This window comes from Leopardus geoffroyi, chromosome B4 (genome assembly GCF_018350155.1).
Source record: "Leopardus geoffroyi isolate Oge1 chromosome B4, O.geoffroyi_Oge1_pat1.0, whole genome shotgun sequence".
Classification (NCBI taxonomy): Eukaryota; Metazoa; Chordata; class Mammalia; order Carnivora; family Felidae; genus Leopardus; species Leopardus geoffroyi.
The window spans coordinates 4169574-4241662 of record NC_059341.1 but is presented as its reverse complement, the minus strand read 5'-3'; positions in this window follow the sequence as shown (position 1 = coordinate 4241662).

The following is a 72089-nucleotide window of genomic DNA, read 5'->3' as shown; positions in this document are numbered from 1 at the left end:
ATGAACTTCTCAGTTACTAAAAAATGTTTAATATGAAATGCTAAAAAGTATGAGGAAGAGGAAAACATTCCACCACACAGGGACAGCATTAATCAAGTGAACAACTACATACAAACTTTAAAACTAGGATCCTTTAGGGGCGCTTGGGTGGCTCAGTCAGTTAAGTGTCTGACTCTTGATTTCAGCTCAGGTCATGATCTCACAGTTTGTGGGTTCAAGCCCTGCGTCCAGCTCTACACTGAGAGTGCAGAGTCTGCTTAAGAATCTCTCTCTCCCTCTCTCTTTGTCCCTCCCCCACTTGTGTTTTCTCTCTCTCTCTCTCTCAAAAATAAATTAAAAAAAAAACCCCAAAAAACAATGATCCTCTGCCATGTTAGATTAGAAGTACCTGAACATTTGTCCTTGTTAATGCGTATTAGGTAGTCTTCTAAATTCTCACTTTTCAGACTTTATCATAATTTATATGACCAGTTTTCTATTGTTAAACATTTACATTATTGTTTATTTTGTACTCACATTATATACTGATAAACTTCTTTTGATATAAATCAAAATAAGTATAAAATAAATAAAATTACACCTATTTCTCTTTATTGTTTTTGAGTATATTCCTAATAGTATTTCTGGGCGAAAAGGTTTGAATATTTACTGCTTCAATGTATACTGACAACTACTATCCATCACAGTTGTATTAATTTGCAGCTTTGCCACCAGAGTACATGACCATTTTCCTGCATTGTTACAAATATGGGGTATTATCCTTTTTAATCACATTGGTTTGCCAGTGAAAGTTGTGTTACACTGATGTTTTAGTTTGCAACTCTTATTGCTAAGACAATAGAAGGTTTTACATTTGAATGTTTACATTTGAAACTTTGTTTTACATGTTTACTTGCATTTGCTGTTTCTTACATGTTCATTCCATGTTGATATTTTTCACGTGATTTTTATGGGAGTTAAATAGAGGAAGAAAGCTGACATTGTGCACATTGTAGACTTGTTTTCTATCATAATCTTTGCAGACACATTGTGAGCAATTAACTCAGGGACAAATTATATAGACCAATGGTCAGGAAAGAGATGGTTAGTAGAGCCCATTTGCAAGTGACTGGGATGAAAATGTAGAGACTCTTTTTTTTTTTTTAAAGACTCTTTTTTTAAAGATTGCTTTATTTGGAAAAAAAATCCTTTTCCTTGAAAAAGACTTTAAAAATCAATGTACGACCCGTTTTTAACCATCTTATTCAGTATATTTAAAAGGAAAAAGCCAAATAATAATAAAAATGATAATGCTGGTAACAGTTGACATTTACTATGAGTGTATGTGTAAGGCACATAAGTGCCAAGCTCTCCTTATTCTCAAAATGATCCATGAAACAGATACTTTATCCACATTTTATAGTCAAAGAAACCAACTCTTATAATGTAATATGTACAAGATTACTAGATCAGTGTATATTTTACCACAGTTTTACTCTGGCTGAGATGGGGGAAAATGTGTATAAATTTACCTTCTGTTGTCAAGGAAGAAAGATATTTCCTGAAATAAAACCCTGGAATTAGTGTATTAAGTTGAATTCTTTGTAATGACTCCTTTTGTAGGTCATTAGTGATTGAATATCAGTAAGTTTATATGGTTCAAACTAATTCATTTGAAACTGTTGGAAACTATGGGGAAAAATGCATGCAAACAACCTGTAGGAGAAAATTTGCTATGGGAATGTCATTATTAAAGCCCAGTGCATGTATTTTACAGAGGGCAAAACTCACTGACGGGGCACACAAATTTGCCAAGCGCTGAAAAGAGTTGTCTTTTTAGAAAGATTGCATCCTGCTAATGTCTTGTTGAACATTCAATGACCACAAATGTTTCTATTCTTTTCATCACGCTGGTAAAAATTGTTTTGCCTCCTCACCATCAAACTTTCTCTTCTCACTGTATCTCACCACTCTTTCCCCACACCCAGCCCTACTCTCTCTCTCCCTTTCCCTGCTTTCTCTCCATCTTCCTCTCTGCTTCTCTGCCTCCCTTCATGTCTATGGGTGTTGACTGAGGAACTACTAAACAGTATGCTCAATGCTCAGTTCTCCTACGTGGTGGCTGATGGGATAGTCTTTTAAGGAGTTTGTTTATGAGGCAGTGGAGAAGAAAAGAAGTGGCTTTTTTTCATTAGATATAAAGTCGCTTTGGAGTGGCAGTGGATGATGGTGGGGGATGCCTCTCCAAAGGATGTGACTTTGAAACTGGGATGTTGGAGGGGAAGGACCCCCAGGAGAGCATAGCTTTCTCATTGAACTTAGGAGACAGAAACTTGATTTCAAGACTGCTAAAATTAATCCGAATTAGTGGGGCAGAGGACTGGACAGCACCATGTGTATAAAGGAAATTAAATTCTTAACTAAAAATCTTCCCACAAAGAAAACTATATGTTTAGATGGTTTCACTAGTAAGTTTTATCAGACATTTCAGAAAGAAATAGTACCAACGTTACTCAAGTTCTTTAAGATATTAGAGGAATACAGACTAGCTCCCACTCATTGTATGTGGTTAGCACCAGTCTGATATCAAACCCTGCCAAAGACATGTAGAAAAATTACAGACTAGTATCACTCATGAACCTAAATAGCAAGATCTTAACAAAATACTGGCAAATCAAATCCAGCAAAATGTAAAAATAACACATCTTGACCAAGTGGCTTTTATATCAGGAATATAAAGGCATTTGACTTTCACAAATCACAAATAAGCATCTTGTTAGAAAAAAAGAGAAGTTCCGTATGATAATCTAAAGAGATGCAGAAAAATGATTTGCCAAAACCCAAGAAAATACGCATGATAAGCACTGTCAGCAAAGGAGAGATACAAGGGAACGTTCTCAACTGATAAAGAGCACCTACTAAATTTGTTCAGCTAACACCTTACCTAAAATCAGACACAAGGCAAGGATGTGGGCTCTCACCGCCTCCCTTCAGCATTGTGCTAGATGGCTGTGTGATGAGGCTTAGTAAAGTGAAACCATCATGGCAACAGAAAATGAAGAGGTAAATTGTATTTATTCCCTGGGGTCATTATCATTTATATATAAAATCCTTGGAAACCTAAAAAACATCTCTCAGACTAATAAGTGAAAATAGTATGGTGGCAGGGTGTGTGGTCAAGAAACGAAATTGTATTTCTGTAGTGTGGCAGCAAAGACTTGGGAACAAATGTAGATATGAAGGGATTTTTTTTCAATGTTATTTAGAGTAGCATAAAAATCATAAAGCATTTGGGGCAAATTTAGCAAAATGTATAGAAGACCTCTACACTGGAAACAACAACACTTTGAAGAGATACAAGAGATAAGGAACCACATAAGATGAGAGTTATACCATGTTCAGGGATTGGAAGATTCAATGTCATTCAGATGTCAAGTATGCTGTTTCTGGAGATAGAGAAATGACCTCTGAATAGTTCCATGGACCCAAGGGACCCAACAGGAGAGGGTCCTGACCCTCTGACCCCCTCTCTAAGAGAGCTCCACAACAGCGCTTCAGGTCCTCAGATATGAAGGCAATGGTTCCCAGCATGTCTGGCTATTCCTCATAAGGTTCCCATCATGTATGCCTACCGACGTAAATAACTGTGTGCTCCTTTGACGAAGCACTGGAGGAATCATTACTGTATATACTTGCTCTGGCTCATGCATGTTGCAGGGTCCTGCATCATGGAGACCCAGCCTCTCCTTTTCCACTTCTGAAAGTTGTCATGCTCACATGTGATATCAAAATACACTCTAAGATAAGGCAAATGACTTCAGAATAGAGAGCCTGTAAGTCCCTTGTGTTGAATTTAATAATGATGGTACAACACATTAGAAGCACCTGGAAGGTTTGTTAAAACTGCAGATTCCTGGGCCACGTTATCTGACCTACCAATGAGAATATGCGGTGGCAGATCCGTGCTGTCAGCGCAGAGCCCGATGCAGGGCTTTTGAGATCTAACAACACCCACTGCAGAGACTTCAAGTGGTGGTCAGGCAAAGCCGATTTGTGTTGTAGGAGAGCAATTTGTTCACAGAAGACCCTGTGTGGTACCAGGGTAAATGGGGAAGTACATTTAGCCCTTTGAGGAAGGAAGTATTTAGAACTAAATTAGGTGCTATTGCTTCCTGGAGTGGAGAGCAGAGCCCTAGTCTGAGGGGCAGACATGACACAAGAGGCTGCATAAAAAGGGCCAAGTGGCACGTGTTTATTGAGAACAAAACCCTGAAGCAAGGGTGGGGCTTAGGAGGTTCTGGGAGGCAGGGCCGACCCCGATATTCAGCCTTCCTGTTCGGTCACCAGGGAAACGTTTTCTTTGTACATCAGGGAGACTCCCTCCCTCCAGCTCTTCATCTTCCACAAAACCCTCAAAAGCACTTTTTTTCCTCCTTCCTCTTTGCCTTGTGTCACTCATCCGTAACGGCTGTAGGTGAAGTCACCGGCCAGCACACTTACTGTCCCCCACCTCACGTCTACACTGGGGATGAAGACCCGTCCCCGGCTCGCACGCTGCAGTCTTGATCTGCTTCCGTGCCGACTTTCACGGGCCGCATCGCCAAGGACAGGCAGGTTCCTCCGGGCTGGAACAAAAGGGTATCATCTCCACCACCGCTTCCGGCCGCCGGTGCCTTCATGAGGCCGAGGAACACAGCTCAGGTCTCGATTTCCAAAAGCCACGTGCGAGGGGTGCCAACCTCACAGCCCACGCCAGCTTACTCACGGATGCCTCTCGTCCTGATCAAGCTCTCGGGTGCAGAGTGTGTTAGGGGGCGTTACTGACCACCGTCTGTTTATGACACAGGGATGCTGCCCAAGGAACTAGGATTGGGAAGTGTTTCACAACGTCACAGAGCATTTCCGAATCATCATTTAAAACGTGTGACAAATCCTGGTACTTCAAGCTCTGTGTTCAACAGTTGGCGTCTTGCATTCTGATCATTGGACGAGCACTTCATCCTGAAGGGATGGTTTTTGTAACCTCCTTTGGGTGAGTGATGTGTGCTTGCGAGGGCTCTGTAGGGCGTGTTTCGGCAGCTCCACATCCTAGTTTCTTACGTACTATGTTTATGCCACATCTGTAAAGACTTGAAAAACAGAGTCCCTCTCCTGGAGACGACTTTACAATTTCTTCAAGTCTAACGAAAACTCAAGGAGATATTATACAAAACACAGAAATGGCGTAAAGTTCTAATTCACTTGAAGTGTCAGTTTTGCTCCGGTGGGGTTACTGATGTTTTCGGTACTGTCTCGTGTTCCAGTGGGAAAAGGAAGTGAGCTACGCATTTCCTTCTGAGCTGTAGGGCTGGCTCCATCAGAAACTAAAATTAGGACCTTGTGTAAACCATCGCCTGTATCTGGACTCCCAACACACTGGTCAGAAAACTAAACACAGAATGGATCAGAAAAGGGGCCCCATGTAAGGGTCCTGCCATCTCTAAAATGCTTACCTTCTATGAATCAATTGAATACACGGTGTTACCCTAAGTTTGTACCGGGGAGAAATCTTTTGTGAAAGTATAAATCCTCATTATAGCTTGATTCTTTCCTGCGTCCGGCTGGATAGGGTTTTTGTTGAATGGACTGAACAACAAATTACTTTGGCTTGCTTTGCACGGAGAGTTGAACTCAGAGATGAACCTGCCACATGGAAGGCCTTCTCTGTCACCCCCAACCACCGTCTCTGTGCGTGGGAGGGCTTAAGAGCCCCAGGTGTAGATGGAAGAAAAGGAGGTTTGCCTAGCATCTGCAACTAGTTGTGCAATTATCGGCCAGGGACCTCCTCGTCTGGACCCTGTTTCGCTCGTGTGGGCCGTGGAGGAGCTCTGAAGGTCCAGTCAGCTCTGTGTGCTGATGCATTAAATCTGAACAGAAACAAAAGGGGGTTTGCCCGGCTCTCTGTTGAGCATCAACAGCAGAGTGAGCGCTTTATACCAAGCATGCACCTTCATTATTGATCACGAGCTTTTGTACGAATTTCAGATCCTCTGAGGGCGCCATGAACTCTCAGGTGACAGACCAAGTGTGGTGGGGTTGATGTGTTTGAGCTGATAACAAACCCAAGAAGGTTTTCCTGTTTTTAGATTTCATGTTCTGGGCGTCTCCATCAAGGGCACAAGGCCAACACACCCGTTAAACATTGAAGTTTTCGATAAAGGAGTGGTTTGTTGAAAACTACAAAAATGAAAGAACTCGGGCTGGCTCATTTCTGTTTTACTCGTTTCCTTTCTTTTTCTGTTTTGGAAGGCTGTTTGCTACAACTCACTGAGCAGTTGAGTGAAGCGAGGGCAGAATTTCATTTCAAGCGAAGCTGGGCTGAATTGCCCCTTTGGAAACTCCCCAAGTACAGGGTAAAGAATGCCCGGCATGCCAGGCCTATGACGGAGTGGGATGTGACCAATTCCAAATGTTCTCTGCTTTGCCAGTGCTAGGCCACCCCAGGAAGTGGCCGTTAAATATAAAATATGCTTTTAGCCTGGAACAGAATCTCGATATTTCCTTCCCGACCCTCTTTCATGTGAATACTGTTTTAGCAACACCATCAGTGGGTGGGTATTATGCTTCAACTATTTTGCCTTGACTTTTCATGGTAAAATGACCAGTTATGCAACATAATTCATACTCTGCCACAGAAGATGTTTGTCGATTATTTGAAAGAAGAATAGTAACTTTGAGACCCAGGAAACGATGGAAACACGTTTCCCTCTTTTTATCCCATGTTGTATAACCAATCACTTTAAAATTTTTTTTAACGGTTTATTTATTTTTGAGACAGAGAGAGACAGAGCATGAATGGGGGAGGGGCAGAGAGAGAGGGAGACAAAGAATCCGAAGCAGGCTCCAGGCTCTGAGCCATCAGCCCAGAGCCTGATGCGGGACTCGAACTCACGGACCGCGAGATAGTGACCTGAGCTGAAGTCGGACGCTTAACCGACTGAGCCACCCAGGTGCCCCATAATCACTTTTAAATATATTACATTTCTTTCCAGTTTGGATAAATACTGTTTTTAACTCTGTGTGTGCATGTGTGTGGATACATGTAGGTACGTATATTTTACATAAAAGTTACATCTAAGCATAAATGTTTTATGCTTAGATTTTACACTTGAATTTTACATATTTTAGATTTGAATATTTATATGTATATCTGTGTCTAAGTATTTATATACTTATATTTGTTTTACATCTAAGCATACATATTTATATTAAATATACACCTGTGTACATGTAGGGGATCCCTTATTGTGTTTATACATGACCACACAGGGATATTATGCATTCATACACTTCACAAATATTTATTTGTTGCGCACCTACTTTGTCAAGCACTGTTCTAGATTTGGGGGATATTTCAATAAAAGTTAGACCAACGTTCTGCTCTCCTGAATCTTACGTGCTGTCACTTTTAGCATCCTTGACTTAGTGTTACTATTTGGGGTCAACAAGTACATCTGTGGCTTTATTATAGCCACATATAGGGTTATTGCAGGAGATAATATATAACTGGCATTTTTTTCGAGCTCTACTTTTATTGCTATCAATTATGGAGTGCAAGACACTTTGGTCTCGATCAATTCCATTTGCTGTTTTATAAGTACAATCTTTATTGGGAAGTATCCTGTGGCATCTATGATTTCTGTTTTAGATTTTAATAAATATTTAAAATATTACAGGCACATAAAATTCAAATAACTGTATAATTATTTCTCTTCTAAATTAATTTGTTCACAGGGAAGGTAGCACAGGAAATTCTGTACTCTGTATTTCTAGTTCCAGAACTCAAAGTCAATTTTTTTCTTGCGAGTAATCTCTGTTCATATCCATCATGCTACGTTGTTTATTTAATTATGAAAACCGTATAAGGCAGGTTGTAAAAACATACAAATGATAACAAGAATGTTAAAATTGGTGATAAAACAAAAGTGGAGACATGTAAGGGCATACCTATACGACTAAAATGCATTCCTGATCATGGATATTCTTAGCACTGTGTTAGTCCTTCTCAACCACAGTTGCAGATTAAAGTGATTTAGGCAGCTCAAAAGTATAGATATCCAGACTCTTCACCCTTAAAATCTGACTTGACTGGTCCTTTGATGTGGGGACTTTGCAAGGTTAGATTGTTAAGAATTTCAAAAGCAGCTCTAATCTAAAGCCAAGGCAGGAGACCCTCAACCATAGAGCTGTCTCTCAGTTTCTGAGATGATCAGGCTACTTAATTAACAATGTTTATAAGGTTAAGATAAGTATGACATTGTGGCCCTAGAACTAAGTAGGTTTTTCCTGGGGGATACTCATAGAAGGACCCCCTGTGACATAATGAACCACATTCTCTCTGTAAAAACATCTGTAAAAGATATGATGAAAAGAACCATTGAGCTCTTTTTTTATTATTTTTATTTGTGTTTTAATGTTTACTTACTTTTATGTGTGTGTGTGTGTGTGTGTGTGTGTGTGTGTGCAGGGGAGGGACAGAGAGAGAGACACACACAGAATCTGAAGCAGGCTCCAGGCTCTGAGCTGTCAGCACAGAGCCTGACGTGGGGCTCGAACCTGCAGACCACAAGGTCATGACCCAAGCTGAAGTTGGACACCCAATCAGTTGAGCCACCCAGATGCCCCTGAGCTCTTTTTTATAATGATTCTGATTGGTGGCACTGCATTTTTCACTGCTATTAAATTTTCTCAACTACTGTGCTATTAAAAATAGAAAGAGAAAACATAAAATAGGTGTAAGCCTGTGGAAATGTACAGCACTGGAATTTACAACGTTATTACTTATGGCACATTTCTAGCAGACATGGATTGGATACAGACTAATTCTCACTGTATTGACTCTGCTATATTAAGCGAAACGACACCCATCGTTAAATTAATGAGGGAAACAACCTATAAATGTAATTAGGGAGGAAAGAAGGGTAAAATTAAGCCCAATAAACGGTTAGAAAAGGGTTTATTTTTAGTAAAACTTGGGCACTTTACAATAACGGCGATAATGCTTTTAAGCACCATTAATCTTTGTAAAGGGCTGAAACCAGCGGAGACTGAAAACAGTTAAGTGCCGAAGCCTGATCTGTGTGTTTCAACCATAGTCTAAGAATTAGATTTTATGAATCTAACCAGTAACTTAAAAAAAATTTTTTTTAATGTTTATTTATTTTTGAGAGAGAGAGAGAGAGAGAGACAGAGCATGAGTGGGGGAGGAGCAGAGAGAGAGGGAGACACAGAATCTGAAACAGGCTCCAGGCTCCGAGCTGTCAGCACAGAGCCCGACGTGGGGCTCAAACCCATGAACTGCGAGATCATGACCTGAGCCGAAGGCGGACGCTCAGCCGTCTGAGCCACCCAGGTGCCCCTAACCGGTAACTTTTTATGTCTATTTGTAATCACTTAAAAGCATAAAGTTGAACAAAAATCAAAATGGCTGCACCACTGCTTCAGTGAAGCCGGGATTTAAAGTAACCTTTTTGTTTGTCTGGGAAAATCTTAGTCTAAAGGAGTCATGACCACTACACCAGCCTTGCAAGAGATCCTAAGAGAGACTCTGTGAGTATAAAGCAGGAAAGACTACAACAGACCAGAGGATATCACCATAAACATGGAATCTACAGGTAACACAATGGCACTAAATTTGTATCTTTCAATGATCACTCTGACTGTAAATCGACTAAATGCCTCAGTCAAAAGGCACAGGGTATCAGAATGGATAAAAAACCAAGATCCTTCTATATGCTGCCTACAAAAGACTCATTTTAGACCTGAGGACACCTGCAGATTGAAAGTGAGGGGATGGAGAACTATCTATCATGCTAACGGAAGTCAAAAGAAAGTCAAAGTAACCATACTTATATCAGACAAGCTAAATTTTTAAACAAAGACTGGGGGTGCCTGGGTGGCTCAATTGGTGAAGCATCCGACTTCGGCTAAGGTCATGATCTCATGGCTTGCGGGTCGGAGCCCCACGTCGGTCTCTGTGCTGACAGCTCGGAGCCCAGAGCCTGCTTTAGATTCTGTCTCAGTCTCTTCTCTGCCCACCCCCCCCAACTCATGCACTGTTTCTCTTTTTCTCAAATATAAACAAACATTAAAAATAAATAAATGAATAAAATAATCATTAAAAAATAAAATAAAGATTGCAACAAGAGACGAAGAAAGGCATTATATCATAATTAAGGGGTGTATCCATCAAGAAGATCTAACAATTGTAAATATTTATACCCCCTCAACGTGAAACACCCAAATATATAAATCAATTAATCACAAATATAAGCAAATTTATTGCTAATAATACCACAATTGTAAGAGATTTTAATACTCCACTTATAGCAATGGACACATCACCTAGGCAGAAAATCAATAAGGAAACAATGGCTCTGAATGATACATTGGACCAGATGGACCTAACAGATATATTCAGAACATTTCATCCTAAAGCAGCAGAATACACATTCTTCTCGAGTGCACATGGAACATTCTCCAAAACAGATTACATATTAGGTCACAAAAAAGCCCTCAACGTGTACAAAAAGATTGAGATCATACCATGCATATTTTCAGATCACAACGCTACAAAACTTGAAATCAACCCCAAGAAAATAATTGGAAAGACCCCAAATATACGGAGGTTAAAGAACATCCTACTAAGGAGTGAATGGGTTAACCAGAAAATTAAATAAAAAATTAGAAAATACACAGAAACAAATGAAAATGAAAACATGATAGTCCAAACCCTCTGGGACGAAGCAAAGGCAGTCCTAAGAGGAAAATACACTGCATTTCAGGCCTATCTCAGGAAGCAAGAAAGGTCCTAAATGTAGAACCTAACCTTACACCTAAAGGAGCAGCAAATAAAGCCCAAAGCTAGCAGAAGAAAGGAAAAAATAAAGATTACAGCAGAAATAAATGACATAGAATCCAAAAAACCAGAACAGATCAATGAAACTCAGAGCTGGTATTTAGAAAGAATAAACAAAATTGATAACCCCCTAGCCAGACTTCTCAAAAAGAAAAGAGAGGGGACCCAAATAAATAATATCACAAATGAAAGAAGAGAGATCACAACCAACACCATAGAAATGAAAACAATTATAAGAGAATACTATAAAAAATTATATGCCAAAAACTGGACAATCTGGAAGAAATGGACAAATTCCTAGACCCTCACACACTACCAAATCCCAAATGGGAAGAAATAGAAAATTTGAACAGACCCATAACCAGCAAACACATTGAATTGGTTATCAAAAATCATCTGACATATAAGAGTCCTGGGCCAGATGACTTCCCAGATATTTAAAGAAGAGTTAATACCTATTCTTCTCAAACGGTTCTAAAAAATAAAAATAGAGGGAAAGGTTCCAAACTCATTCTATGAAGCCAGCATTACCTTGATTCCAAAAGCAGACAAAGACCCCACTAAGAAGGAGAATTACAGGTCAATATCCTTGATAAACCTGGATGCCAAAATTCTCAACAAGATGCTAGCAAATAGAATTCAACAGTACATTAAAAGAATTATTCACTATGATCAAGTGGGATTTATTCCAGGGTTGCAGGGCTGGTTCAGTATTCACAAATCAATCAACATGATACACCACATTAATAGAAGAAAGTACAAGAACCATTTGATCTTATCAATAGATGTAGAAAAAGCATTGACAAAATGTAGCATCCTTTCTTGATAAAAACCCTCAAGAAAGTTGGGGTAGAAGGAACACACCTTAACATCATTATCCATATATAAAAGGCCCACAGCTAATATCATCCTCAACAGAAGAAAACTGAGAGCTTTCCCCTTAAGATCGGGAACAAAACAGGGATGTCCTCTCTCACCACTGTTGTTCAACATAGTGTTGGAAGTCCTAGATCAGCAATCAGACAATGAAATGAAAGAAAAGGCATCCAAATTAGCAAAGATGTCAAACTTAATCTTCACAGATGACACGATACTCTACATGGAAAACTGAAAGACTCCACCAAAAAAATTGCTACAGCTGATAATGAATTTAGCAAAGTCACAGGATATAAAATCAATGCACAGAAATTGGTTGCATTTCTATACACTGGAAATGGAGAAGCAGAAAGATATATCAAGGCATCGATCCCATGTACAATTGCACCAAAACCCATAAAATACCCAGGAATAAACCTAACCAAAGAGGTAAAAGATCTGTACACTGAAAACTATAGGAAGCTTATGAAAGAAACTGAAGGAATGGAAAAAACATTCTATGCTCACGGGTTGGAAGAACAAATATTGTTAAAATGTCGATAATACCCAAAGCAATCTACACATTCAATGTAATCCCTGTCAAAATAACACCAGCATTCTTCACAGCGCTAGAACAAAAAATCCTAAAATTTGTATGGAACCAGAAAAGATCATGAATAGCCAAAGTAATGTTGAAAAAGAAAACCAAAGCTGGAGGCATCGTAATCCCAGATTTTAACCTGTATTACAAAACCATAATCATCAAGACAGTATGGTATTGGCACAAAAACAGACACAGATCAATGGAACAGAATAGAGAACCCAGAAATTGCCCCACAAACATATGCCAACTAATCTTTGAAAAAGCAGGAAAGACTATCCAATGAAAAAAAGAGTCTCTTCACTGAATGGTGTTGGGAGAACTGGACAGCAACATGCAGAAGAATGAACCTGGACCACTTTCTTACACCAGACACAAAAATAAACTCAAAATGGATGAAAGACCTGAATGTAAGACAGGAAACCATCAAAACCCTAGAGGAGAAAACAGGCAGCAACCTCTTTGACCTAGGTTACAGCAACTTCTTACCTGACATGTCTCTGGATGTAAGGGAAATAAAAGCAAAAATGAACTATTGGGACCTCATCAAGATAAAAAGCTTCCGCACAACAAAGAAATCAATCAATAAAACTAAAAGGCAGCCAATGGAATGGGAGAAGATATTTGCAAATGACATATTGCAAAAAGGGTTAGTATCAAAAAGCTATAAAGAACTTACCAAACCCAACACGTGAAAAGCAAATAATCCAGTGAAGAAATGGGCAGAAGACATGAATAGACACTTCTCCAAAGAAGACATCCAGATGGCTAACAGACACATGGAAAGACGCTCAACATCGCTCATCATCCGGGAAATACAAATCAAAACCACACTGAGATACCACCTTATCGGTCAGAATGGGTAAAAGTAACAACTCAGGAAACAACAGATGTTGTCAAGGATGTGGAAAAAGGGGAACCCTCTTGCACTGCTGGTGGGAAGGCAAATTGGTGTAGCCACTCTGGAAAACAGTGTGCAGGTTCCTCAAAAAATTAAAAATAGAACTACCCTACAACCCAGCAATTGCACTGCTAGGAATTTATCCAAAGGTAGAGGTGTGTTGATTCAAAGGGGCACATGCACCTCAATGTTTATAGCAGCACTATCAACAATAGCCAAATTATGGAAAGAGCCCAAATGTCCATAGACTGATGAATGGATAAAGAGGATGTGGTGTGTGTGTGTGTGTGTGTGTATAGTGTATAGTGTGTATAGTGTGTGTGTGTGTATGTGTGTGTGTGTATATAGTATATATATATACACTATATATATGTGCATGTGTGTGTGTATAGTATATATGTGTGTGTATATATATGGTATATGTGTATATATACACAATGGAATACTACTCAGCAATGAAAAAGAATGAAATCTTGCCATTTGCAACAACATGGATGGAACTGGAGGGTATTATGCTAAGCGAAATTAGTTAGAGAAAGACAAATATCACATGATTTCACTCATATGTGGAATTTGAGAAACTCAACAGATGAACATAGGAGAAGAGAAGGAAAAATAAAATAAGATAAAAACAGAGGGAGGCAAACCGTAAGAGATCCTTAAATACAGAGAATAAACTGAGGATTGCTGGAGGGGAGGGGTGTGGGGGTGATTAAAGAGGTGACTGGCATTAAGGAGGGCACTTGTTGGGATGAGCACTGAGTGTCGTATGTAAGCGATGAATCACTGGGTTCTACTCTTGCAGCCAAGACTACACTGCACGTTGAGCAACTTGAATATCAATAAAAAAATTTAAAATAAGGTTTTGATTGCTCTCTTCCACAAAGCTCCCCTCTTCCCTTCTCTGCCTCTGTCTCAGGAACCTGGCACCACCCTAGAAAAGACTAACAAGGCTGGCAGTGCTTCTACAACTCCTGTTGAAACTGACTAGTTCCTGCATTTCCCTGTTAACCCCCGGGCCCCTCCCTCCCCGGGCTTGCAGGTTTTGAAGATCACAGGTTGCTGCAGCCGCCTTTACCTAGCAAAGCAATAAAGCAACTGTTCCTCTTTATCTGGAACTCTGCCTCTGCGTTCTATTTTCGCTCCGAAGCACGGAGGTCAGTGTACGACAACACATTCCTACATCTTTTGATGTCAGGGAGAAAGGATTCCTGGCAAAACCAATTAAAAAGCTGAGATTGTTTGGACGTGTTAAATGCTCACCGTTAAGACCACGAAAACCAGCCTGTGAAAGTTTAACATTGTGACCTTCAAAAGGACATATGCTACCAGACAGAAATCACCATCCTTACTCATCGATGACTAGGGGATCCATTATCAGTGGTCTTATGCCTGAAGACGGGTCACTGATCATCTCCAGCACCACTGTTTCCATGCTGCTGTGAACCTGCTGTCCAGCCTGAATTGTGAGCACTAGCCAACCCCCCTTCCCCACCCCCAGTGTCCAGTGTTTCAGGAGAATGGGGTTAGAAACCCAGATTGGAAAGGTTGCCACACCTTAATGTCAGTTTTTTTTTTTTTTTTTTTTTTTTTTTTGGTTTTACAAAATGTTTGCTGTAAAAGATATTGCCGGTATCTTCACATTTGTAAAAGTAATGAGATCTCAAAATCTATGCTAAAAATTATTTTCATTTCCACAAAAATCTGGAGTAAAAGCCTATTAAGCCACCCTCACACTTTTGGAGACTACGGCTGGCTACTGAAAGTCCACGTGCTTGGAGATTTTAGACTCTTGAGAGAAATGATGAGTTAAACTCTTGGTACAGGTAATAAGAATGTGGACTATCAGGACTGAAATTTTTGGGCAAAGGAGAGACAAGTGTGCCGTATTTTGCAAGGTGAACATCTAAGTTGGGAGGGACATTTTCTGGAAATCAAAAAGTGGAAAACAAACTATAACATTCTTTTGGCCTACCATTTTGTTATTATTATTATTAAATTTTTTTCAATGTTTATTTATTTCTGAGAGAGAGACAGAGAGAGAGAGAGAGAGAGACAGAGTGAGAGAGACAGAGTGTGAGTGGAGAAGGGGCAGATAGAGAGAGAGGGAGACACAGAATGTGAAGCAGGCTCCAGGCTCTGAGCCATCAGCACAGAGCCCCATGCAGGGCTCAAACTCACGAACCGTGAGATCACGACCTGAGCTGAAGTTGGACGCTTAACCGACTGAGCCACTCAGGTGCCCCGTTGTTATTATTATCTTTAAATTTTTACTGTTATTTAAAAAGTTGAATGTTACTCTTAAAATTTTTTTTTAAATAGAATGCTTTTCTGTGTGACAGTGTCAAAGGACACTTAAACATGCTTGAATCCAGTTCTGCGTGAGGAGTTCAGAAGGGAAAGATCCAGACTACTCAGTGGCAGCCTGATAAGTAACCACGTATATAAACACAAACCAGTGTGGACGCTGACCACAGCATTAGCAAACATAAATACAAGAAATGAGTGAAGACAAATACCAGAGACAAACGGCAAAAAATTGAATCAACTGAAGGCCACTGATTCACTAATGAGAAAGGAAGTATTGGGGGAAAAAACAGCAGGAAAAATCATAAAACCACTAAAAACGATGCGTTCTCTTCTTTTCTCAAGAAAAACGAAAGGCAGCACAAGGTACTGGTGGGCCAGTGTATTACTGCTCCATAGGTCTCAGAATTAAAGACGACGTCCCTGTTGTCAGTCATCCCAGCCCTGGTCCTCCCCCCGGGGTGTCTGGCCTCTGGCTCATCTGCTCTCGCGTCTTGCAAGATTACAGTCAAAGTGTGGCTGGAGCTGTGGTTTCCTCCGAGGCTGGACGGGAGCAGGGGAGGAAAATCTGCTTCTGAGCTCCGTGGCAGTCACACTCTGTTCCACACAAATTCCAGAGTGAGGGCTTCTGTGTATTGTTGCCCACAGGATGGAGGCTGTCCTAGTCTGCTTCCCATGTGGTCCTCTCCGTAGGCCAGACCCTAACCTACAGCTTGTTTCTTAAAAGTGTTCAAGGGGGGGCGCCTGGGTGGCGCAGTCGGTTAAGCGTCCGACTTCAGCCAGGTCACGATCTCGCAGCCCGTGAGTTCGAGCCCCGCGTCAGGCTCTGGGCTGATGGCTCAGAGCCTGGAGCCTGTTTCCGGTTCTGTGTCTCCCTCTCTCTCTGCCCCTCCCCCGTTCATGCTCTGTCTCTCTCTGTCCCAAAAATAAATAAACGTTGAAAAAAAAAAAAAAATTAAAAAAAAAAAAAAAAAGTGTTCAAGGGAAAGAGTCCCCTGGCAAGATGGAAGCTACAGTCCTTTGAAACACGATCAGGTACGTGTGATCAGGGAAACTCCCCCCGCCTTTGCTGCTTGTTTATAAAGGCAAATCACAGGACACACTTACAGTCAAGCAAGGGGATTATGCACAAAGGATTCACAAAGGTCATCAGATTCACAAAGACTAATAGTCTAGGATTATGGGCCACCTTAGAGTCTGTCCATTGCATACATGGAGGGAAAACTTTCAATAAAGTGTTAACAAACCTAAACAGCAGTATGTGGAAAGGACTATACACTATGCCTGGTGGGGTTTATCTCAAGAATGGAAGATTGGTCTAACATTAGAAAACAGAGAATATTAATTCTCTCCATTGACAATATGAAGTAGAAAAATCATATGACATCTCAGTAAATGCACTGACATAATTCCACTTTCATTAGTGATAAAAGTTGTCTGCCTAATAAGAATAGAAGTAGTCTTTTTCGATGTAGTAAAGGGCATCTAGGAAAAATGTATAGCTTATATCACAATTAACGGTGACAAACTGGATGCTTCCTAGGGAAGAACAGAGGTAAAGCAAAAATTTTTTACTCCCAGAACTTCTGTTCATCATTGTACTAGAAATCTTAGCCAGTACAACAAAGCAAGCACAAGAAGTAAGAACCATAAAAATGGGGAGGGGAGGAGTACAATTTTCATTCACACATGATATGATATTATATCTATATCTATATCTATCTCTATATCTCTATCTCTATCTCTATCTCTATCTCTATCTCTATCTCTATCTCTATCTCTATCCCTATCCCTATCTCTATCTCTATCTCTATCTCTATCTCTATCTCTATCTCTATATCTATATCTATATATGCATATAGTGGTTTTATGATTTTTCCTGCTGGTTTTTCCCTAATACTTCCTTTTTCGTTAGTGAATATATATATATATACATGTATACTTATATATATATGTGTATATATATACATATCTGTATGTATATTTCTAGTAGTTTTGTAATGTTTTTCTTAGGATTTTGTATATATAATATATATGCATATGTATAATATATATAATATACACAAAATCCTAAGAAAAATATTACAAAACTACTAGAAATATACATACATATATGTATATAAAATGTATACAAAATCCTAAGAAAAATATTGCAAAACTACTAGAAATATTAAGTTAATTTAGCAAGATCACAAGAAGAAAATCAATATAAAAACAAAGTGTTTCTTCGTGTTAGCAATGAACTATCAGAAATTTTAAAAAGATCCATTCACAATATGAGCAAAAATAAAATACTTGGAGATTAGTTTAATAAAAGAGACACAAGGCGTGTTCATGAAAGCATTTCTGAAAGAGTAAGGAGGACAAAATAAGTAGAGAGATATACCATGTTCATGGACTATAAGGTGCAATAATACTAAGATTTTAATTTCCCCCAAACTTATCTGTGGGTTCAATGTAACCCTAACCATAATCTCAGCAGAAATTTTTGTAAAAAATTGACAAGCTAATTTGATATTTATGTAGAAATGCAAAAACCTACATAAGCTAAAACATTTTTGAAAGTGAAGAAAAGTCAGAGAAGTCATGGCACATGATTACCAGATACAACAATAATTAAGACAGCATGGGAAAAATAGGCAAATAGATCAATGGAACAAAACAGGTCATCCAGAAGATGAGTCACACTTAGTTCTGTTGTGGAACTGGGTGGCTGACCCTGGATTCAGTCCTGTGACTTGCTTTAGCCAACAGGAAGTTAGCAAATGTGATGCTAACAGAAGAAAAGGACATGCCAATTATGCTCGCTCACCTTGGCACCTCTGTCATGAGAGCTTGCTCAAGCTGGTCTGAGAGAAGATGAGGGAGGGACACAGGGCCCAGATACTCCCAGATACTGCCCTGTCCCAGAGCCAGTCAACAGCTGGACATGTGAGTGAGCAATCTAAGAAAACAGCTGAGCTGAGACCAGTTGAAATTGCAAACTCACAAAGCCATGACTTTTATAAAAGCTTACGGTTTTGAGGTGGTTTGTTATATGGCATCATTTTTCAGTGGATAACTGATGTACTTATAACTTATCTGCCTCAAAATTTCACCTCAAAGGACTTCTCATTCATTTTAAGAAATTGCTAGTGTTATTGAAGGATGTGTGTGTGTATGTTCTGGTTGGGAAGTTTGGTAATCCATATTATGGATTTTGATTTTTTTTCTCCACTTTGGTAGCTCAGTCAACTTTTCTAGTAATGAAGCAAGAGCTGCTCCAAGATCTCAGATATCAGATATGAACTGTAGAGAGTATTATGTGTAAACATTTGGATTTTAGTAAAATTTCCTAGATATTAGTAGGATTTGTTTTTACCAAATTCCAGTATTCTTATCAGATTGCTTCTAATTTATGCAAGAAAATGGTATTTATCCAACAGGAGAGTTTCCATCAGATGGCGGTTGACATTTCCGTTCATGATCGAGACTTTTTTTTTGAAATGTGGGATCTGTACACTTATTGCCTCTCAGATTCTGTTAAAAAAGTCATGAGATCATGACTGGAGCCGAAGTCAGATGTTTAAGTGACTGAGGCACCCAAGCGCCCCCAAAATGTGTCTATTCTTACATTTCTCTTTTAGCATTTTCTTCTTAAAGCCTGCTGGCGACATTCCAAAAGATATTTTTTTAACCACATATTTTAATTTTAGAACCTGTGATAGTTATTTTGGGAAACCACATGACCTCTCTGAGCTGCAACTGACTATATTAGAATCCTAAATGGTACTACATGATGGGAAAGAATTCCAAAAGTAACCTCAAAGAATGTATGACATTCAGGAATAATCTTATTCTTTTTTGGGGGGGGGATAATCTTATTTTTGAGATTATTTCATGACCTGAGATTTGTTCAGAGATTGAAAACAAAGAGGTGCCTGGAGAGGTGCCTGGGCGGCTCAGTCGGTCAAGCATCCAACTTCAGCTCAGGTCACGATCTCACGGTTCATGGGTTTGAGCCCTGCGTCGGGCTCTGCGCTGACAGCTCAAGAGCCTGGAACCTGCTTCAGATTCTGTGTCTTCCTCTCTCTCTGCCCTTCCCCCACTCATGTTTCTCTCTCTCTCTCTCTCTTTCCCTCAAGAATAAATAAACATTAAAAAATATTTACAAAATTGAAAATAAAGCTATGGACTAAACCCACAATTTGCCTCAGTGGGGTAGACTGAATGTCAACTTCAACTTTATTTTTTTCCACTCTGTTGAGATATAATTAATTTATAGTAAACTGCACATACTTAAATTGCAAACTTTGAAAAATTTTGACAGAAGTATGCACTGTGAAACCATCACTGTAATCAAGATACCAAACACTTGCATCTACCTCAAAAGTTACTTCAGGCCCCTGGGCCATCTCTCCCTCTCTCCAACCCTGTTCCAACAATCAATGATCTGTTCTCTGTCATGAGGGATTAGGCTGCATTTCCTGAAATCTTAATAAAATTCAATCATAGAGCAGCAATAGTGTTCTGTGTCTTCTTTCACTCAGCCTGGTTATTTGGAGATCCATCTACGTTGTTGTATGTATCTTTTTTTTTTTAATGTTTCCTTTATTTTTGAGAGACTGAGAGAGACAGAGTGCAAGCGGGGGAGGGGCAGAGAGAGGGGGAGACACAGAACTCGAAGCAGGCTCCAGGCTCTGAGTTGTCAGCACAGAGCCCGATGTGGGGCTTGCATCCACAAGCTGTGAGTTCATGACCTGAGCTAAAGTCGGATGCTTAACTGACTGAGCCACCCAGGTGCCCCCGTTGTTGTATGTATCTAAAGGTTGTTGCATATTGGGACACCTGAGTGGCTCAGTGGATTAAGTACCTTGACTCTTGATTCCGGTTCAGGTCATGATCCCAGGGTCGTGGGATTGAGCCTTGTATCAGGCTCTGGGATGACAGCATGGTGCCTGCTTGGGATTCTCTCTCTCTCCCTCTCCCCCACTCGTGCATGTGCTCTCTCTCTCTCTCTCTCTCTCTCTCTCCCTCTCTCAAAACAAATAAATAAACATTAAAAAACGTTGTTGCAAATGATTACTGAGTGGTTTTTAACAGAATGAATATACTATGTTTTGTTTACCTATAAGTCTACTAATGGATATTTGGGATGCTTCCAGTGTTTGGCTATTACAAACACAGCTGCTATGAACAGTCGTGTAATAAGTCCTTTTATAAACATTTCCTTCTTTCTTGGGTAAATACCCAGCAATGAAAGGGCTGTTTCTTATGGTGAGTATATGTTTACCTTGTTTAAGAACATGTCAAACTGTTTCCAACCTCACCCACAGTGTATGAGAGAGTCAGGGTTCTACAACATCAGGTCAGCTCTTCTGGCCATTCTAGAAGGTGGCTGGTGGTATCTGACTGTGGTTTGAGTTTGCATTTCCCTACTGACTGATGATATTCATCATCCTCTTGTGTATTTTGGGGGTTTTTACGCATTTGGTGGTATTTTTGTACCTTATTATGTGAAGGACTGTTCAATATTTTGTCCATTTTACTGGGTCATTTGTTTTCCTGTTACTGAATTGTAAGAATTTTTTTTTAATGTTTATTTTTGAGAGAGAGAGAGAGAGAGAGAGAGAGAGCGAGACAGCATAAGCATGAGGTAGGGAAGGGCAGAGAAAGAGGGGGACAGATGATCTGAAGTGGGCTCTGTACTGACAGCAGAGCCCGATGTGGGGCTCGAATTCACAAATCACAAGATCATGATGTGAGCTGAAGTCAGACACTTTATTTATTTAAAAAAAATTTTTTTTAATGTTTATTCATTTCTGAGAGAGGGACAGAGCATGAGCAGGGGAGGGGCAGAGAGAGAGAGGGAGATACGGAATCCTAAGCAGGGTCCAGGCTCTGAGCTGTTAGCACAGAGCTCAACACGGGGCTCGAACTCATAAACCATGATTTCATGACCTGAGCCGAAGTTGGAAGCTTAACTGACTGAGCCACCCAGGCACCCCTGAAGTCAGACACTTTAAACCAACTGAACCACCAGGCACCCCTAAATTGGAAGAATTCTTTATATAATCTAGAGAGTAGTCCTATGTTTGATAGTTGTATTGCAAATATATTCTCATGCTGTTCATTCCCTTTTTATTTTGATGGTATGGTTTTAATTATTTTGAAAAGAAATAGTTTTAATTTTAATAAAGTTCAAGCCATCAATTATTTTTTCTTGTGAGATTCAGATATGTGTGTGTGTGTGTGTGTGTGTGTGTGTGTGTTTACCCAAAATCCTACAATTTTTATCCTCTCTTACATGTTCTTTTAGATATTTTAGTTTTGGATTTTTTATTAATATCTGCCATCCATTCCATGTTTTTAAATGTGTGGTTATGAGTCAAGGGTCTATGTCTAATGCGCTGGTCAAAATGATGTTCTACTTTTCATGGAATTGCCTTGGGATCATCGCCAAAAGTAAATTTACCATATACGTGTAGGTCAACTTCTAAATGGGTGGTTCTGACACGGGAGGCAATTTTGTAGACCTCTTGGGCATCCCTCGTTAGATTTATTCTCAGGCATTTCATGGTGTCGTGTCCTATTTTTTAAAAAGAAATCTTGGATAAATGGTTAAAGTTATAGATGAAACTAAGAGTGGGCACATGGATAGTCCACATATATGGATTTAACAAATATGTTTGTCCTGATTTCTTTTTTAAAAATTTTTTTAATGCTTATTTATTTTTGACCGAGAGAGAGAGAGAGAGCTTGAGTGGGGATGGGGCAGAGAGAGAGGGAGACACAGAATCGGAAGCAGGCTCCAGGCTCCGAGCTGTCAACACAGAGTCCGACGCGGGGCTCGAACTCACAGACCGTGAGATCATGACCTGAGCCGAAGTCAGACGCTCAACCGACTGAGCCACCTGGGCACCCGTTTGTCCTGATTTCTTTCTTTTTTTTTTTTTTTTTCCAACGTTTATTTATTTTTGGGACAGAGAGACACAGAGCATGAACGGGGGAGGGGCAGAGAGAGAGACAGACACAGGATCGGAAACAGGCTCCAGGCTCTGAGCCATCAGCCCAGAGCCTGACCCGGGGCTCGAACTCACGGACCGCGAGATCGTGACCTGGCTGAAGTCGGACGCTCAACCGACTGCGCCACCCAGGCGCCCCTGTCCTGATTTCTGATCACTAACTTGCTTTCCGTGAATCTTTGAATCCCCAAATCCATGTCTTTCGGCTCCTGGAGAAAGGCTCTGTCTTGCTGCATTTTCTTGGGTTGGTGTTTTTCTAGTTGTTTCCACATGTTGGTTCTTCTCTCAGTTGTTCAATTGGTTGGAGCCTCTTGTTTAGATTCTTTGTTGTTGTTGTTGTTGTTGTTTAATGTTTATTTAATTTTGAGAGAGAGAGGGAGACAGAGTGTGAGCAGGAGAGGGGCAGAGAGAGAGAGAGAGAGGGAGATCCAGAATCCGAAGCAGGCTCCGGGCCCTGAGCTGTCAGCACAGAGCCTGACGCAGGGCTCGAACTCACGAACCATGAGATCACGACCTGAGCTGAAGTCAAACACTTAACCGACTGAGCCACCCAGGCACCCCTTGTTTAGGTTATTGATCTGCTTGTCAGTCTCCGGCTCTCGAGGGGTGAGGTGGCTGAGAAGCAGTCTCATCAGTGATGTGCCCTGGGGTGGGGGAGGGGGGTGGGCAGGAGCACGGCCAATCAGGACTCTTGTCTCTTCTCACTCCTGCTCTTCAGCTTTCCTAGCCTCAAGTTTCCTTTAATATTGAGGGGCTGTTTTTGCTAGTGGCTTTTCATTTCCTGGTTGTGATGTTACGTTCCAAGGTGGTTCCTCCTCGTGTAGCTTAGGGTTGGTGATTGGTTTATTTCCACAAACTGGGCACCTATAAGCCATTGCAGCTTTATGTTCGTCCCTGGGTACTTCACTTGAACTGCTTGCTAAGTCCTTGTTTTTGCTGGAAATACCCCATCCAAAAATGGGTGCCAAGGAACCCACCATTTGATGGCTTCAGCATTTGATGGCACATACTTGTGCCACATAGAGCCAGGTTAATGCCGAAACTGGTACCCGATGTTAACATGGAACCTGGGAGGACACGTAGCTTGTTCAAATGCACTTGCCATTTGGGCACCAAGGGACATATCTAGAATCAGAAATAAGTTTGTACTTTGTAACATCCCACACTTTTTTGTCTCTTCAGCTTTCCAAAGTAGGTAGTACTAATATGTGTCCATGAGGGCTGTTACAGATTGCATCACGACGACCGGTTCCAAAGTCAAACACAGAATCACATTTGGCAAGTGTAAAACCATAATTTGAGCTACGTCATAAAGAGGCCAGTTTTTGGTAACTGAACTCCAGCCCGTTCTCCATTTGTTGCTGTGAATATTGGACAACTGTTGAAACATGTCAATTAAAATTGCTCACAGCTCTCTTTACCAAGAATCTCTAAAAGCCATAAAAACAACATATGTCAGCTTCTAATAAATTGCAATAATTTTTAAATACTCCCTTTATTTACATAGAATATTTACTATTTGCTGTTTTGGCTTTTGTTTCTTTACTCAAATTATCCATGAAATGTTCAATAAAGATAATGTTTATGATCTGATTACTCTTGTAACTCCATAATTCTAAAACGGATTCTGTGGGTCTTTACAGAAGGTCTTATAAAAGGAATGACAAGATAATTGATTGGCACATGGATGGTAATGACTAGAAAAATGGCGTTGACATAAAGAAACCCATTAAGATATATGGGGCGGTTGGATACAGAAAACAAGTCAGTTATAACAGCAGAAGAGTGATATCTCATTAACCCTCAAAAACAAAAGGAACACTTTTTTTTTTAATTTCCCTAGACACTAAACCAAAAGCTACTGGTTTTTGTTTGTTTTTTTTTTTCAACTTTTTATTTATTTTTGGGACAGAGAGAGACCGAGCATGAATGGGGGAGGGGCAGAGAGAGAGGGAGACACAGAATCAGAAACAGCCTCCAGGCTCTGAGCCATCAGCCCAGAGCCTGATGCGGGGCTCGAACTCACGGACCGCAAGATCGTGACCTGGCTGAAGTCGGACGCTTAACCGACTGCGCCACCCAGGTGCCCCAAAAGCTACTGGTTTTTAAACCCATCAGGAAGCTCCTCTCCCTTCCCTACTTGCCTGATAATAAGCCCCAGTCTATGTCAAATCTTGGTACTTACTAGGCTTTTATAGCAGATGAGAAAATAGTAAAGTTAATGTCCCTTAACAGGCATTTCATTTGTACCCGTTTCATTCTGAGTATGACAAATCCATCCAATACACTCAATCTTTACACAAAAATGATTTAAAATGGACGATTAGATGGGCACAGTAATTGAACTTTCCCCCTCGGCTATGAGAAAATCATGTCTCTAGTAATAAAGACTCTTTAAAACAACTGAATTTCAACACAAAGAATGACCTTAGAGACTGAGGGGTTAATTTCTCATTTAATTTCTCCATTTTCCCTCACTTGTACCCACCATTTGGAGTCTCTCAACCCAGCGTCTGTAATATCTTTTCCCTTAATGTCTGCACTCTGCTACTTTCCTGGTGGAAGACAGCCTTGTCCTTTCAGCCCTAGCAGACACATTATTCTACTTCCAAGTAGGTGAACGTGGCCACATACATTCTTTGTAGTTAGTGTGCTATGTGCACTTGACTCTAAACTACGTAGTGGGGGAGTTCTTCACTTTTAAAAGCGTGGGTTCCTGACTTTACTCTTTGATCTTTATAAAGCCATATGGTTTTCCTGACCTTGGATAACGTGAGAGATATTGAGCAATTGAGGATGTGCAGAGGCTGTTGAAAATCTGTCAGGAAATAACAGAGCACTAGGATGAAGGATGGAGACCACTAGCATGACCACCAGGATGGAGACCACTAGGATGACCACTAGGATGGAGACCACTAGGATGACCACTAGGATGGAGACCACTAGGATGACCACTAGGATGGAGACCACTAAGATGGAGATCACTAGGATGACCACTAGGATGGAGACCACTAGGATGACCACTAGGATGGAGACCACTAGGATGACCACTAGGATGGAGACCACTAGGATGGAGATCACTAGGACGGAGACCACTAGGATGACCACTAGGATGGAGACCACTAGGATGGAGACCACTAGGATGGAGACCACTAGGATGACCACTAGGATGGAGACCACTAGGATGGAGACCACTAGGATGGAGACCACTAGGATGACCACTAGGATGGAGACCACTAGGATGGAGACCACTAGGATGGAGACCACTAGGATGACCACTAGGATGGAGACCACTAGGATGGAGATCACTAGGATGGAGACCACTAGGATGGAGACCACTAGCATGACCACTAGGATGGAGACCACTAGGATGGAGACCTCTAGGATGGAGATCACTAGGATGGAGACCACTAGGATGGAGATCACTAGGATGGAGACCACTAGCATGACCACTAGGATGGAGACCACTAGGATGGAGATCACTAGGATGGAGACCACTAGGATGGAGACCACTAGCATGACCACTAGGATGGAGACCACTAGGATGGAGACCACTAGGATGGAGATCACTAGGATGGAGACCACTAGGATGGAGATCACTAGGATGGAGACCACTAGGATGACCACTAGGATGGAGACCACTAGGATGGAGACCACTAGGATGGAGACCACTAGGATGACCACTAGGATGGAGACCACTAGGATGGAGATCACTAGGATGGAGACCACTAGGATGGAGACCACTAGCATGACCACTAGGATGGAGACCTCTAGGATGGAGATCACTAGGATGGAGACCACTAGGATGGAGACCACTAGGATGGCCACTAGGATGGAGACCACTAGGATGGAGGCCACTAGGATGACCACCAGGATGGAGACCACTAGGATGACCACTAGGATGGAGACCACTAGGATGGAGACCACTAGGATGGAGACCTCTAGGATGGCCACTAGGATGGAGACCACTAGGATGGAGGCCACTAGGATGGAGGCCACTAGGATGGAGACCACTAGGAGGTCCACTAGGTTGGAGCATGGAGACCACTGTCCTCACCACCCAAATCATCTGCATCTCAATTCCTTTGGATGCACCTGCAAGTGATCAGAATTGCTAGCAACAAAACAAAATATCAAACACAGTGCTTGCTTTCCACTGCTGGCTTTTCCCCCTGGCTGGTCAGCAGATCACCCATGGGTGGTGGGGAGAGGGCGAAGGCACAACCAAACCGGGTGACTGAGGGAATCTGGGACCCTAAAATCTCCTTTCCTGGGTAGGTGAATAGAATTCAGTTCAATATGTTGAAATTGATTTGTTTAATTAAAATGGTAAGGTCCTCAATTTCAAGGAGTCTAGGAAACCCAATCAAAACTTCTCTTGAGTTCTTTACATTTTTTATCTAATTCTAAATTTTATTTTACTTTAGTCATAGCTTCTGTAGTTTTTAGTACGGGAAACTGCAAAATAAATTTTAAAAATTGCGAGAAGGTAGCACTACCCAAATATCAAGTATCTACAAAGAATCAGCTTGTTTCGCTCGTCTGTGTAGTTTGGCCAAAGCTGCGGAAGGGCATCCAACTTAGAGTATTTTATGTTTTATTTTTCTATTCTATGAATGGTTGACAATTCTATCTTCTCTGTCTAGTGGAATTGGATAGAAAATATTCACATGACTAAATTTTTGCAGCACTTTGTTTTTCCCATGTCCATGCCCAAATACTATTCCCAAAATAAACCGTAATGTATTTTTCTGAACAAAATCATATAAATGTTATATGGATTTGAGAGTTACTTTATGTGTAGGAACATTAAGAAATTCTTTTGTTTCATATATATATATATATATATATATATATATATATATATGCATGCTTATAAAACAGAAAAGAGTATGACTGTGTTTTCTTATTCATTTAGAATTGTTTCTCAAAGCTTCAAAGGCAGGTGGAGAGGTCAAATACCCATATTAGTATTTTTATTTAGTGGCAATTTTTTCATTTCACAGTGAGTAAAATATTTGAAGACTGTGATTCCATGGGTTACTGGTCTCAGGTCAAAAATAGGTGCCATGCACTTTTACAGGCGTTTGCTACATAACCATCCGTCTATAATGTACCCTTAATCTTTCCTCTATGCCTTCATGAGTCTCGACAATGAATATGCCATTCGCATGAATTTTGAGGGTCACCTGGATATCATGACTGCCTGGTACGGCCAGAACACAAAAAGTTGTGTTATTCCTATCACACCATAACCAACATCTTCCACACTTTGCTGAATAAGGGAGCTAAGGGGCTGAAGGCATTTTTGCAATCAGAGGATAGCTTTGTAATTTATGAAATTGTTTTCAAAACTATTAAGGCCTATCAGTTCTAAATAGCTTAGAAAACATTTGGACTTGAAAGCATGTGGTCTAGGAGGGCTTAAGGGACGGTGTCCTTTAAAAGACTCAACACAGATAACTACTGTTAGCGACTGACAGTGCTAGGGACACCTGCTTGGAGGCTCTGTGTACATTTCTAATGGGAATCCTCTTGGGAACATGCACATTGACATTGCTATAAATCCACGGTCTCCCACTTTGGTTAGAGCGAAATACACTGTTATAACCTCTTTGGTTCTCAGTTGGAATGGGGCTACTGATGGCTTTTAGCAGAGAATGGCTCAGCAGTAAACCACTGCCCACAGGCTAATGTGTCTGAGAAAGTGGTTTCAGAAAGTGACAGCAGGAGATGACTGGAAAGAACCAGATGCTCTGGGAAATAATGATGTAGGCGCAACTGTCCCTCCTCCAGCTACACCTGCTCACAAGATGAGAGGCTGATAAACAGTGCGAGGGGAGGCGAGCAGGAAAAATGGTAGGGTTTTCCATTGCTTCAGAATCTGCTGAGGAATATTCCATCTGCCTTTTACAGTTTCTACATCTCATCTCCAGATCAAATTTGATTAACTGCCAACTCAACCTCCAGAATCCACCTGTTGGAAAAAGAAGGTCATATTATGGGCACCCTCAACCAACTGAACCGTGATTTTGCCAATTCAGCAGAAGAAATGGGTTCAATTTTCACCAGACTGTAAGATTCCTCTCAGCTCTGATTTCTGTATACATTCCATATCTCTAAATTCTTTAAACTCAAAAGAATGTCCTTATCAATAAACTAAGTTCAGAGGTTATTTCTTAATAGGTTATTTCTGTGTAGTAAGGTTAATATATGAAATTCTTCATTTTTTTTTCTTTCCCCACTGGAAAAATAATGGTCCACAATTTGTCTTGAACTTCAGCTCTGTTTTGTTGGCTATATGAGGCTGTTTCTGGAAATTTCATTGTAAAAATGAAAACATCAGGTATTTGTAGGTATACAAATTTCTAGTAAGTCACTGGGTGAGTGAGTTAGATATTCTCACAAATAATGTAGGGGCCAAGGGACAGGCTGTCCTAAGACGGGCAACTTTGGCATAAAGATTATTTTGAGATAGAAGCAATCAAAATCCAGCAGAGTCAGGAAAAACTCTTCACCTTTCCCTCAACTGCCTAAAAAGAATCTGGACAGAGGACCCGCTCCAGGAAGAGAGCTACCATCACAGATAGCTGCATTATGATAGGAAGCAGGTATGCTGGACAGAGAGGAGCCTAGCAAGGCCACTTGGATCAAGGTCTCTTTGTCCCATGGTTTCTGCGTGGCTCGGCAAACATTTGTTTACCAAACATTTGCCCTTTTACATCTTCCTGTGGCTTGCATTCCTTACCTTTTAAGTTCCAGGTGTCTACCCCCTTTTCCTTAGTTCAGAATGACATATATACCTGATTTTGCCTGACTGTCTTTGGAATGTTTCCATGTCTGTGTGAATTCCCCATACATATGAAATTAAATTAGCTTTTCTCCTATGAATCTGTCTCATGTCCATTTGATTTTTAGTCCAGCTAGAAGGACTGTGAGGGGCAGAGGAAGTTCTTCCTTCCTGACAACAGCCATCTGAGATGATATAAAAGAAAGAAAACAAACTACTGCGACATAATTGCTCATGGTCTATGTTAGGTATAGCATGGAAAAAGTGTTTATTAAAAACATTTTTTTAACATTTATTCATTTTTGAGAGACAGACACACAGAACAAGTGGGGGAGGGGCAAAGAGAGAGAGGGAGACACGGAATCTGAAGCAGGCTCCAGGTTCCAAGCTGTCAACACAGCCTGGCACGGGGCTCGAACTCACGAACCGTGAGATCATGACCTGAGCCGAAGTTGGACACTTAACTGACTGAGCCACCCAGGCACCCCTGGCAAAAGTGTTTTTTAATCACCAGCCATAGTTTCTGCTGTGCTAGCATGTCAGAATGGGGCAATTTGGCCAGAAATGTATAATAAACACTTTCTTATGCAAGTCTCTTTTATATCACACATATAAAACAGAAGATCAATACAATACAATAATATTTCTAAGATGTTGTTACGAAGGCTGGCCAAATACCTTTCGTTGTCATTAAAATTATAACAAACCTAGCATCCATCATGTTATAATGTCTCATTTTTAAAGAATGTGGAATCAGAATTAATAGGTTTTGAGCATTGTCTATTGCTCTGCAGTAAATTATTCCGGGATCTATGTACCTCTTTCCCAGAGGCTTTCTATAAAGAGAAAGAAATGCAAAATGTGTAGAGTCTCTTGGTTCGGAGATGTATAAGCCTCTATTCTATGTTTTGATTAGAGAACAGTGAAAAATACAGTCTCTCGGTGCCTCATTAAGGGAGTTTCAATCAGACGTTATCTTTGTACTGGCCTCAGATTAAATAAGGGAATTGTGACTAGACGGCTCCCATGACTGATCAGTGAGATTAATGGTATCGAATGGGGTCAGGTGTCCCTTTCCCAGCACATCCCTCTTATAAAAAGCTGTCAGCTGGTCTTCTGCATTAAACTGAGCTTTGAGCTGTGGGCAAACCCCTGCCCCTACCCCTTTGACTGTATGAGCACGCAGATTTTGTGGGTTGGGGCCAGGAGCAGCTCTCCTGAGGTGAGCACAGAAAGCGGCAGTAACAACTTCGAAGAGTTACCACAGTCGCCTTGAAGAGGCACCACCTAACAGACTATTGGACTGACTCTTTGTCTCTTCGTATCTTGAAACACTCTTCTCAAAGAAAGTCCTGGTCGGTCGGTGAAGAAGATCCCTAATTTTGCCAAACCCTAAAACGGCACGTGTACAAATTCATTTAAAGTTTTATGTGATTCGTCACGGAGTTGGTGCTGTCATGCCGTCGTCATGAACTATTGGTTGGCAAACTGACAGGGCACATTCTAATGCTGAGATACAGGGTACCATTAGGGCACTCCCCATATGTGCAAATGCAGCTTTTGATCATCTCTTTTCCTACCTTCCTTGCTTTTATCTCATAAAGTCACATTCACTCACCCTGCACTACGACCAAACACCGAACCCTGTGACTTTTGAGCCTTACGATACTGAAGGAACAAAATATTGATGCTGGGGATTATTTAAAGAGATATAATTGTTCAGAGAAAATTGCTTGAAAGATGAAATTCCTCCTAAAATCTCTATTTATAACAATTTGTAATCTTCTTTCTAGCTAATTTCATCCAGGTGTGACTGTCCTCATTCATTATTACCACTTGGCACTTTTAAACTCGGTGGGATTTATTTTATTCCTATCAATAATTATTATTCACGTGGGCATTCACAGTGAAATTCATTCTAATGGGATTCATTAATTTATGGAGGATGTTCTCGAGTCTTCAGGCAAAAACTTAACAATTATTTCATTTCCTACTTTTAAAAATGAAATTCATACGCAGTTAATAATGTAATTAGTACAGTGTCTGAAAGACGTCAGAATTCACTGCAGCCCTATGGAAGGCAGCAAGTTACCTCTTTTGAAGAATGGGTTAATATGCAGTAAGAAATAAAATACTCATTCAGCTTTAAATTCTACTCAAAACCATAAAGCCTGGAGCTTCAATATTAAATAATGACTTTATTGCTTTGCCTAAACCATTTTTCCCTTTTCTCCAATAATTTTTTTTGTATTTTATTTTTTAATTCACCGAAATCATAGAAAATAACTCCAGATCTGTAAGCCTAAGGTGGTAATTTTAAAACTAGTTGAAGGGAAGGTTTAAATTACTCATGTTCTTTTTCACTTGTTATTTTTCTTTGGGAAACAAAGGCAAGGAGGGGACAGTCGGGATCATTGGGCCCAATTTACTGGGGAGACGAACCAGCTCGTGCCCGGGGAAGACGCGGCAGGTGAGTGGCAGAGCGGACAGCCAGGCCTTCTCGTCCAGAGCAGGGCCTTCCCCCCAGCCTGTGTCCTCGCCGACTGTAATATTAACTTATTCTCAGGGGTTCTTCAGTCGGGCTTTTCTCTCTATGTAAATGTAAAGTTAAAAATGCAAATTTCTCGGTTAATAAAAGGCCTGTTGTTAAAATCTGCCTTCCACTTTAAAAACTGTGGAATTAGGAAGTCTAGTAAGTTGGCATAATTTGTGTGTGGCATACCCATGGCTCCCTGGCCTGGCCCCCAACTTATTTCCACTGATGTCTTCTTCTCAGACACTCTGAGATCTAAACGGGATCACTCCGAAGGCCTGAAGGTGGGTCCCTCTCAAAAGTATTTGCAATTCTGAAGATGCAATCTTCTTTGAGGAATGCCTCTATAGTGATGGCATGTCAGATAGTCATGTCTGTAATTCAGATGAAAAGTCCTGCCTGTGGTGTCCGCCATTTTGCCACATACACTTATTCATCCGCTGTTGACATCCTATCTTGTTTTCCAAAAGGATTCGTGGCCATACCACAGCCCAAAGGAGCCCAGTGTTTCTGCACAGGTTTAGGCAAGCCTTCTGCAACATTTAGAGACTTAAGGACATCACGAGGTATGAAGCATCTAGATATTTTTAGTCATTAAGTAGTACTAAGAGCTACAGGACTGTCCCTATGGCATAAATATAGAAAAAAGGATGAATAAATTATGAAAACCACAGGCAAAAAAAAAAAAAAAGTACAGTTAAACAAAAATAACTACAAAGAGTAAGAAAAATGGCTAAGTATCCAAATGGCCATGATAAAAAAGAAAAAAAGTTCTGCTTATACAAAAATCGATTCAAAGCCACATACTCTAAGTCTAATAAGCTCCTTTACACTAATACATACCAACATTTTGTCTCTCTTAGTAAATGTTAATGCAATGCAAATGGTATTTCTCTATTTTAAATAAATGTACTCCTCTTGACTATAAATTAATAGAAATAGATCCAATTATAAGAGCTTAAAATATCCCGTTTTTGTTTTTAACCAACTTCTAAATTTTATAAATATTAAAATCTAGGAAGAAAACAGAATACATTATTGAGTCAATATCTTACCATAAACATCTCAAATTAATTATTAACTTCCTACAATCAACTAATTTATTTTGATACACTAACACATAAAGGGTTCCACATAAATTATTGTTAATTACATCAATTTCATCTCTAATGCCATATATTTTCCATTGAGCTTTAATTAGAGCTATTTATATGTGTGCTATTATAAACATACTACATATTAGTGTTTTTTGTTGTTTTTTTTTTCCTAGAACTGCAGCCATGAAGGAGGAAAATGTAATCGGAAATCAAGAAGTAGAATAAACACTGTTTAATTCACCAGTGTTAGGAGCGGCAATAGAACGTAAGTTGTTTGGAAACTAGTTTACTTTCCCTTTGGCCAATGTTCTGTCAGAGCCCTGGGCCCCAGCGTCCTGGTGAATTGTCTGCGAAGTGCTTCTCAAACTTCAACATGTGGAACGAGTACGTGGGGAATCCGGCCAAAATGAAGATTCTGATTCTGTGGGTCCGGGGTGGGACCTTTGCATCTGGATTTTTAACCATCTCCCAGATGATGCCAAGCTGACTTGCAATCACAATTTGGGTAGCAACGTCACGGGGTGAAGTGTCTCAGATGTGGTCCCTTGGCCACAAGCAATATGAATTAGATGGCTTGTTAAAAAATAAATGCAGAATGAAAGCACTCACCCCAGACCCAGGGCAGCTGAATTCCAAGCTACAGCCAGTTTCCCAGCCGGCCCTCCGCGTGAAGGTCTCTGCACACTGAGGTTTGAGAAGCACTGCTCCAAAGGGGATTGCACAATCTGTGGCTGGACGTGTGTGTGTGTGTGTGTGTGTGTGTGTGTGTTTAACGTTTATTTATTTTTGAGACAGAGAGAGACAGAGCATGAATGGGGGAGGGTCAGAGAGAGGGAGACACAGAATCTGAAACAGGCTCCAGGCTCTGAGCTGTCAGCACAGAGCCCGATGCGGGGCTCAAACTCATGGACCGTGAGATCATGACCTGAGCCGAAGTCAGATGCTCAACCGACTGAGCCACCCAGGCGCCCCTGGACGTGTCTTTTAAGCCTGAATGTTACCTGTGGGGGTCAAGGGCCACTGCTCACAAAATAACCGAGTGAGCCCAAGGCTGTCAAAAACTAACGTAAACGATTACTGCCTGAGACCAGTCACCACGTCATTAAGTTTTTAAGATGATTGTGTCACCTTGTCTCTTCACGTGGTAACGCAGACTCTGGCTCCTGGACCAGTAGCCTTCAAACTTCAGCGTGCACAGGGCCACCTGGAGAGCTCGGTCAAACCCACCCCCAGAGCTTCCGGGAAAGCAGAATTTGTGTTTCGAGGCTCCCCAGCGATGCCGATGCCGGTCTGGGGATCACACTGGGTCCCGGATTACTGCATGATCTTGATCACTCACAGCACCTAGAATGCCGATGTCCTGCTGCATTTATTTATTCAGTGCAAGTATTGTTTACAAACGGGTGCGTTTATTGAACACAAACTGTTTGCCCACATGCTGAGATGGCCCAGGGGTTTAAAAAACAACATAAGATACAGTCCCTGTTTACCGGGATTTTGCAGTCTAAGTAGATAGAACCAGTTAACATATAAAACCAGTCCAGGATACTTCAAGGGAGCGCACCGCAAAGGGTTAAAATGAATGAATTATTCCCGCTTTAGAATTCAGTGTGGGCTGAACTAGCTTCTATTGGTTTAATGAAAAACAAGGCATTAAACGTATTCCTGTTTGCAGTGATAGCAAATTGAAAGGACATTAGTTCAATATTTGCAGGTTCTTTGGCCTTTTCCATAGAGGCAATTATACCTCTTACAAATAATGATTGCTTTGTCCTTCCTTTCCAATCCTTACGCTTTTAATTCATTTTATGATTATTTTCTCTTTCCGTGTGATTTTTAAATTATGTAGTATGTCACATGGTTCTAAGACAGGCGTGCTAAAGCGCATGAGCTGAGGGGCGTCCTTTCGTGTCCTACTCACATGGAGTTCTAAGGGAATGACTCCCCCTCCAGTTTTGCTCTGGGGTGCTGTCCATTTGGAATCCGCTATGAGAGGGGTTGAAAGTGTGCAATAACAATCTTGTTCAAAAATAAATAAGTATGTGTATATGTGTTATGCCTTTTATATTGACACTTAAAGATGCACTAAGCAAAGTCTTTCGGTCACTGTCCCCAGGCCATCCGGCTCCTTCTCTAAGCAACCCCAAGCTAGCCCCCTAGTCTCCCTGCTTCTGTGCCTTTCTAGAATTTCCACATGCCTCTTCAAGCAGATATGAGTGTGTAATGCTATGTTAGGCCTTCAAAGAAAATGTTTTCATAAAATACACATTGTCTTGTGTCTTGTTTTATTCACCTAGAAATATATGTATCCTAGAGGTTTTCCCTCTAATACTATGCCCTTTTTTATTCTTTCAAACTTTCCACTCTGTAATTCAGCACTGCACACATCCATCATAATTTACTTTGCCAATCTCTTATTAATGAACGTTGAGGTCGTTCACGATGTTTTGCGATTATAAGCAAGACCACAGTGAACGACCTTGCGCGCATGTCCCATGGCATGTATTTCAACTGATAAATGATAAATCATAAGAGCTACACTGCCAGTTCAAGGGCACTTAAGCATTTGCGATTTTGATGGGATCATCAAAACGACCACCCAGGTTTGCAGATGCAAACGCAGGGACGGGCATGTCCCTTTTGCCAAAGCCTCACCGTCAGGGCTTACATCCACTTGGCATTGTGCCCATCGTGGGAAAATGGTGTTTCAGAGGATCACGCCTTTCCTTTGCTTGTGGTCTCCGTGGAGATCAGTATCTTTCCTTCAGGGCCACTGGTGTTTTCCTTCCCACTGACTCTTCACTCATCACCTTTCCTCAGTTTTCTTTAGACTTGATCTTTTCCTAATAAATTGTTTTGTTTTGAAAGATAGAGACAGAGAGAGAGAGAGAGAGAGAGCAAGTGGGGGAGGAGCAGAGGGAGAGGAAGAGAGAGAATCTCAAGCAGCCTCCACGGTCAGTGCAGAGCCCAACTCGGGGCCCGATCCCACAACTGTGAGATCATGGCCTGAGCAGAAATGAACAGTCAGATGCTCAACTGACTGAGACACCCAGCTGCCCCATCTAATTAACTTTCTGTCTTGTTTTTAGGAACCTTTAATTTTTTTGGGGGGGGTACCTTTTTTTTTCTTGAAATATGAACCCAAACATTTTTTTCAGTTCTTGGGTCGTTTTAATTTTGGATAGGAAGAGCTTCCTTTTTAATGTAGTAGGTTTTTAAAGGTAATCAAGTTTGTCAACTTTTATTTATGTGCACTAGGTTTTCCATATTAGAAAAGGCCTACTTCACTCGTATAAAGGAGTACTATTTGTTTTTATAAATTATTTTCGTGGTTGCATTTTTTCATAATTAAGTCTCTATCCATTAGAAGCTTCATCTGGTCTACATTCGGGGATACACATCACATTTCCTTTTGTTTTCTTCAGATAGCTTCTGGTTAGTCTTAATGACTTAAAGGCTCTTATGCATTGTCTCCTTGTCAATCACTGGTAATGGTTCCCTGTGTCACCTCCATTTTTTCTTGATCAGCTTCAGCAAGGACTTACGAGTTCTCTGAAAGGAACACAGTCTTGGCTCTGGTGATCGCTCCGTGGCCCATTTATTTTGTATTTTATTAATTATTCTTTTACTTTGTTTTTTCATTGTTCGACCTTTTGAGTTTCATTTGCCGTGGTTTACCTACATTCTTTAATATGAATGTTTAGCTCATTGATTGTAAGCTTTTCTTTTTTTTCCCTAATATATGCAGCCATGATTTAAAACAGAAAATGAAACCCCATAAGCATGTCTTTAACTATCTACAAGTTTTGAAATAGTCATATCATTTTAAAATTGCATTCAGTTCAAGATATTTTTCAAATTTTGGTGTAATTTCTTCTTTGATCTGTGGGTTATTTAGAAGTATATTGTGTTTTTCCCAAATGTTTAGGTGTTTTCTCATTTTTTGGTTTCTAGCTTAATTCCATTTTCTTCATGAATCATGTTTTGTATTATTTTAATCCTTAGCAATAATTGGAAACTTGATTTGTGGCCCAGAGTATACTGTATTTTTGTGTTTTATGTGCACTAGAAAATGATATGTATTTTATGACATAGATATGTCAGCTGGGTCTCCTTTGCTAACATCTTTTACGTCCTTATGGGTTATCATTTTGTGTCTGTTTATTGTATCATTTACTTTGAGGGGTGTGTTAACATCTTCTGTGATGTGGATTTGTCTCTGTTCTCCTTTAGTTACTTATTTGTATCATGTATTTTGAGGCTATGCTATTACCTAGCTATTACATAAATGCTTAAAGGCTATGCATTTAAGTTAGTAGCTGTTACATCTTCTTAGTGGATTGTACATTTTGACATTATGAAATGTCACCCTTCATCCCTAGCACCACTTCTTACCTTGAAGTCGACTTGGTCTGAGATTAATCTAGCTACATGGCCTTTCTTTTGTTCGATGTTTCCATGACAAATATTCTCCCATCCTTTTACTTCAACCGTTGTTTGATCTCGTGTAATCTTTTGTAGAACCTTTATGTAATCTCTAGGTGAGTCTTGAAAACAACAAAGAATTTCTGTGTGAGTGTGAACACGTATGTGTGTGTGTTTCAATTCAGTATGACAATTTTTGGTCTTTTAAGTAGACCATTTAAAGTAATAACTTTTACATTTGAAGTAATACATTTAAAGTAATAACTAATGTATTTGTGCTTAGATTTACCACCAAACTATTCACTTTCTATTTTTATGCTCTTTCTTCTCCCTTAGAGTAAATATTTTAGACTATTTCTACTATTCTATATCCCATTAGCTTTTTCATTTCTTCCTTGCTTCCCCCTTTCTTTCTTTGTTAAATAAATTTATTTATTTTTTTTTTTTTTAATTTTTTTTTTCAACGTTTATTTATTTTTGGGACAGAGAGAGACAGAGCATGAGCGGGGGAGGGTCAGAGAGAGAGGGAGACACAGAATCGGAAACAGGCTCCAGGCTCTGAGCCATCAGCCCAGAGCCTGACGCGGGGCTTGAACTCACGGACCGCGAGATCGTGACCTGGCTGAAATCGGACGCTTAACCGACTGCGCCACCCAGGCGCCCCAATAAATTTATTTTTAAATTTCATTTATTTATTAAATAAATTTCATTTATTTATTAAATGAATTTCATTTATTTATTATTTATTTATTTAATTTCATTCATTAACGTGCAGTGCAGTATTGATTTCAGGAGCAGAACCCAGTGATTTATCATTTACATTTAACACCCAGTGTTCATCCCAACAAGTGCCCTCCTTAATGCCCATCACCCACTTAGCCCATCCCCCTCCGACCCCCTCCCCTTCTGCCATCAACCCTCAGTTTGTTCTCTATATTTAAGAATCTCTTATGGTTTGCCTCACTATTTTTAAAGTGCTTTTCCTTCCCTTCCCCTATGTTCATCTGTTTTGTTTCTTAAATTCCACCTATGAGTGAAATCATATGAAATTTGTCTTTCTCTGGCTTATTTCACTTAGCATAATACCCTCCAGTTCCATCCGTGTGGTCGCAAATGGCAAGATTTCATTCTTTTTGATGGCCGAGTAATACTCCATTGTGTCTATATACACCACATCTTCTTTTTCCATTCCTGGGCTCTTTCTACAAGTTGTCCATTGTTGACAGCAGTGCTACAAACATTGCCCCATTAGCTTTTTAACTGAACCATTTCTATTATTATTTTGAAGATTATCAGACACTATAGTATGCATTCTTGGCTTATGGACACGTAACATAAACAGGCACTTTTACCCTTTTCAAGACAAGGCAAAGATCTTATTAACTCTTATTCCATTTATCTCTCTTCCAAACTCCTAAGCTATTTTGGTGTTTCCTTTTGATTCTAAATTTATTTTGCAATCCAGAAAATATTATTTTTAAAATTTTATGTAGCTGGTATTTATATGGCTTGCCCAAATCTTTACCCTTTCTTCCTCACACCTTCTGGCAACTTTATGCCTTCCTCTGGGACATGTTTTCACTCTTCAGTATTTCCTTTAGTGCAAATTTAAGGGAGATAAACCGTGCCAGGTTTGCATAAGAAATAATAATTATGTGACCTTCATTAATTAATTTTTTAAAATGTTCATTTATTTTTGAGAGAGAGAGAGAAGGGGGGAGAGAGAGAGAGAGAGTGTGAGCGGGGAAAGGACAGAGAGAGAGAGACAGAGAATCTGAAGCAGGCTCCAGGCTCTGAGCTGTCATCACAGAGCCCAACATGGGGCTTGAACTCACAGACCGTGAGATCATGAGCTGAGCTGAAGTTGGACACCCAACCGACTGAGCCTCCCAGGTACCCCTACCTTCATTTTTGAAGAGCATTTTTGGTCGGGTATATGATTCTAGATTTGGAATGTCTTTCAGCACTTCAAATACATTGTTTTCTTGACTCTCATGTTTGTTCTCAGAAGGCAGTGGTTCATCTGAAAGTAATCTGTAGTTTTTTTCTGGTTTCTTTGAGGCTTTCTTGTCCCCTTGGTTTCAGTGAGGACACCATGAGGTTACAAAGCACTACCTAAAAATTACATAGTTATTTACTTGCAGTTCACATACTAATTTAACTGGTAGCTTGATTTGCTTTTTCATTTAAAGAAAATTACGAGTCTTTATTTTTTCAAATACTGCTTCTGTGTGGTTCTTTCTCTTCTGTGTTTCATTCACAACATTTTTGGCAAATCTATCTAGCAGTTTTGTAGTCCTCATTTTTTTTCTGACTCTAACCTATTTTTCCCCATTTGGTGAGCCCCTAATTTCCACTGTTATATTTTTCAGTTTTAGATTACCATTTGCTGCTTTTCCATAAAGTCTAATTTTTTTTGGTGAAGTTATTCATCAGGTCTTTTATTTCAAGGCCCATGAAGTTTATATCCATATTCTCTGCTTCTGTTTTCTGTTGCTTCTTGCAGTATGTATGTGTCTTTCCTTCTCGACTGCCTGATTATTATTAATTATGTGTTGTGAAACACATTGGAAACATGTAGAATGATTTGTCGTCTCCTTTGGAGAGGACTGTTCTTTGCTTCTTACAGAAGGTTAGTGACTCTACAAACCTGAAAAACATCTTGCACTTTCAGGGAGAGGCATGACCTAAAGCTGGCTTGGTATTTTTCTAAATATGCCTTATTTCTCAGGTGTGATCTTTGAGGTCCAGATTCAAAGCCCGGCATCTACCAGAAGTGACCTCCATTCTTGGGGCCCTGCTTCACCATTCATGGTGTGCAAGCACCTGTCTCTCTGACTCCTGAGTGCATATTCTGCTGAGCAGAAGATGCTTCTCGCTGTCAAATTGCCCCAAATCCCAGATCACTTCTTGGGGATGCCTTATCATCTCAGTTCTTGGCATGATGGTTTTTCATAGATCTCTGATGACTTAAGTCTGATTCCTAGGATGTTTTATCTGGCTTTCACTGTTCTGTTCATTAGAAGAGTTGTCTTGAATATCTGAGTCCACCATCACCATAAGCATAGCTGCCTTTTTCTGCCTATTTGAAATGCCATCTTTTTAAATATACGACATTATTATATAAACTTAACCAAGTTTTTAGATTTTCCTTTGTGTTCCATAAGTTTTTCTGTCATATATGTGGCAGCAACCTACTGTTTTATTTACTGAGGCTTTCTAACATGTTCTGATACCTGTTGGGATGATCGTTTTTCACTGTTGTATGATTTTTTTAATTAGTCTTCCTTAGTTCAGGTTTTTGTTTTCCTTTTGTTTCTCTCTCCATGAACTTCTGAACATGGTTAGCTAATTCCCACTAAAAATCTGTTGTTATTTGAAGGGAGGGGATAATCTTTAATTTCCATATTGAATTAAGACAAGACATCTCTGTGATGTTGCATATTTTTACTTAAGAACATTGCTGATCAGCTGACATGACTGTAATTCTTCAGTCCTTCAACAGTTTTAATGGCTTTCTTCATAAGGATATTGATATTTGAGTCATGCTAATCGTACGTAGTTTATTGTTCTGATGTCGTTGGGAAAGTGGTATTTTCCTATCATGATAGGGTGTTTACAAAATGAGACTTATTTATTCACCATGTTGGTTATGTTATACTTTATACTTGATCTGTTTTGTGGTGTAGTTGTTAGCAGTAAAATTACCTTGGCTTTTGCTTTAACTAAAGCACTTTTCTTTTTAAAATAATTATAGACTCACAGGAAGTCGCAAAGATAGCGCCCTGAGGTCCCGTGTACTTTTGTCCAGTTTCCCTCAGTGGCTACGGCTTACATAATTATGGTGTCATATCAAGACCAGGGGTTTGCCATTGGTACAATGTGTATGCATAGCTCTGTATCATTTTATAACAAATGTAGTCTGTGTAACTGCCACTGCAGTCAAAATATACAGAATGTTCCATCACCACAAATACCTTCCTTGTACTATGCCTCTTATAGTCATAACCTCCCACCCGTCTCCACCTTCCTCAGCTACTAGCAAACACGAATTTTCTCCCCATCTATATAATTTTTGCCATTTTGAGAATGTTCCATAAATGGAAACATATATGACCTTTTGAGATTGACAACCTTCGCTCAGCACAGTGCCCTGAAATCCATATGAATTGTTACACATAATGAAAAGTGTTCTCCTTTTTAGAGCTCAGTAGCATCCCATGGAATAAATGTAATGGTACTTTTTTTTTTTTAGCCATTCAGCTATTGTAGAGCATTTTAGCGGTTTCCAGTTTTTTGATTATTTCAAACAGAACTTCTGTAAAGATCCGTGTACAGGTTCTTACATTGGCAAAGGTTTTCATTTTTCTGGGACAAATGCCCAGGGGTGGGACTGATGGCTTGTATGCTATGTATATATTTAGTTTTGGGGGAAAAAATCGCAGAGGGACTGAGTCAGTTTGAGGGAAGGGGAGAAAAAGTACATCCCTTTACCCCCTCCCATTTATAATATAATTGTCTTCAGTATTTCCTCTAGGTACACCAAGAGCCACAACAGACAGTTGTAAGTTTCACCGCACCTGTCAGACATGATTTTGGAAACAGAACAGGGGAAGGAAAGGCAATTGTATCTACCCATATTTTTGCTTTCTTCCTCATTGATGTTCTAAGTTTCCTTCTGTTATCTTCTTCCTGTTTAGAGAACTTCCTTTAACCATTATGTTAGTGGAGGTATTCTGGAGGTATAATTTTCTTTGTCAGAGGATGCAATGACTTCCCCTTCAGCCTGGAAGGACATTTTCACTGGGCCTGGGATTGCAGGCTGACCATTCATTTCTTCCAGCTCTTGGGAAATGTGCCACTTCCTTCTGGCCTCCATGGTTTCTAAAGAGAAATGTGTGATAGTTTCCAACTGTGTTTCCTCCACAATAAGGCATCTCTGTTCTCTTGCTGCTTTCAAGATTTTTTTCTTTGTCTTCAGTTTTCAGAAGTTTAACTATGACGTGTCATGGCACGGGTTTCTTTGGTGCCTCTAGATTTAGCTTATTGGTCTTCGGCCAAACTTGGGGAATTTTCAGGCATTATTTCTTTGGGTTCCTTCCCACGCAAGTCTCAGATCTCTTGTTACAGTTCTGCAGATCCTGGGGGCTCAGTGTGACTTGCTTTTCAGTCTGTTTTCTGTCTGTCATTCAGACTGGGTAATCTCTCTTGGTCTGTCTTGACGTTCACTGGCTCTCTCTTCTGTTCTCTCCGTTCTGTTGTTGAGTCCAGCCACTGAATCTTTTATTTCAGCTCTCATATTTTCAGGTCTGAAACTTGCATCATGTACCATGTATCTCTGCCTCCTCATATGGCATTGGGGGTAGGGTGGGTCTGTCTCACTTCTTCCAGGGGAGGCGGCCAGGCTGAAGGGCACTCACGTTGCAGGGCAGTGGTGGGAGCTCCGGCTCCCTGCTGCTGACTGCTCTGGCTGCGACACACAGAGGGACCTCCACCTGCCCTCCCTCCCCCCACCCCCATGTGGCTTCAGTGACATCAAGAGATGGGGGAACCTTTATGCCATGTGCAGTGGTACAAGTCCTGACTCCTTTTACTCTCTCGTTGGAGTGGAACAGTTAGTATCGGAAAGTTTTCTTGTGTGGTTGCCCATTTCTTAGCCCTTTGCTAAGGCAAATATGCTTTTCTTGGGGCTTTTTGTCTGCATCCATTGGTGTCTCCAGATTGCCAACTTCTCCATCACATTTTCCAGGATACATCTTTTCCCTCAGGTTCTGAGATCCTTAGGTATTCTGACTTCTATTTTTCACAGTCTTTCACATTTGTTTCTTACATAATGCCCACAGTATTTAGCTGAACCTAGCGAGGTGTATAGGGAAAACTGTGTCAACTCCATTTTTTCGAGAACTTTCTTGATACTTTGGGTATAGAACTATCTTAGCTGAAATTCATTTCCCCAAATATTTAGATTTAAAATGCAACAGCAGTTGGAAGGTTATGCCACCAAAAAAGGTCCCCTAAATTTCAAAGACAGCAGTAAAATCGCCTGAGAAATTTTGTAGATTTATGCATTTTGTTTGCATTTTGTTGCAAAAACAACCAAGTTGTTTTTGCTGCTGTCAATTTCACTCTCTTCCTCGCACCTGGTCCGTGTGGTGTTCAGTTCTCATGTTCCAAGGCAGGATCTCGGAAGAGTCAGCAGGCCAGCTGGGGCCCTACCCCACAGCAAGCAGATAAGCCCCAGAAGAGGGAAGGAGAGGCTGAGTGTGTGTCCGAGCTCTCTGATTTACCTCCCTGCCAGTAAGAACACATTTTGATTTCCACATGGGCTTAGGGGAAGGCAGTGTGTGCAATTTCATTTTGACGCGCATGTACTGGGCATTTCATTGTGACAGGCATTATGCTTGCTGTTTGGAGATACAAATACAATAAGAGACCAGAGCTCCTAATGTTCCTCAGTGAGCTTTCCTGAGCAGCAGGCCACACACGACAGGGTAGGGAGTGACCGAGCCAAGCCTAAGACAGGAGAAAGTAACAGCAGCAAGGAGAAAATGCAGCAAGGAGAAAATAACATAGGACTTCATCACTGAAAGGCTAGGCCCTCTTCCCAAATCGGGAGAACCTAGAAGCAGGGAAAACCATGTTCAAAAACAGACATCATTTTAACTGTAAGTTGGCAAAGTTTTTTTGTTTTCGTTTTTGTTTTTGTTTTGGTGACTTTGTTCAGTTTTCCTTCCAGGAGCTACCCAACCAGCCCACCAGCCCTGCTTTTGGTGGCCTCATGCGGACAGTTAGCACCTGCTGAGAGTTTAGCAGTCTTATAAATTTCTTTTTTAAAAAAATATGTATTTATTTTTGGGGGAGAGAGAGCAAGCATGGAGGGGCAGAGAGAAGGGGACAGAGGATCCAAAGCAGGCTCCGCACTCACTGGTTCACAGCAGCGAGCCCGATGTGGGGCTTGAACTCACCAACTGCTAGATCACGACCTGAGCTGAAGTCAGATGATCTCAAATTTTTAACCAAGGGGCTGCAGTCCAGGAGCTAGTGAGCTAGTGAAAGACAGGTGGAGTCAGTATCCTCCCGTGTCTCTTATTTGGGAAAAATCCTGGGTTGGGGAGCACTGGGAGGGTCAAAGAAATCTTTGACATAAACCACAATGTTTATGAAAGAGCTGCATGTAATCAGGCAGCTTTTTCATTGTTACTAGAAGCTGCTAGCTGCCAGCTCCAGGAACAAGCATTCAGAACACTTGTGGGAAAAAGTCTGTATCGTAATTTTTTTAAGTTTATTTTTGAGAGAGAGAGAGAGAGAGAGAGAGAGAGAGAGAGAAAGAGAAACAGACAGCATGAGCAGGGGAGGGGCAGGGAGACAGGGAGAGAGAGAATCCCAAGCAGGCTCTGTGCTGTCAGTGCAGAGCCCGATGGGGGGCTTGATCCTACAACCCTGGGATCATGACCTGAGCTGAAATCAAGAGTCAGACACTTAACCAAGCCACCCAGGTGTCCAAAGAATCTGTATAATAACTAAATGGGAAAATAAAGGCTGCACTCAGCTCATTCAAGAGTCCAGCTTCCCATGCCCTCAGTTCATTGATAAAAAGTTGGGAATGATGTTTATAATCTCGTGGGCACCTGCACTGTTTGTAGGAGAAGCAGCTGTAACTACTCAAAAGCACAGCTATTAAAATGCGTCCAGCGCTTCCATTCCAGACGAACATATCATGCTTTATTTATGTGGTAGGATTCGCTAGCGGTCTGCTGAAGCTACGTTTAGGGTGTTCTTTTAATTCACAAAATAATTACCATTTCTTCACACCAATAAATCCAAGTTCCTCCAAGCTTCTCAGTTTCCAACCGATAGAGAAATTATTCATTTCTTCTGCAAAACACGATCCATTAAGGACAGTAGATAAATGGATTAAATTATATAACTCACCTAAATTTGTGTCTCAAAGTAGCATTTTTTCCCCCAGAGGCTCCACGACCATATTTCATTTGTGGTCACTGGGAATGCGGTGCCATCTACTGCTGCCTTGTTTACGTCACGCTATAGAAGTGGTCACTTACTACCACGGTCACTTGATGATTTTGGATGCTCAGCTTCTCCCCCCGTGCTGTTTTCAGGTCTGCACTTAAATTCATGCGCTCAGGTGAAGGTCCACAGAGTCTAGCAAGGATCTTTCATCACATGAAAATCTGTTCCATCCAGGATTCCCAGCGAATTCAAAATTCTAGTATGACTTCTAATTTATTTTGAAGCGTATCATTGATTTTATACTAATACTGTAGAATATTTCATACTTCTCAAAACTGCCCAAACTCTGTATCCATTTGCTGCCACAGTAGCTGCTAACAGAAGGAAATTAATTTCCTTTTTGTTTTTAGCCATACAACAGGGGTTAAGGGTAATGCCAGCTGAGAATGAAGGCACACCCTTCATTCTTCGTAATTCCTTTCCCCAGCAACCCATCATTGCATGAGTAATATGCTTCCACATTCTATAATCCACGTTATCTCTGGTCTGTTGGTGTCTTATGAAAGGAGAGAAGAGCAGGAAGTAAGTTGTCAGAAGACCCAGGTTCTGGAAGGCTGGTCATCCCCATGCATTAGCCTCATGACTGCAACAAGTCACTTGCCTTCTCATGAATGGAGCGTCCATGCCTATAAACAAGAGAATGACCTCCATGTTTCCTTCCCAGAGTAGTAATGAGAGCGGAGTCACTCTTGAAATAGAAAATGGAACTGTCCCTAGTGGCCTTTGGGAGCCAGTGGAGACCAAGCTAGGTACAGAAGCAAGGATGCTACAAAGTTGAACGTCTGCATTATTTGTGACCCTGAGACTGGCGATCCATTTCCTCAGGAGGGAAGATGTCTTATGAAATGTTTGCTGTGGGTTTCTTTGGTTTTATCTTCAGTAGTAACGCCCATTTCCACACCCCCTTTGATGAACAAAACTATACAGAAATTCAGTACTTGGGTGAAGTTCCCTTTCACCTGACCAAACTGCGTCATCTCTAAAATGTTAACGTTCTCTGAGGTTATGTCACCTAACATTAAACAGATGTGAATTTAGTACAATTAACTCTCCTCTCCCAAATATCACAAATTTCACATCGTTCTCTCTCTGAAATTACAATCCCCAGAAGATTCAGGAGACACTAAAGAACATTCAGCAGCCAAAGGCCACTCTCAGACACAAATACAAAATGCACGCTGGTGTTCTTCCACGTCCCTGCGACCATCACCAGGGCTTTCTTTTCCTTTATTGGCTCTGCTCTGACGTTCAGGGGAAAGTGAGGACTAGCAGAGTAAGTAATAAATCACACAGAGTCGTCATTTATCTATTGGATCTATTACCATTCATATTTAATGTAGCCCATACTTGACTTTTAAAGGTTGTTTGTTTTTTTTTTTAAATAAAGGAGCTCAGCTTCCATTTTCAGTGACATCCACAGAGTGTACTGTGTCCCAGAATTTCGCTCATTCTCTGTCTGTGTCAGTCAGGCACACATTTGGATTCTGAGTTGCCCTGAGCACTGGCTGTGGTGGGTGGTGATTTAACTCCTTGGCCAAGTCTCCCGAGTGCTTAACTGCTTTACACTCCAGTGTTGATGGGTTTGAAACCCAGTCTGTTTCTTGTTCTGTATTCTCTTTCTGGGAAGTACAAGGAGGTGGTCTTACAAGAAATAAATAAAAATAGGCAGCCCTCCCTCCAAAGAAAAGCCCCCTCCCCGCCCCTGCATTCAACTCATCATGGGGCAAAACCATAAGTTTCTGGCAAAATATCTACTAACTCCCAGATAGATTATCTGCTGGACATTTGTTTTTCTTCTTTTTGGAACAGAAACACCAAATGGAAGAATGGTTCAGGAGAACTCTTAGCTGGGGAAGGGTCAGAGGACTTGATATCACATCTTTATAGCCTCTCTCTAACACCTGATTAAGAATTGTGAGTCTAGGGGCGCCTGGGTGGCACAGTCGGTTAAGCGTCCGACTTCAGCCAGGTCGCGATCTCGCGGTCCGTGAGTTCCAGCCCCGCGTCGGGCTCTGGGCTGATGGCTCAGAGCCTGGAGCCTGTTTCCGATTCTGTGTCTCCCTCTCTCTCTGCCCCTCCCCCGTTCATGCTCTGTCTCTCTCTGTCCCAAAAATAAATAAACGTTGAAAAAAAAAAAAAAAAAAAAAAAAGAATAAAAAAAAAGAATTGTGAGTCTTCTCTTCTTTTCTTTCTTTTGCCTTTTTACAAAGCATTTGCTAAAATGTTTATGTATTTTCACGAATTCATAGGTTTTATCACTTCAAGGTTCAGGTCAGCCTCTGTGATATAATAGGTATGTTTATATCTGGCAATGGAGATATTTGGTCACATAATAGCAGTTTGACTAAAATGATTTTGTAACATGTAAGCTGGTTTTGGGCCCATGTGCCATGCTTTTTGTTAGTTCTTACCTTGCACTACAAAGGCTCCATAACTCAGAGACAGTTAGTGAGAATCAAGGTCAGAAAACCGCTAGTCTCTCTTGTGTACAAACATAACATGATTTGGATTTGTAATTCAGGACAAAAGAGAATTTAAAAGATGGGCATTTAAATGAAAATGTTAATCCATGAGGTCTCAAATTCCATCAGCTATAGATAATCTGTCTGCTCAGAAACCAAAACACCATTTATATACCCACATCAGAGTTCTCTGCCTTAATTCTGAAACAACGGGAGCTCATTTCTACTTGCGTTGTGTGGCAGACTCTGCTGTCTGCCTCATGAGTTCCTGCCCCACTGTCATGGCCTTGTTCCAGCCTCACCTCCTCCTGGAAGGCCTCCAAGATCCCTCCAGTCACGTAACTGCTATGATCACCCATCTAGAAAGCAGTAATTATTCAAGGATGGCAGGAACTGTTCACATTTCCTTTTGCAGATGATCACCCACTGGCCGCATATGATTCTAGAGTTCACTCAGTTCACAAAGCTAACTACAGAACTGCAGTCACTCGTAAATACTCAGTATTTGTGTTGATTAATTTATTTTACAGAGTGAATCTTGATATACTCAAGAGATAGCACTACAAGTGGGGAAAAATCATTTTAACGTCGTAGAGGAGGCAAAATTTCACCTCTACCCTCGTAGGTTTTCACCGGGGCTTGAGAATTCACACAAGACAGATCGGCAGGAGGGACGCTCACAGGGTCATTTAGTCTAAGTTTTACATGACATGCAGCCTTCACACGGGATGAAGACCCAAAGAAGAGGCAAAACCCAAAGGCTTTTCCACCAGGCTGAACAAAGGGAGGAAGTTTTGGAAAAGTAACTAAACATTCAAGGATGCTAAATGAAGACGGGATCATATCAACAAGGGCTGTTTGTACAGAGTTCTCTCGGCTTCAACTGCCCGTCCCTGGTGACGGGGACGTCGTCCATGTGGGATCTTTTCTCCTGCTTCCAGGAGGAGGAAGGGGAGGTCAGAGCATCCTTCTTGGACCTGATGTTTTCCAAAACAGTCCTTATGCCCGAGTGGCACGTTTTCGGTGGCATATCCTGCCACCCTTCAGTAGCTTACCAAAAATAAAAAGTAGAGAATGCGGAAGTATATCAATTACTTTTCTTTGCCCTCTTTTGTGTCTTATTTGTTTTTTATCACTGAATGAATATGTGCTATTTGTGGATACTGTCTCTTGCCACACCACCTCAATTTAAGTTTTAACCCAGTTTATTCTGGCCAGTAGATTTAATTTGCTCTTGACTTGAAAGTGCCTCCACGTCGTAGCCAAGGGCTATCTGAAGCCCCTTCCGTCTAATTCTGAGGGTCATGGTGAGGCACGACTTGCTCCCCCAGCGGGTTCTGACAAGATTTCTGGAATGAGGAGGACAGATGTCCAGGCTGGAGGTTCTGCCTTGATTGGACATCTGGCCCCAAGTCTGCTGTGGAGCAGGAGCCCTGAAAAAGTCTCTCCAGGGATCTGGAAGCCAAACCCTATCAGGAAGCAGTCCTCCCGGAGGCCGCTATGAAATTCCCTGACCGTGGGGCTGTTGTCTGCAAGCCCGAAATGGAACCGCTACCTGGTACAGTCCTTCCGACCACCCGTGGTCGCCCTGGACAGCCTGTCCCCACTGGCTGTGCCTGCGGCTGCCCTGTCACACTCATCTTGTCTCCAGAACTTTCCTTCTGGGCATGTAGGACTAACCTAAGAGCGTGGCCGCGTGTGCCCTGTGGAGGCTTCTGGTTCTCCAGTCATGTCTGATTTCTTGTGAAGACAGACACACAGAGCTGGGCTCCCTAAGCCAATATGGGCACAACCGTGAGATCAGCAACATCGGAGGAGCCTACTGCTTTCTACCTCTCCCACAGAGTAGGTCTTCATGCCAGGTACAGAGTAGGAGGTGAGTAGTGAAATTATGATCATTCCTGGCTCTGGGATCTGACATCATACGGTCCACAACCCTCTCTGGTGCTGACTTTTATGATGCCTATTAATTCCTATTTTATGCGATAGCTGTGGAGAGTAAGTAGGGTAAATCATGTGAAACATTTAGTACAAAACCTGCCATGCGGTGAGTCTTCAAATCTTAGTTTTCTTCCTTAAAATACAGCAATACAAAGTAACTGAGTTTACTTTTAGAGTTAGCATTGCAGCTTGGTTTCTTCTGTATTTTTGTTTAGGCTGGTATTTATTATCATTTATGTTTTGCAGCTTTATTGAAGTGTAACTGATATTCCATTAACTGCACATATTTTAAGTGTGAAATCATTCTCATAATCAAGATAATGAGCACATCTGGCTCCCGCCAGATTTCTCTGTGCCCGTCTGTGGTGCCTCATACACCCCCTTCCCTGCTCCCCTCTCTCACCCCTCTTCAGAGAGCCACCAATCTGGTTTCTGCCACTGTACGTTAGCGTGCACTTTCTGTGTTTATAGAAATGGAGTTACACAGCCTGTACTCTTTTTCGGGATCACTTTTTTTCACTCAGCATAATTATTTTGACATTCATCGACTTTGTTGGGTGCATCAGTGATTTTCATTTCTGAACAGGATGCCATTGTATGGATATGCAATATATTTATGTGTTAATCTGCTGATGGACACTTGGGTGGTTTACAGTTCTGACTATCACAAGTAAAGCTACTATGAACATTTGTAAATGTAAGAGTTAGACGCATAAAGATTCTAAAAGAAAACATAGGGGAGAATTAGTGACTTTTAATTTGGCAAATATTTCTCAATTATAAATAAAAAGCAAGGATTATGAAGGAAAACACATCAAGAAACTGTGCCTATCAGAAACAAAAACTTTTGCTCCTCAGATGACACTTAAAATGAAAAGGTAAGCCACACACTAGAAGAAAATATGTGTGAAAAATGTATGTCCAAGAGAAAATCTGTATCTGGAAAATATAAAGAACTCTCACCAGAAGACAAAATAATTAGACCAGAAGACAAAATAATTACAAAAAAAAGGCAAAGATTTGAAAAGACCCTTCACCAAAGATTGTATAAGGATGGTAATTAACACATGAAACAATGTTAAGCATTTTTCATCATTATGGAAATACAAGTTAAGACCACAATAAGAGGCCCTTACATGCCCACTATAATGGCTAAGTTAAAGAGTGATCATACCACATGTTGATGAGGATGTGGGCAGCGGGAGCTCTCTGCTGCTGGTGGGCACGTAAAATGGTACATCTGCCTTGAAAAATGTTTGGCAGTTCCTTAGAAGTTAAACATAAACCTAGCATATGACAAAGCCGTTCAATTCCTAAGCATCCACCCAAGAGAAGAGAAAGCATATGTCTCTCCTAAGACCTGTAGCGTTAAGTTAAAAGGAAATAAACTGAGCTCAACCTACAGAAACCAACATCTTGAAGAGTGATGGAGGCTTCATAATACACCCCAGTCCCTCGAAGGGTCATTTAAAATTTTGTAACAAGAGAACACCTTCATTTTCATCTGTTGTTTTTAAAAATGCGGTAGAAACCAAGAGCTGTTAGAAATTATGCTGCAAAGGGAAGAAGTGCTAATGGAAACAGAAGGAAAAAACCCCAGGGGTGCTCAGTCGGTTAAGTGTCTGACTCTTGGTTTCGGTCATGATCTCACAGTTTGTGGGTTTGAGTCTGTGTTGGGCTCCACTCTGACAGTGTGGAGCCTTCTGGGATTCTCCTTCTCCCTCTCTCTCTCTGCCCCTCCTCTGCTCTCTCTCTCTCAAAAATAAATAAACTTGAAAAAAAGAAGGAAAAAATGCCAGAAGACACTATGTAGCACTAAGAAACGGATTTCAGAAAGATATATGCTCGTAAACACATCAACAAATAAAATAGCTTTGAGACATATATACTAACCCCATAGTGTTATTCAACGCAGTAGTTCTAAAATATCCAAGGGTAGTTTGCAGATATAGCTCATTGGGGAAATACACTGTGGTAGAGCAGGACTGACTTCAAGATGAGGTCTGGGTTCTACGTCCAGCCATGTGATCTTTGGCAAGTCACTGGCCTGGCCGGCATTCAGCTCTGTGTCAGGCTGGTATGAGCCCTACAGTGTCTTCCAGTTCAACGATACTGGTTTTCCAGTGAACTGGCTCTCCCTTTTGTAAAATCTACCATTTGGGGTATCACGTTTCTAAGGACTGAAATCTTTGGTCATTGGTGCTGTTTCTACATCATTATAACATCATTGCTGCCACCAAACTGAGGAAGATGGGAATCGCCACTGATACCTGGAATGGCCATTTCAAAGACAAACTTTTTAAAGACAATCTTAAATACATAAGTGCTTCATATAGAAGCCCTACATGATGTATAGAAGTAAACTCTGATTTGGCCTATGCTTTGAGAACTTTGGACAAGGTATGTTAATTCAATATATATATATATACACACATATATATATATATATATATATATATATATATATATAATTCAACATATAATTGAATATAACCATGGATAGTATAGGAAAGACACAAAAGCATGGGTGCCTGGGTGGCTCAGTTGGTTAAGCATCCAACTCTTGGTTTCGGCTCAGGTCATGATCTCAATGTTGCGTGAGGTCGAGCCCCTTGTCGAGCTCTGTGCTGACAGTGTGGAGCCTGCTTGGGATTTTCTCTCTCTCTCTGCCCCTCCTCCATTCACACTGTCTTTACATCTCTCTAAAAAAAAAAAATAAATAAACTTAAAAAAAATATCTATACAAAAGCAGCAAACCCCTTCACTTGTTTTCAGTCATTCATGCACTATATTAAGCTGTGTGATTCACACCCCAATTGACAGCTACTAAGTAAACTCTTCTAGAAACATGAAATCTTAGTCTAATAATTCTCCCCATATGTTTCTGGCAAATAAATAATTGAGGCTTAAGAGAAATGGTAGCTCTGCTCTCATTTCAAAAGAACAAAGACTTAGTATCCATTTCCACTCTTAAAAGGATTATTCACAACATAGATCACTTAACATTGAAGGAAGCCAGTATTAAGATTTCCTTTTAATCTTACGGTGCTCGTAAAGTAGTTCAGGCCTATTTCCACACATCTGCAACTTAGATGTAGACGCACCATGTCCTCTAAAGATGTAACCCTCCCATTCTCATGCTTTAAAAATTTCCAAAGGACTGCCAGCAGCTGTTTGGGCCAACTCAACTGGCTAATCAGCCGATGGCACTGGCCCAAGTCGATGGAAAGAGAAGGACAAGTCCGTCTTTGCTGTTGGACAGCAAGCAGGACAGGAATGAGACACCACCATGCGCCTGGTCATTTTGTTGAAAGCTCGCTCGGGCAATCAGGAATCTGGACAAACCATGGGAAGCACAGTTCCTTCTTCATTAAGAGGAACCATGACAGAACAAAGGGCACCGTTGAGTGAGACGGAGCCCAGGAGGCAGGTGGCGCCTCCACTGTCCCCATGGCCCTGCCCACCCTCCCGAGCACACCCGGAGGCCACGGCCCCAACCAAGACACCAACATGCCTTCCTGACGGACAAACAGAGCAACTGAATGAGGCCCAGATATGAACTGGTCTGAGTTTCAGTTCTCCTGATATACAATGAAGAAAATAAAGACACCTTGAACACATGCAGGCATATTGAGAAGACTTTTCTTTGACTACCTGCTTCGACGACCCCAGAGAGCCCAGCAAGCCTGGTCGGCACCTGCTTTGTGTCTTCATAAGAAGGACCCACCTCCATTTCTGCCCCCGCCTCCCGCCTGGATCACTTCCGTGAGCGTTGTTTGTTCAGCGTGTAGCCTGTCCCCATTTGGCAGTAATAATCTCTCTAAGTTTGACAAGATTTAAGTAATTTCAAATTGTTTTCAAGGCTTGCTTTCAACTCATGTTTTAAATCGCAGCATCCGAAGCATGTAAAACACTTGTTTCGATGAGAACATGATGCTTGCACTTAGTATTTACACAATATGAAATAAATCATGTCAGAATTAATAAGGTCTAATTCTATTAATGTCAGAAAAGATTAACGTAGGTTCTCTCTTCTAAGCAGACTTACCCGATTCTCTTTGAATTATTCTTGACAGTGTTAAAATTAGACTAAGCCTACAAATAAAATAGGCCAGCAAATAAATTGAAGTAATAAATTAAGACGCTGTGTAAATAAAGGTATCTGTGGTAAAAGGAGAAGATTTGATTGAAAACCCTTAGTAGGTCTGTCATCGACGATGCACTGACTCGTCTCTGTCCCGGTGCTTCTAGCTGTCTCTGAATTGCGTTTGTTTTCTTGTGTGTTGTGTATTAAATGAAATTTTCCTACTTGGGATGAGAGAGTTAATGATAATTAGAAGAGGCATACCAAAGCAAGGGGTGTGATTTAACAACAATGACAAAAGAGGTTTCGCTCCTCCGGTGGGAAGCCATCCTGATTCGAGGGAGCTAAAATGTGCACATAAACCTCATGAGTTTGTGTGGTTAGAGAGAACGTGCACGGGGTGGTGGGGCGGGGGGTGGTTGACTGGAGTTATCCCTTTTATTTCTGTCTTGGTTTCCTCCTACAAATTAGTGCTCATGGACAGGTGTTCTTGTAAGAAGAGGGAAAAAGAAGATGTCTCTGATTTAACCTTTTGCTGACCTTTTTCTATCCAGCCTTGTAAAAGCACTGCTTTTAAACAACAACAAAAAGTTATTACCTAAAAATATGGTTAGTACTCCCACGGGTAGTAAATGATATTATTCCTATAATTCACTGAGAGGAACACAGATCAAGCTGGAGGCAGAGGGCAGGACCGGCAAGGAAAGAGAAGAGGCAAAGTTGTCTGAAACAGTGTAGGACAATGCGAGAACAATATATGGGCTTAAACCACCATGTTCTTAAAGAACAAATACTTAAAATAAAGAAAGTATTTATTTATTTTGAGAGAGAGAGAGCAGGGGAGGGGCAGAGAGAGAGGGAGACTATCCCAAGCACGCTCCACGCCGTCAGCACAGAGCCTGACATGGCACTCGAACTCACGGACTGTGAGATCATGACCTGAGCTGAGATCAAGAGTCGGACACCTAACTGACTGAGCCACCCAGGCGCCCCTGCAATACCGTGTTCTCAAGGGGCACAGCACTTGACAGAGGGTATTATGGATACAAGCACATTAGCTATTATGCATTTATATTATTAAAGGTATGTACTATTTAAGCTTAGTGTATATGGTGTTTATTTAAATTTCCTGGGGAACTTGGTGTAAGATTTATAACCTGTGAGCAGAAGTTAATCAACTCAGAGGAAAGTTTTTTTTCTAATAATGAAATAGAAGTAAGTCATCTTTTATTTCCCCCCAAGGAACATGGTTTGGAAACTGTGGGTTAATACACGGATCCAAATGTTCCGCGGAAAGGAATGAAAGGTGGACCACAAAGATGATCACTGCCAGGTGCATGTGGAAGTTCAACCTCATGAGGTACAACTGCAACGTCAACTCTCCCGGAAGGACTCAACGTGGGGCGCGTCGGGCAGGGGGGCCTGCCGGGCTGGCAGGTGCGAGCCGGGAAGCGCTCTCTCCACGGAGGAGGTGCTGCTGGGGCACTGGGGTCCGTCAGACGTTTACTCCGAGCACAGCACTATTCCTGAAACTCTAAGTGACGGTGAAGGACACTCGAGAGTAGCCCGGCCCTCGTTCAACTTACAAACAGAGAGAATAGAGAAGACGTAGTGTATAAAAATTTGTGATGAGAATTAGCAAAAATGACTCCCGCAAGCCAGTGCTGGGGATGAGGCGCTGAGGACAGTTGCTGTAGGGAATTTCAAGGTTAAGGCGCTTCGGACATGATGGAAAATTAGGATGAGAGCACACAGATGGTGAGTGAGCAGGGAAAGCTCCTCGAAACACATATTTAACGTCAATAGAGTAAATAAATGATGCTTCCTGAATGGAATGTGTATCTGTAAAGTGACGTTCCACACGGGGGTTTTATAGTAGAGCCAGACTGGAAACAATCCAGACCTCCAATAACAGAAAAACAGCATAAAAAGGAATACTTTACTCATATCATGTAATTATGTAGTAACTGATAATTATGTTTTCCATAATAACACTATTTGATAATTTAGAAAAATCTCATTATATAGACTAAGTGAAAATAAAAATCAGGATACAAAACTTTATGTGAAGAATATTATTACTTTATTTTAAGCATGCAAGAATTATTTCTGGATCAAAACGTCAAAGTGACCACTGCCTGCAGTCCCCCCCCACCCCGTGTCCATGCACACACAGCACATATGCACATACAACATGTCCGTGTTTTGTATACAGACATTTGCACGTGTATACACAGGCACACATCACACAACTATGCATGGCCACACCACATGCTCGTACACATATACACACACCACGCGTGTACACAGGCCATGCACACACAGGACACACACACATGTGCATACAAATACACAGCAGATTTCACACGCATGTGCACACCACTAACTTTATCTTTAGACTTTTGGGCCAGGGCCTGGTGGGGTGGATTGCGACTTGACCCCTTTGGGCCAAATTGGGTTTGATAGGAATGCGGCTGTGCTGTCTGGTGATTGGGACAGGCCACCCGTTCCATTCCTACACACCCGACCCTATGTGAATGGGAATGGACCAAGGCAGGGGGACTTGGTAGACTAGCACTTTGACAAGCACAGTAGCCAAACCGGATGTCCCTTCCAAAAATGGACACGTTTGGGTAAAAATAAAAGACAAACAGAGAAAAGGAAGACCAGTAGCTGAGGGTAAAAGCATAAATAAATGGGTTATGCAATGAGGCAAATCTAATGTATTGATGCTTTATGAGAGGCTCAGAGAAAGAGCTGGCATTGTCTTGCTCAATTGTATCAGATCCCTGCAGGAGTGAAGCTTCATGTTGCCAAGATCACCACTTCTCTGGAAACCAGAAAGGTCAAACAGAAGCCCAGAAACCCCCAAAACCCAAAAACTGGTGACATCACTGAGGGAGACGTTTTGGTCACATGATGGCGTTGAGCTCTAACAACTGTTGGTGACTCAGTGGACTCTACCAATGGGGTGCTCTACGTGCAATCCTGGTATTGTTGGGGAGATTGTGATTACTGATACTGGTGGTCACGTGTGCCAGGAAGTTAACCCAAAGTCACCTCAGGCTGTAGTAGTACCGATAACATTGTTAGTACCAATGGAAACACCAAGGGAAAATAACTGGCCTCACCAAGAACCGGATTTAGCTAACCATCAGCTGACTTCTGTGCTAAATGGCACTGCAAATTGGACTAAATGGCACTAAATGGCACCTCTTTTCTAAAAAAAAAATTATTTAAATTCAAGTTAGTTAACATATAGTACTGGTTTCAGGAGTAGAATTTAGTGATGCATCACTTATACACAACACCCAGTACTCATCCCAACCAACAAGTGCCCTTCTTAATGCCTGTCACCCATTTAGCCCATCCCCCCCACCTCCCTCCAACAACAGTTTGTTCTCTGCATTTATGAGTCTCTTACGGTTTGCTTCCCTCTCTGTTTTTATCCTATTTTATTTTTCATTCCCTTTCCCTATGTTCATCGGTTTTGTTTCTTAAATTCAACATATCAGTGAAATCATATGGTATTTGCTTTCTCTGACCGACTTATTTTGCTTAGCATAATGCATTCTAGTCCCATCCATGTTGGTGCGAAAGGCAAGATTTCATTCTTTTTGATCTCTGAGTAGTACTTCATTGTATATATATGCCACATCTTCTTTATCCATTCGTCAGTCAATGGCCATTTGGGCTCTTTCCATACTTTGGCTATTGTTGAAAGTGCTGCTATGAACATTGGGGTGCATGTGCCCCTTCAAATCAGCGCTCCTGTATCCTCTGGGTAAATTCGTGGTAGCACAATTGCTGGGTCACAGGGCGGCTCTATTTTTACTCTTTTGAGGAAACCCCATACTGTTTTCCAGAGTGGCTGCACAAGTTTGCATTTTCAACAACAGTGTAACAGGGTTCCCCTTTCTCCACATCCTGGCCAACATCTGTTGTTTCCTGAGTTGTTAATTTTGGCCACTCTGACAGGTGTGAGATGGTATCTCCTTGTGGTTTTGATTTATAGTTCACTGAAGATGAATAATCTTTTCATGTGTCTGTTTGCCATCTGGATGTTTTCTTTGGAAAAGTGTCTTCTATTCATGCCTTCTGCCCATTGTTTCACTGGGCTGATTTGTTTTTTGGGTGTTGAGCTTTATAAGTTCTTTATAGATTTTGGATACTGATCCTTTATCCAATATATCATTTGCAAAGATCTTCTCCCATTTCATTGGTTTTTGTTGTTTGTTTCCTTCACTGTGCAGAAGGTTTTTACCACGATGAGGTCTCAATAGTTCAATTTTGCTTTTGTTTCCTTTGCCTCTGGAGATGTATCTAGTAAGAAGTTGCTGTGGCTGAAGTCAAAGTGGTTGCTGCCTGTTTTCTCCTCTAGGATTTTGATGATTTCCTATCTTGCATTTAGGTCTTTCATCCATTTTGAACTTATTTTTGTGTATGGTGTAAGAAAGTGGTCCAGATTCATTCTTCTGCATGTCACTGTTCAGTGTTCCCAGCACCATTTGCTGAAGAGACTGTCTTCTTCCCATCGGATAATCTTTTTTCCTTTGTCGAAGATGAGTTGGCCATACATTTGTGGGTCCATTTCTGGGTTCTCTACTCTGTTCCATTGAACATCTGTTTCAATGCATCTGTTTGTGTGCCAGTACCATAGTGTCTTGATGATTACAGCTTTGTGATACATGTGATACAGATTGAAGTCCAGAATCGTGATGCCTCCAGCTTTGGTTTTCTTTTTCAACATTACTTTGGCTATTTGGGGTCTTTTCTGGTGCATACAAATTGGCAAGGAAGAAGCCAAACTTGCACTCTTCGCAGACAACATGATACTCTATGAGAAAGCCCTAAAGACCAGCAAAAAGCTGCTAGAACTGATACATGAATTCAGCAAAATTGCAGGACATAAGATCAACATGCAGAAATGTGTCGTACTTCTATACCCCAATAATGAAACAGCAGAACGAGAAACCAAGGAATTGATCCCATTTACAATCGCACCAAAACCCATAAAATACCTAGGAATCAACCTAAACAAAGATGTAAAAGATCTGTATGCTGAAAACTATAGAGAACTTATGAAAGAAATTAGAGAAGACACAAAGAAATGGAAAAACATTCCATGCTCATGGATTGTAAGAATAAACATTGTTAAAATGTCCACACTACCCACAGCAAACTACACATTCATGTAGCAATCCCTAACAAAATAAACACTAGCATTCTTCACAGAGCTAGAATAAACAGTTCTGCAAAACTTCTTAATAAGGTCCAAACAGCAGTAGATCAAAGGGGAAAAGGAATTATCAAATTAGTACAAAATACGAAAAGTTATGGCTTTATAGGATGAATCGCTTGTTTCTTTAAATTAATCCCTACCCAACATTGGATCCTCCAAGCATTAGGCATATGCAGAATGATACCATCAATGTATCTTTCATATAAAATTTATACTAACTGTAGATCCTAAGACAAATGTGGTCATTTTTCTGTAAGAAAGCCAGAGACTCAACACCACTAAAGGCGGGCAAAGGGGAGTTGTGTAGTAAAGAGCCAACCATACCCAGAGAGGGTGGGCCTTTGCCCTGGGCTCCTAGAAGGTCATCTCTAAGCCCCTGGAATGTCCTGTCTGATAGAACTATCTCTGTTTACCTGGGGCCTTGGCCACACTGATAGCCTAAGTGTAATTTTTCATGGGGGCTATGAGCCATGTGGTATCAGCTCAAGAACCTTGAACACCAAGGTTCTTTCTGAACACCAAGGTTCAGAAAGCTTCCCTGGTTGGCAAAACTCCATGGTATTGTCATATGTCATTGCCGGGAGAAGCCAGCCCTGCCCACAGTTCCATGGGACAGGACGGCGGGAAGCTCTAGGCCTGGGAGTATCCTGGTCACTGCTCCCAGACCACTCTTCTGCTGGCTGATTTTAATCTCTTTCCCTTTGCTATGACAAACCACAACTCTCAGTATAACAGCTTTCAGTGTGAGTTCTAGCAAATTATCAATCCTGACTGTTGTCTTGGGGGGATCCAGAACTTACAATTGGTGTCAGAATGGAGGGAAGCAGTCTCACGTTGGCAGAGTGCTGACTCTGCAGAAATACACACAATCATTTATGGAGTATTCGTACCAAAAATGCATTAAAGTTGAATGTAACTGCGAGAAACAATTAGACAAATCCAGAATGTGCGACAGCTAATGAAAACAAACAGGCTGAAACTTTAATTATGTCAGCAGTCTGAAATCAGGTACCAAAAAAGTGGAAAGAACTCTTCTAGTCTAAAGAGTTCATACATCATTCAGTGAAAGAGAGAAAATGTGTCTCCTAACCATGGAATGAAAGTCTTTTGTTTCAGACACTTTAGGCCAATGTGAGTGTCATGTCCATCCCTGGACCACTGGGATGTACCAGTGGGTTGCTGGTATGGCCTGATGTAAACCTGGATTTGGATGCAGTCCTGGCAGAGTTGATGGGGCTGCTCTGGTTTCTCAGTCTATTCAGAGACCACCCCCGAACTGAGATGAAGTGGTGTTTCCTTATCACCTATGTTCTATGCAGGAAAAGGAGTAACAACACTGTCCAAGGCATACACATACTTTGTCTGGATTTTGGGTGCAAACACAGCAAAACAGTAAATTTAGGCCCCCTTCTCCTGAAACTCAAGTTGGACTACAAGCATGGAGATATGTACAGAATTTGGACTTCAACTTCAGAGACCTAATTTTGCTTTCATATAGCTCCTCATGACCCACATACCCTTAAGAGATGACGGACAAATAGTAGCTCCTTGTAAGCCACTAATTAGCACTGCTTGGAATATCACTTTCTATATTTTATACGTACTCCTGCCTGAGATATTGTTGATGTGGATGGAAAATATCTCCAGCCATGAGTACCATGCTTCATCATGAAAGATGCCCCCCTGTCCAACCACGGGTGGTCGAGAGCAAGATTCAGATGTGTTTTTAATTTCTAGAGCCAATGTAACCAACTGGAAATATCTCTTTTACTTTCTGGTACCCAGTTTTTTAAAAGTTCTACTTCCTTGGATCACTTTCTATTTTATTCTGTTATTTTTAGAATCACAGAATTGAAGCTTCAGAGGTCATTTCAGTGGCCATTATCAATCAGGATGTGGACAACACATAAGTCAAACCAATTACATACCCTTCTGCAGACGCTGGTGGCAAAAGGGCAGTCCTCTCCTTGAGCAGGGGTGAGAGGCACTTCTGAGAGCAAGGATTGACCCAGACTGTGTTTGGCCAGGGAGGCTACAAGTCAGCACTGGCCAATGACTGTTAGTTTTGACCTGGCCATGACTTTCTCTGGAGTTACCAACCCATCTTGATAACTGCCGCTTTTTCTCTACTTCCTTTTCGTGCTACATAGAGCTCCAGAGGTTAATTGATTGGTCTGTATCTTTCAAGTCATGGAGACATCCTATTGCTAGAGCATTTGCTAGAGTTTCAAGTACACATTTCTGTATTTTCTTAGTTTGTATTCTGCTTTACAGTCCTTCCTTTCATACAGGTAAATGAATACTTGAATTAAAACCCTGGCTAAACAGACAAAAAGTAAAAAATTGCTTTCTTGAGAAAAAATTATATTGCCATCCTTCTAAGATTACATGCTACTGTCAGCTCAAGACCCACCTGTGTGCAGGCCAGGCTCCTGACTGTCGATTTCTTTGCTCAGCGATGCCTTGTCACTAGAGAACCAGTCTTCCTTGCCTTCTTGATGGAATACGTGATGTGGTGTCATTCACATTCCAAAGGCTCCTTATTTCTGGATAGCCTGCAAAACATTTTCCTTAGACATTATTCTCAAAATTCACATCGTAAGGCTGCATGGCCTAGAAAACAGATCGGAGGCCCGATGTGACCCGCGTGTCATCACATACATGACACAGCCTAACTTGTTACGGACACTCAGATGATCTTGGGATCTAAAATCTTAGGATTTTAAAAATAACAGAAGAAGGTAAAAGCGATTCAAGAGAGTAAAACTTTTAAAAAAATTGAAAGCAAGTAAACGAGATGTTTCTAATATATAAGATTGGATCTAGAAATTAAAAACACATCTGAAACACAAGTAATACTAAAAACAAAAGTGAAATTAAGAAGGAAGGAAATCACTTAAAAAAAAAAAAACAGCAGAAATATCTCAATTTAGGTGAGTCAAATACTTGGTGAGACCATACCCATGAAAGAATCTACAGATGATTAGCAAATGAATATAATGTTTTAGACACATGAATCTAGGACTGCAGCGAGGAATGCTGTGGTTAAGATGTTGAAGTCAGAAATGATAGGTGTGTTGCCAGCAACGCACAAGTCCAATAGCTTTTAAGGAATCCATGGTATTTACTTCACAATATAATATGAAATTAAAATACAATGGCCATTAATCTGAAGTATTTTGTTAGAAAAGAAATCCAGATTTTGGTCATAGCAGTTTGGGTAATTTTGTCTCTGATTAGCCTAGAATAAACTGGCTTTATTTTTTAATTACAGAAAATAGGCTTATTTTTCTTTGTTTTGATAAAGGAAAAAAAATCAACACGATCAAGCCTTAAAATATTGTCTGAAATTCAATACTAGGACTAAATATGCAGACTGAAATAAGAAATCATAAAAGTGGCCCATTTTCTTTTATTGGTGGATTATACATTCCCTATAAATTCTCAAAAGACAAGTAAATACCAATTTGTAATAGTTCACAGCTACAGAATGGAAAGCTGGTCATAAAAGAGAATGGAGCAGACATATGTAGCGTTTCCACGGGAACACTGAACAGAAGGATGAACTATGGGAGCAAAATCAATTCTGGAAAAGGCTTCCTAACCTGTCTAGGTGAACATCAAACAGTGACTTCTGCATCTGACAAACCTCAGTATCAATATTCACCACACAGTAGACTGCCACTCATTCCTTACTAGCATGACACAAAGTACAAAATACGAAAACCATTTCAATCTTTAGGGGAAGGATCAATTTTACCTGTAACTCGCTCAATCCTCTCCCTGTTGTTCAATAACAGTTTATCCTTTTAAATGGTACTTAATTTAGCCTTAATTTATTGTCTGGTGAATGACGCTGGGCAAAACTGAATTCAGTAAGAACCCATCTTGCCTTCTTAGTCTGCATCCTTTCAAAGATGTTACAGCACCGATCACTGTAGCATTTTTAGCTTTACTTTTTCATGCAGTTTATTGAATGAAGACTACTAGAAAATCAAAGAATTAGTATAATCTGTTTTGAAAACCATATCAGGCTTCTGGTTGAAGGAGGAGGCATGAAGTGATCATGGGAACAATCGCTAAATGGATCGATTAAAAATGCATATATCTAAAGATGCCGGGAAGCATCCAGAAGCAGAGAGAAACGGGGAGAGTTGAAGCTCGAAAAATGAACTTGGAAGAAGGACGGAAAGATGCGACTTTGCAGTGCAGGCTCTGTGCTCAGCCTCTGTAGCTGTAAGTGCAGAAAAATGGTGGCGGGAGAGACCACGGTCCCATTAGTGGAGGGTGCCAGGCAGGGGCACACAGAGCTGGAAGTGAAGTTGGAAAAAAGTCAAGGGAGGACTCAGGGCAGCATGAGAACCATAGGAGGAAAAGAATCTATAATGAGTTAATGGGCCCCAAAGATTAAGAGGCGATGTCGCACCTAGTAAATAAAAACAAGATAGTAAGAATAAGGGAAAGTCAAGACATGTGAAAGATGCCACAGGACCTGGGAACCAGGGAAAGAAATTGACAGTTCAATACAAGGGTGGGGTGACAAAATCAGGACGATTCCTCTGAATTAGTATAAAAATAAAAGAAGACGAGAACTATTTTTAAAACAGATGTATGTAATAAAATAGGAGTATTAAGCAGTTACATCCAGAATCCTGCTTATCTGTGCCTCTGTGTGTATGTGTGTGGGCACAGAGATGGACACAAATGCATTAAGAAAACACACGAGAGAAATCGCTGAATGGAAAAATTAAAAACCGCCCCATTAAAACCATACACAGCCCCCAGCAAAATGAACGCGATGGTTTAAACAGAGGCGTGCCTTTGTGAAATCTGAAAACACTAGGGCTGAAAAGACTCTAAGAGATTATAGAAAGAAAAATACGTTTTCCTGCAGAAACACACAATTCAAAACATGTTCATATCAACACACAACATACAAGTCAATGCACAATAGAAGGGAAATAACAGATTCCTCTCATGTCTCAAAAATACTGGTGGCCAAGAATACAATGGAATATGCCCTTCACATTGGGAAAGAAAATAATTTTCATCCTGGAAGTTTATGCTCATGAGATGTGAAGACTGAGAAGAAAATCAAGATCTCTTCTGACATGCAATGACTCAAAACCCTGACCCCTTGTGCACCTTTCTTTCAGAGCCTGGTTAGCTTTCCCCTGTGAATATCCCCCTTGCTAACCCTTCCACTGGAGCTCTCTTTGGTCATCTCTAAAATCTGTTTCCTCATCACTCGCCTGCGTCTCACCCAACCCCATTCCATGTAGCCTTCCTTTCTGTGTGCTCCCTGTGCAACACCCTTGCGTTTCTACGTCTCAGGGCGTCGCTCTTCGTCTGGAAACAGATCGCCATTCTACGGGCCTGTCCCAAACCTTTTCCGTGGCTTCCCACTGCACTCAGGAGATAACCACAACAGTCAAAGTAGCTAATGACAAGCTGGCATCGTAGCTGGGACCGAGCCTTTTTTAGAAGTGGAACCAAGTTCTCCCAAATCACCTGAGCCCCATAGTTGCAAACATGATGTACTATTTCTGTTATTATTATTTGGAGCACATAAAGCTCTTTCTTTTTGCACAATCTTATCCATGTTCCTTACTCTGCCCAATGTATTGCTCGCCCAGTTCTTATTCTAAGTCTTGTGCATTCAAACTTCCTGTCTTCCACTCTACTGGGCTTTTCATTAAAGCAGTACTCGTGCCCGTTTTTGACAGGAACATCCAGAATATCGCCTGATGAAAAGAGTGCTGAAGAAAAGGTGGCTGAAGAAATAAATCATCTGCTCTATTTGAGATCAAGATTGCTCTCTTTGAAGAAGTTAGGACGTGTGTTTTTATATGAATTGAAAACCAGACCATCTTGGGAAGGTTAGGGCTAATTTGAACAGCATATTGGCAAGATTCAAAACAGTCAAATGGTATTATAAAAATACTTGAACTTTACTTCCTTTTTTTTTTTTTTATATCATTTCCCCATCTTTCTCTTCTTTCTTTTGGTAGTTTTTGGGCATTTTTAAATTTAGTCATGATACATAGATTTGGCACTGACTCCAGTGACTTAGATAGCCATGTTCATCAGAGCTCTTCAGAGAAACAGAACCAACAGGAGGTGTATATTTGTTTAAAAAGAGTATTTATTTTAAGGAATTTAAGGCTCACGTGATTGTGGAGTCTTGGTGAGCCCCAAATCTGCTGGGGCAGCAGGCTGGAGACCCAGGAAAAAGCTCCAGTTTGCAGTCCGAAGGCAGTCTGCTAGAGAATCTAGGACAGCTGATGCTGCTTTACTCCAAGTCCACCAGTTTAAACGAAAATCTCATCCAAAAACACCCTCAAAGAAACACGCGAAACAACGTCTGCCAGATAACTGGGCACCGAGGCCCAGCCAAGTTGACGTATGGTCTCATTCTTACGATCAGTACCGCCAAATCATTGAAGCATGAGTTGCTGACATCACGGCCCTTCAACCCTGAACACTGCCTCATCAACCCCCCAAGAACAAAGCCTTACGGTGCGGTTATCAAATTCAGAAAACTGGTCATGACACAGTACTAGTATGTGATAAAGGATTACATTTGTATTTCGTTAGTTGCCCTATTGAAGTTCTTCCCCGGCATTTTGTTCCAGTCAACATGCAGTCAGGTATCACCTGTTTCATTAAAGCCACCACGTCTCTCTAGTCTTTTCCTGGGACAACCCCTCCATCTCTGCCTTTCCTGACACTCACATCTTTCGGGGAGTATTTGCAAATTGTCCACAGACTAGTGGATCTCCGATTGCTTCTTTCTGACTAGACTCAGGGGCCGTTTCTTTGCTGGCAGTGATGTTCCCTGAAGTGTGTGCACTCAGCCCGTCTCACCTGAGACACCCCACTGTCCCATTCGCGCGTGGGAGGTTAGCTTCAGGCTCTGGGCTGTGGTGCTGTCTGCAAGTATTCTCCAGTGGTTACCAGTTCCTGGTGCCATGAATAAGCAATCTCTGGGGAGACAACTTGAGGCTCTTTGATTATCCTGTTCCCAACCAATTTTACCCAGTGGTTTCAGCATTCATTGATTACTCTTGCCCGGATCAATTATTACTACTGTGGTTGCTAAGGAGCAATGCGACTACCGCCATCATTCCTTCTGCATTTATTAGCTGGAATTCTACCATGAATAAGGAAGGCTTTCTCTCCCTACCTCCACCTTCTGAAGATAATTTAGTAAAAGTAAATTATAAGATAGTGTATAAAACTTAATCAGTTTCATAAAGATTATGCTATGGCTAAACCAGGACAGACAGTAGATCTATGCCTGGTATGGATGGGTACGACCAAACCATTGACGCATGAGTTGTGTCACGTGGACCCCAGATGGAAAACTCAGTCTGAATTTAGTTCTGGTTCTACTGATAACATGCAGGGGATGTGTTAGTTAGGAAAATCACTCACATCTCTAAGTTTTAGTATTTGTACTTATCCAATCAGTGTTTTGGGTTATTTAATATTAAAGCTTCCTTTTAGTTTTAATAGCCCATAGCTCTTGAAAAAAAATTCAGTCTTTGTGTGGCCTAAAGGATCTGTAAGAGAGGAAATTCCCCCTTCTCAGTCTTAATAACAGCCAGCTTGATTAACTGCAATTAGCCAAAAATTGGCAAAGAATTCTTAACCCCGTTAAGCTTATTTTGGTTCTCATCAAACTTTTAAATTCACTTACTTTCCTGTTCCCTTGTCTATTTGAAGCTTATTTTCATAAGTGTTTCTCTTTGGCAACCATATTTGGAAAATGCACAGATTGAGCACCAGTGTGGGAGGAATTACACAGCTAAAAAACATTCCATGAAATGAACACGGGTATTTCAGTTTGCTTCAGGATTAATTATAGCCTTACAATTCCCACATGAAAGCAGTCTGTGGGTTAGAAGGTTGGGCTGAGAGAATTGTCATCCCAGTCATGACATTCAAGGGGAGTGATTTACTCAAACAAAATCTGTACCAATTTCAACCTAAACTTTTTAAAAAGCCATATAAGCATTAAGAAAAATGGCCTTAGATATGTTCGTAGCAAATTCTGCCCTATAAATTCTAAAACAATGAGAAAAATGTGGTTGAAAGCTGAAGGCTGACAAAATGTATAACCTTAGGAACCGTTCAGGAATGGTAATTTTAATGTCGTTACTAATACTTAACAAGAATCTACAGAGCGGAATGAAAAATCATTCTGCGGATAACATGGGGAATGTAAAATAGTTAAGCATATATCAAAAGTTTAAAGTTTCAATTTCATAAACACAAATATATTTGGTTGTTCCTCTTGATACTGTTTGGAGAATGAATTACATATACGATAGAACAATTTGTTATTTTCATGCTTGTCATTCTCAAATTGTAAATTGTAAATTGAAACGTATTGAGGAAGGTTTACAATTCCACTGTGATTTTCCTAGAAATAAAATATTAAAAAAATACATGATATATGGTCACTTTATCTATATCTATCATCTGTTTGATATGTATATGCATATGTGTACATAAATATATCTTTATAAATATATGAGCATAACAGACCATTTTTACTGAGTACTTCCTCGGAAAGGGGCGCTAAGCACTTCACATGAACGATGACTTTATATAAATTACATCATTTAATTTTTTTAACAATTCTAACATATCTACTACCATTCTCCCATTTTGCAGGAAATCAAGTCAAAAGGGATTAAGTGAGTTGTCCAGAACCAGACTATTAAGAAATGGTAGACCCTACTGGAGACACAGATCTTACACAGCAAGTACTGTGTTTTTGCAGCTGACCCTTCAACAACACAGGGGTTGGGGGGTGCCCACCCCTCACATGGTTGAAAATCCACATGTAACTTTTGACTCTGGAGAAACTTAACTTCTAATAGCCTACTGTTGACCCAGAAGCCTCACCAATAACATAGCCGACTGACACGTATTTTGTATGTCATATGCATTATACTGTGCTCTTTACAATAAAGTAAGCTAGAGAAAAGAAAATGTTAGTAAGAAAGTCATAAGGAAGAGACAGTATATTTGCAGTACCGTACTGTGTTTATTAAAAAAAAATCTGCATTGTAAGTGGTCCCGTGCAGTTCAAACCCATGTTGTTCAGGGACCAACTGTATTCTTAAAATTTAGTTAATCAAATGACTTGATATGGATGCATTTCACTTTTTCTTCCAAGGCATATTTAATACATATATACATATATGCATATAATTTGCATGTCTTTATATTTACATACATGTGTCTGTATTTACACTGACAAAAAACACCGTGTACAAATCCACCTCCATCTGGGTTTCAACATTATGAGGAGCCCAACCTTGCCACGCGGGCTGTCCCGTTTCATGCTCTGATGGGCTGTGGCTGCACGCTCTGGCGAAGCGTTGTTCTTTTGGTCATTATTAGCCTTCAGAGCGTCTAAGGCCCAAGGCTACGGGGCTGGGAAGCAAAACTCTTCCTAGAGATCTGTTAATGTAACTGTGTGAGGGGCTGTTCTTACTTGGCCCCATGTTTCCCAGGTCTTACTACTGTGCTGACTGCAGAATACAGTGGCTGTGAGCTTGAGAGTCAAACAGAATTCTTTGGGACTGAAACCCAAACTCAGAGGAGTTTGCCTTCTGGCTCCGAGCCTTCCACATGCCGTCCACCATTCTATCAGCTGTTTTAGACAACGAGGCACCTGACAACACGAGCCAATGCTATGGGTGTGAGCCCCCTGCCACCTTCCTCTGCTATAAAATGAGGTGTTTGTTGGTAGTGATTAACAAGGCATTCTGAAGGTCTATGAATGTTGATTCTCGAGTAAGTGTTGTGGCGAGTGAAGGAAAATTTCTATCAATATTATAAACTAAAGTTTCTCTCTTCATTATGAAGAGTCCGGTGCAATCAACTTGTCACAGAGCCGATGGCTGGTCCTTCATGGAATGGTGTAATAGCAGGGCACTCAGAATTGGTTTCTCCTTTAAAACTCATCAACCTTGGCGAGTGAAACTGAATAAATTTATGGCCATTATTTTAGAAATTGATATAAGTAACTCAATTGCTTCTCTATTTTGTATGCTTCCCTTTCTCTCCATCCCTCTCCCTCCCCCGACTCGCCCTCTTCTTTTCATTTAATTGTTAAAGCACTTCTCTGAAAGCTATCTAACCTTGTCAGAAAGCTTCCACAGCAATTTAAGGATTAGTACAAAAATTGGAGCTCCTGGATTTTTTTTTTAATTCTTATTTATTTGAATAAATAAACAAGAGTGCGAGTGGGGGGAGGGGCACAGGGAGGGAGACACAGAATCTTGAGGCAGCTCCAGGCTCTGAGCTGTCAGCACAGAGACTGACACGAGGCTCGAACTCATGGACTGTGAGATCATGACCTGAGCCGAAGTCGGACACTTAACTGTCTGAGCCACTCAGATGCCCCTGAGTGCCTAGATTCTTGATCTGGTCATGGTAGCACCAGCTTTTTGTTAGTCCAATCTCCCCCAGGAGTTATGAAACGCGCAGTAAGTTTGAGAAGTAGAAATCCAGGAAGGAAGATTTGAGGGCAACCAAAGTGGACGACACCCCTCTCTTTTATTTAGAGCTTTTGATCACCAGAGACCTAATTTTATATTGCAATTAAAAAGACTTGAAGAATACCTCATCAAACAAGCATGCAAAAATGAAAGCAGTGTGGAGCCAATTGGGTACAGTTAATTTTTAATTATACTCTCTTTCTGCTCTGACTGTATTTATTGCCAAGCAGCTGTAAGGGTAGAATCCACCAGAGGGTAAATCACTGGTTCCCTGTGAACAGGAATATTGTTATAGTACATCGTTCAGAAATAGAATACAAGTGAGGCACACAATTCAGAGCAGCCTGTTTTTTCCTCCTGAAATGTCACAGTAATACAATCCCATGTTGACAAAGTCAGGGTGCACAAAAACGTGCGGGAACCGTGGCTCTCAAAGTTCCCTCCCTTCCACTTAAGGAAAGGTCCTGTTCCAATCAAAAGAAAACATTAGTGCCTGCATTTAGAAGGAAACAACACTAATTAGAAAAACAATCTTCCAATGCCTTTATGTTCAGTTCCAGAACCATCCTTGATCCCTTAAGAAATAAAAGGGAAATTGGTGCTTTTATGAGAGCTGAAATAGATTCCAAATCCTGCACATACTCAAGGTTTCGATCCTTTGTGCCCAAACACCTCAAACCTGCCCCAGGACCCTACCCATCTGTGACAGCTGGCAAGACACCAGGCTGGCTGCATCCTTCTGAGATGATGCCTCCCGAGGTGGGCAAACCCAGGGTTTGTCAAAGATGCTATCATATGTTTGGGTGTGCTGACTCCTATGCAGTGAGAAATGGGACCTAGGATAGCTTTTGGATCTATTGATCATGGATAAAATTATACATAAAAATAAAAGCAAGACAATGACAGCTATTGTCACTGCAAATTCTCTGAAAATACAGATTCCAGGATAAATCTTTTGGAACTACACGGGTTCTCAAATACAAACAAAAAGAACTACAGTCAGTTCCCAACAACATGGAAATCAGTCAAGTGTGCAAATTCCTTGGGAGACGCGTTGATGCACTGATAAAGTGTTGATGTTTAAGCACAGCAGCGTCATAAGATTCTTACTGTATTTGTACAGTGTTATATCTTATTTATCAAGGGCAAAAAAATTTTTTTTCAGTTTCTTAAAGACACACATAAAATCTTAATCATCACTTTTAACATAAAATGAACCCAGCACGCTTCACCTCTCAGATAAGCCTCGACACAAGTGCCTACATGAAAGGTAGGATTTCCCACCGCACCCCCGCCCCCGCCCCCGCCATGTTCACATTGTTTTGTTTTTTCCCATTCTGGGGTGGCTTTGCTGCTTGGAAGAACTGTCACAAGGGAATGTTTTATGTTTTATTTTAAGTTATATTTAGACTTGTTTTTAAGAAAAATCTGTAGCACAAGTACTGAACATTAGATTGGTGAACGCAACTAACTTTTACTCCCATAAGGGTGTTAACTTTTTAGTTTACTTTTAAACTATTATCTTAAAGATGGACAGAGAGAGAGACAGAGAGAGAGAGACAGAGAGAGAGAGAGAGAGAGAGAGAGAGAATCTCAAGCAGGCTCCAGACTCAGCACAGAGCTGGATGTGGGCTTGATCCCACCACCCTGGAATCACCTGAGTGAAATGAAGAGTTCAATGCTCAACTGACTGAGCCACCATGGAGCCCCAACTTGTTCTTTTTCAACCCTGTGTGATGTGTACCTAACTCCCCAGATTGGATATTTGTTAGGAGAGCTTTGGAGTGTTTCCTTTGTGACTGTTAGATCCAGGGACCATTTGGTACATGTGTTTCTAATTGACTCGCACTTAGCTCATTGGAGTCTGGTTTTGTGGAGGAAATGTGATGTCCAAGAAGGCGCTGGGAGGCACTTTTCTTGGAAAAAGGAAGTCATGTTCCTTTATTTTATAGTTTACAAACTGACTTCTAAAGATTGGCATTTACTTCTCATGTATGAAATCATAAAGTTCAAGTACGTTCTGAATTTGGCAAGGTGCTCTTCCATTTCTGACGAGGATGATGTCAGGGATGGGCTGTAAGGAAAAGAAACTGCAAACACTCCTGGACCAAGGAACCAGAGACTGCATTCCCAGGATTCCTTTCTCTTGGAACTCCCTTCGATTGAGGCCAAATCCCTTGTGTACAGACATGTCTACGCACGATGTCCTATTTCCCAGTAAGTCTACAACAAGGTTATAGCCTCTGGAAAAAAATCTGTTTAATATTTTAAAAATTCATTTCATTTTTTCCTAAAGATTGTATTGCTGCGTGGCATCCTTCCAACCTTCAATACATAGTATGTTTAAATTTTGATAGTTCCACTGTAGAAAATAAGTCATGTGTGCTTCTCAGTATTATTGGAGAGCAACCCAGTTAGTT